The 72,089-nt window shown below is 41.3% G+C and overlaps 1 protein-coding gene across 1 annotated transcript; it reads left to right on the forward strand.

The window, feature by feature from the left end:
- Nucleotides 1–804: 804 nt before the first annotated feature.
- LOC139157654 (vomeronasal type-2 receptor 26-like) lies at nt 805–45,646 on the forward strand. Its single transcript, XM_070734692.1, has 11 exons — nt 805–812; nt 1,217–1,508; nt 2,002–2,298; nt 3,797–3,968; nt 6,344–6,562; nt 11,144–11,255; nt 12,718–13,006; nt 15,851–16,645; nt 25,011–25,223; nt 35,069–35,195; nt 44,736–45,646. Exons 1-11 carry the CDS (start codon nt 805–807, stop codon nt 45,644–45,646), a joined length of 3,435 nt encoding a protein of 1,144 aa, XP_070590793.1.
- The last annotated feature ends 26,443 nt before the right edge of the window (nt 45,647–72,089 follow it).

The following is a 72,089-nucleotide window of genomic DNA, read 5'->3' on the forward strand; positions in this document are numbered from 1 at the left end:
GTTTTTTACATTTACAACAGGTTTCTTGTAATGTCGGATATATTTTCACTAATCTTGATGGTGGCATATACCATCTGTAGAAAAGTTTGTAATAATTTTCCTTATATACAGTGTGTTGAACTGTCCTTGTGTAGTGCCCATTTTATGCTTTTCTCAATAAAACAACAAGCTCTTAAAATAGGCTGGAATTCTCAATCCCTTCATCAAGAAAATTGTAAACAAGAGAAATGAGAAGGGAAGCTGTGCTCGTCTTTGACTTTAATAAAATGGATCTTCGTTTCAGAAATGTGTAAGTTTGAGCTGGAGGGGAAACATGCAAAAAATGTTTGCTTTAAATTCTGGGACCCCTTTCAGAAATCCTTTTTCAAGTGTATTGAACTGTTCAGATGGGGTGGATATTTTGTGCTTTATTTGATAAATTAGCAAGATCTTAAAATAGGCTGGAATTCTCAATCTCTTCATCAGGAAGATGCTAAACAACAAAAATGAAGAGGCAAGCTGTGTTGGCCTAGTGAGGAAGTCAAATTATAAATATTAATCTGACTAGTAACTTGTGGTAGAAAATTCAAATAAAAGCTCAACACTTTTTCAGATGTTACCAACATTTCTCTCTGCTTTGGAATCATCATTGCTTATGAATAATGCCCTTAAATAAATCTATGAGGTGACCCACCCACTGTAGTCCTATGCTCAGCAAAGTTTACCACACTTGAAGAAGCTGATCCAAGGCAGAGTTTAAATAATTCAGGTGAAAGGGGAGCAATTAAGGATTACAGTCATTGCAGCAAAATGAATATGGCAGAAATGCAGAGGTGGGTTGCTGCCGGTTTTGATTGGTTCAATAGAACTGTTAGTGGAGATTTGCCTCCACTCGCTGAAATAAGAACCGCTTCTCCCGGTGGAAAATTTTATGGAAATCTTTATTTTCAAGGCAACACTCGGATGTTATGGGGTGCACTAGCATCACAACTAGAACTGATAGGAAAGGTAAGTGGAACAAACACCCTTGCAGGGATGATAAAGGATATAAAACAGTCCGTTATATTTATGGAAAGGCTTCTTCCTTTCTCACAAACTCATCCAAGTTTAGCCAAGAGAGACTCTTTGGGGAAAAAACGATGAGATTTGGGAGTTTCTGCCCCCCAAATAGTGAAGCAAATTCTACAGTCATACACAAGTTTTCCTGTAATGTTCTCCAATGTTTTTCTCACTACAGATTTATCACTAGTAGCTACCAGCAGTTCCTTGCATTGGTGTTTGCTGTCTCCAAGGTCAATAAGGATTTTTTTCTGCTCCCCAACATCACCCTTGGCTTCAACATCTACAGCCATTGGGATAAGGAGATATTTATTTTCTGGAACAGCATCTCCATGCTCTCCTCACGAGGCCAAGTGGTTCCAGGATACAAATGTGACCAGAAGGACATTCTGTTGTCCATCATTGGTGATCTCAATGCCAAGTCCTCAAGACTGATGGCCTCCATCTTCAGCATTTTTAAGGTCCCACAGGTAAGGGGGCTCCATTTGGAGATATTATTGAGCTGCCAAAGATCAAGACAAAAAAGCCAAATATGAAACTAAAAGTATTTGAGGGGGGGCTATATATTGAGCTTGTGAATCGTACATTATTATTTATTAAAGGGTAGCCATCACTTTATTGCCATTTGTTCTCTATATCAGATATTTGGTTTCTTCTCTTGACTTTTCATATACCACAACCAATAAAAATGGCTAAGAATGGAATAACAACAACAACAACAACAACAACAACAGAGTTGGAAGGGACCTTGGAGGTCTTCTAGTCCAACTCCCTGCTTAGACAGGAAACCCTACACTACTTCAGACAGATAGTTATCTAACATCCGCTTAAAAACTTTCAGTGTTGGGAAGATTAAATTTGAGTCAGTCTGACTGTGAGTGCCATCAACCACACAATGGTGACCCCTTAAGTCAACATAAAATCTTTACTTTGTCTTTGAAAAAAGAATCTCTTTTTCTCCAGCTTGGTGTTGACTTTGAGTTCTCTCAGAGAGAGAGAAGAGTCTATCCTTCCTTCTTCCGGATTTATCCCGAGGAATCTCCTCAGTATGTGGGTTTAGTCCAGCTGCTCCTGTATTTCCAGTGGAACTGGGTTGGGCTTTTGGCCCCTAAAGATGACAGGGGAGAACGTTTCATCTCAACTGTGACGCCGATGCTCCAGGAGAAAGAGATCTGCCTGGCCTTCACTCTAATGCTGGAATTAGATAATATTGCAATCACTACAAAGAACCTTATTTTCAAGTTCCCTACCTTGCCTAAAGTAGAAGTGTTTATTCTGTTTGCAGACTACACTGTTGTTAACAGTGTAGTCGGCATGGGTATTTTTCTTGAAAATTTTAAAAAAGTATCATTTAGGAAAGTTTTTATCTTTACTTCCCATTGGAAACTTGGCATGGAAGAATCTGAGGAAGCATTGTACTATACAAAGATTTTGCATGGGGGCTTTCATTTTAGACACCACTCCATGGATGTCTCTGAATTCAGTCACTTTTTCCTGTCTTTGGATCCCTTGAACCCTCAAGGAGACGAATTTCTCCCTACATGGTGGGAATTTATCTTTTATTGCAGGTTCCCTAAATCAGGAATGATCCTTCCAAAGGGGGAAAAACAATGTATAGGAAAGGAGAATCTGAAGAATCTACCAAATTACACTATTGAAAAAAAAATGACAGGAGAAAGTTACAATATCTACAATGTTGTTTATGCTCTGGCACATGCTTTACATGCAATGTCTGGATCTGGAGTTGAATCAACCATGATGAGGTTTGGCAAGAGGATCTCAAATGTCCAGTCATGGCAGGTAATTTCTGGGGCTTTTGACTCAGTCCACAGATGCTTAGATCAGAAGCTCCTCATATGAATTTCTTCAGTTATTTACTAAATGTCTGCATAATCCCATATCAATTCATCTGAGACTCTGCCTTTATTTGAGCTTACCATTTTTTGTGCTACTCAGTTTGCTGTGTGAAGACAGCTTCTGATTAATAATGGATGGAAATTAACCAAGGTGAGAAGCAACCTAGAACTTAGAAGAAGTTTCTTAATTAACAGTTTACCTTTAGACATCGTGGGTTCCCAGTTGGTAGAATCATTTAAGAAGAGACAGAATAGCCACTTGTCTAAAACTGTAGAGAATCTGTTGCGACTAGAAGACCTCCAATGTACCTCTCAATACCTTGGTTCTGTTCCTATGACAACCATAGCACAGAGCAAGACTCAAAGTGATTCCAAAGGGTTCCTGGTCTGAAATTCATCCAAATTTCCTGCATCAAAGGCTAAAATGTTGGACCTCTCTGAATTATGAAGTGACCACCCAGGCCAGATCCTTCCTTCTACATAGCCCAGTAGGTCAGACTTGGTCCCTTCATAATGAGCTGGAGAAAATCAGTGGAATTTTCCATGGTTCTGATACAAATTATTTATTCATTTAAAACATTCTTTTATCCATTAACAAGACAAGACTTTGGGCCAAAGTAATTATTTGAAAGTGCATGTAGCCAGGATTGTGGAACTAAAATTATTGTGTTTTGTTCAAATTGGAGTTGGAAATCATGCCCATAAAGGGGAAATGTTTGGCTTCAGAGTTAAATATTTGGTGTTACAAATGATTTTTCAGATTGCCATCAAGAGGTGGAACTAGCTTCTCACATATAAACCCATCTTCTCAAGATGCCCCTTATGCGATGATAGAAGCTATGATGTCTCATTTGTAGCTCTATCTCTAACACTCTAATTTCCTAAATTCTACTTTCTTTCAGATTCTTCCCTATTTGAGCACTGTGAAGTTCAACAACAGTGCTGGAGATGAAGTTTCCTTCTCAGAAGATGGACTGGGATCTGCTCGTTATGATCTTCTCAACTGGGTTCGGTACCCCAATCGATCTTTTGTCCCCGTGAAGGTTGGGCAACTAAATCCTGAGGCTCCCCCAGGTCTGGATTTCAACATTAACTCTGATAGAATCATCTGGGCCACAAAGGTGAGCTGCAAGGAAATGTTGTAAGTTCACTTAGAAAAATTATTCTCTTGCTCAGATGCAGAACATCATCCTAACTTGAAAAATAATCAGTTGAACCAGAAATCATGACAATCATTTAATGAAAAATCTCCATTTCCTGTAACACATTTGAGGTCTGATTTGTATCATTCCACAAAGGATTAGGCTTGGGAAGGGCTTCTGCTTGGAATGCAGGGTGCAATTACAGCAAGCAACAGTGATTTCCATGGACCATTTAATGGAAAATCTCCATTTCCTGTAACACATTTGAGGTCTGATTTATGCCATTCCACAAAGGGTTAGGCTTGGGAAGGACTTCTACTTGAAATGCAGGTTGTAAGTTCACTTTAAAAAATCATTATCTTTCTGAGATGCAGAACATCTTCCTAAGTTGAAAAATAATCAATTGAGTCAGAAATCATGGCAGTCATTTTATGAAAAATCTCCCTTTCCTGTAACACATTTATGATCTGATTTATGCCATTCCACAAAGGGTTAGGCTTGGGAAGGGCTTCTGCTTGGAATGCAGGATGCAATTACAGCAAGCAACAGTGATTTCCATGGACCATTGATGCTCAGTTGTATCCTCCTGGTTCTTTCTTTTAGAAATGCTGTGGTTCAGTCACAAGCCTTCCTCTGCAGGATGAAACCCCAGTTCTAATCTCCTCTATCTATTGATGTCTCAGCAATGCCAGTGGCCTCGATCCCTCAGGAGCTGTTCCATATTTCTGATAGATGGTAGCAATGTATCTCTTTAAAAGAGAATCTGGATATTAAACTAGCAATGGGGAAAAGAATGAATGCAGCAGGCTCATTCCTTAAGTAATTTCAAATTATTCTCTTTTAGACCATCCCATTTGCAAGGTGTAGCATGAAGAGGTGCCATGCGGGAGAGAGGAGAAGAGTTCCAGAGGGCAAGCAGGTTTGCTGCTACCATTGTGATACCTGTCCAGAAGGGACCATTTCTAATCAGACAGGTAGAGCAGACATCAAATTAAAATATTCCAGAATTATGGAAGACATTTATTAAATCAATATATTTTTGTTATTGTGTCATTTTTTTATAAGATTGATATGCACTCATACTTTTTCAATAGAACCTTTCTATTGATCTAAACTGCTCTTGCCACAGAGGGCACTTTTCTCAATCCTCAGCAAGGATAGTTTGAGGGCACAATTTAGGAGTCTCCAACATCCATTTCTGCTTCTATTTTCACATCCAATTTGGAAACCAATTTTCAATATTTTCCTGAGGAAATGAGGCAGGTGGTCCAACTTTTTATCATTTAGTGTGTGCTTCTTCTGACATCTCCATCAAACACCAAGGAAATAGACTTGCCAGAGAAAAAGGTGATCCACCTCTTTATGTCTCTTTGATAGAGCAGGAGGGAGGAATGAACAGATTTCATGAAGGTTAAGGCTATCAGGTTAGGGGTTAATGTGCATGCAAACAAAAGAGCAAAATTCCTAGATAACAAATTTGTCTGTCTTCTGTCGTGAGTGGCCATGACCGGGTCAGTTACTGACAGATTTTGAGGAGGATGAACTGGGAGCGTCTTGCTACCCTAGGGCAGTATTCTTACAAGCTGAATCAGAGAGTAAGCGTGAGGGAGAGCTGGAACTGGAGGAACCTCCAGAGACTGTAGAAACATCAGTGATGGTAATTGAGGATCAGGAACCCCTATTAGATGCCTGTGTCAGAAGATTTAGAAGCAGACAGGAAAAGTTCAGAAAGTGATTCTGTGAAAGAAGTCTAGTCAGTTATAGCTCTGGGAAACAATGATCACATACAGACAGTATAAAATAACATTTCTGGGGAAAAGAGGTGTAGTGTGACAACAAGTCATAATGGTTGTGTTGCTAGATCCAGGTTTCCAGAAATGCTTTGCTGGCAAACTTTTGCTTTCCCTTTAACATCATCCCACAGAGAAATAGACAAATCCTTAGACAAAGATTTCTTGATTTCAGATGCAGTTCACTGTGAACCCTGTCCAGAAGACCAATATCCCAATAAGGACAAGGACAAATGCATTGCCAAGAAGATCCACTTCCTCGCTTATCAAGACACCTTGGGATACATTTTAGTTTTTCTTGCTTTTTTCCTTTCTGGGATCACTTCTGCAGTCCTGGTGATTTTCTATAAACATCATGATACACCAATTGTCAAGGCAAACAACCGAAATCTCACTTACATCCTCCTAGTCTCCCTCTTACTCTGCTTCCTTTGTTCCTTCCTCTTCATTGGTCAACCAGGGAAGATCACCTGTCTCTTCCAACAATCTACCTTTGCCATTCTCTTTTCTCTTGCAGTTTCCTCTGTGTTGGCAAAAACTGTAATGGTGGTTCTGGCCTTCATGGCCACCAAGCCAGGGAACAAGACAAGACAACTCTTAGGAAAACCACTGACCATCTCCATTGTCTTGGTCTGTCCCCTGATCCAAGCAGTCCTTTGTGCCATCTGGCTGGGAAGCTCTCCCCCATTTCTTAACTTGGACTTCCACTCCTTATTTGGGGAGACTATCTTGGAATGTAAGCAAGGCTCAGCTGTAATGTTTTATGGTGTCCTCTCCTACCTAGGACTTCTGGCCTTTGTCAGCTTCACTGTGGCATTTCTAGCTAGGAAATTGCCTGATAGTTTTAATGAAGCCAAGTTCATTACTTTTAGCATGCTGTTTTTTTGCAGTGTTTGGATCTCCTTCATCCCTACCTATCTGAGCACCAAAGGGAAGTCCATGGTGGCTGTGGAGATCTTCTCCATTTTGGCCTCTGGAGCTGCTCTCTTGGCTTGTATCTTCTTCCCCAAATGCTACATTATTCTGTTGAAGCCCGATCTGAATTGTAGAGAAAATATAATAAGAAACAAAAATTACTAACTAATGCAAGGAGGGGCCTCATTTATCCTTATGTTTGTGGCATTTTTTAGAATGTGATAAGATTTCTAATAAATGACGACACAGCATGTGAGGGAGCAAACTGGCAGTGAAGTTAGTTAGAACCCACCCCTGGCCCAATGCCCTGCATGGAAGGAAAACTTGTTATTAGAGATGTGTTTATTATTTCAGATATAGTGGTACCTCTACTTAAGAATTTAATTTGTTTTGTGAGCAGGCTCTTAAGTAGAAAAGTTTGTAAGTAGAAGCAATTTTTCCCATAGGAATCAATGTAAAAGCAAATAATGTGTGCAAACCCATTAGGAAAGAAATAAAAGCTTGGCATTTGGGTGGGAGGAAGAAGAGGAGGAGGACAGTCGCTACCCAGAGCAAAGAGAGTGTTTCTTTTCTCCGGGCGCTGGCAGAGGTTTATTCCTTCTCCAAGAGCCCAGAGAAAGGGAAATGCTTTGTTCGCTTTGGACTGCCAAAGCCTCCTTAAGCACCACTGAAAGGCTCCTTTGGCAGCCCAGAAAAGCCCAAAATGGCCGGAATTAGAGGTGGAATGGCAGGAAACTGGCTGGGCCTTTGTGCCGCTCTCAAATTTCCTGGGAAATTTTTCCAGGCTTGTTTTCTTAAGTAGAAAATAGTTCTTAAGAAAAGGTGTTCTTAAGTAGAGGTACCACTGTATTTCTAAGGTTTATGGCAAAAGAAAAAAATTAAGAATTAGATACAAATTACTGCAAGATATTCAGGAAAAATGGGGTTGGGTTTACCAGATCTGAAATTGTATTTTGAGGTATGTTGTCTGGTATAGTTAAGAGTGGGTGACCCTCCAGAATAAGAGGATACTTGAATTACAGGGCCACAAATTAAGATACCATAGTTTATCGTGGTATGTTGATTTTAATAATCACTTTGCTAGATATGCCATACTGAGTTTTTGGAATAAATATAAAGCAAGGTTCTCCATGATTTCGCCTCCTTATGTGTCCCCCGAAGAAGATTTTTAATAATAATAATAATAATAATAATAATAATAATAATAACAACAACAACAACAACAACACACCAGACATCTGAAGCATAACACACCAAACATCCTGATTGTGGGGAAAAAGAAAGTATGGATCATCGACATCGCAATCCCAGGAGACATCAGAATTGAGGAGAAACAGCTAGAGAAATTAGTGAAATACAAAAATCTAAAAATTGAGTTGCAACGACTCTGGCATAAGCCAGTGAAAGTGGTCCCAATGGGTCTTTTTGGGATTCTTTTTCTAATTTTCCTAATTTAAATATCCACTCTTTTTGATTTTGTCTTTTTTCCTTGTTTTTTCTTGATTTATAGGCTATTGTTAAGCCTCTTTGATAGGCTTTTGCTGTATCCCATAAATTCTGGAGGGAGGTATCTGGGTTGTTATTTTCTTTTAAAAATAATTTCATTTCTCTTTCAATCCAATCTATATATTCTTGTTCTTTTAATAGTTGTAGATCTACTCTCCAACTCCTATTTTTCTTCTCCTCCTCATTCCATATAATTTTTATTGGGTTATGATCAGCCCAGTCGTTTTTATCAATTTGAATTTGGTTTATTAAGTTTCCTATCTTATTATTAACCCACGCCATATCAATCCTGGACCAACTTTGGTGTGCATTGGAGTAGAATGTATATTCTTTTTTATTTTGGTTCCTTGTTCTCCAACAATCCCTCAAGTTTAATTCTTCACACATCTGATCAAACGTTTTTGGCAGTACTTTTCTTTTTTTATATCGATTTTTATTAGCACTTTTGTAATCCTTAATGGGATCAATAATACTGTTAAAGTCACCTATCATGCAAATGTCTTCTACTTCTAATTCAATCAGTTTCTGGTGCAAGTTATAGAAGAATTTTTTTAAATTTTTATTTGGTGTATAAATTACTACTAATGATACAAATACATTAACAATTTTAACTGTCATGATTAAAGTTCTTCCCTTTTTATCTGCATATATTTTCCTTGGATCTAATTCTTTTTTAACGTAAACTGCAATCCCTCTTTTTTTGTTATGTGATAAGGACGTAAATACTTTCCCAATTTTCTCATTTTCTAATTGCTTTTCATTTTTTTGTGGAATGTGTACTTCCTGTAGACAAACAATGTCTAAGTTTTGTTTTTGTAGTTTATTGAATATACTATTTCTTTTCATAAATGAGTTTAAGCCATTTACATTAATTGAGATTAATTTAATTTCTGTTCCCATCCCCCTTTAATTCCTTATTTGTCTTCTGTTTGTCCTGTTTTCTTTCTGTGCTCTTGTCAATATTCTTTCTTCCTCCTGTACTATATCTTTAGAGGTTCCTTCTTTCCCGCTATCTGAATCTATCTGGGGGTCTTCTATCTCTTTTTGACTTCCTGTTTCCACCCTCTCTTCCGCTATTAATTCATCGTAAAATTCCTGTGCCATAAGTTCATTATTTACTTTTATTTTTTCCCCCTTCCATGTGATAAGCATCCCCTCCGGAATTAACCATCTGAAGGTAACGGTCGGTAGTGTGCATCTTACTTTGTGGGGCTCGAGCTGGAACAAAACAGTACTCCTAAACCAGTTTCTGGTTTATGTCTCACCATGGATTGTGCTATGGGAACATGACAATTCTAGACAGGCCAGGATGTTAGTAAAACTTTGCATGATCTTACTCAATGATTTCTGGAGACATGTTATCACATTGAAGGACAGCAGAAGTCAATTCACTGGGTGTTGAACTATCTTCATCCAGCATCACTTTCCAGACAAGACCTGACAGTAAAGTTCAACCACTACACAACAATGTAGATCCATCCCCAATGGTGGATATACTATTTTTCTCCAAGATGCTCTTCTCCAGCTACTCCTCAGGGAATGGGGTTCTGAAGAAATTTAGGGTCCCCAGAGGAGAACTCAGTTCCCACTGTAATTTTCAAAATTCTGGTCTCTGGGACTTTTTCTGCTAATTCTCCAATGATTGTCTTTGAGTTAAACATCAGAACAACATGGAAGTGATCTTGCACTAGAAAAAGACAAATATCTCAGTCACATACAATGTAGCACTGGTTTTGGTACAGGTATGGATGGTGTCCTTTCCAGGTGAAGCTTGGTTTATCTCTCACTGAATCCAGAAAGTCACCAGAATTTCCACGTTATAAAAGTGCTTTCAATTCATCTAACTGTTAAATTCACTGTTACTGTTCTTTCTTAGAAACGGGAAGAGGATTGATTCTGACCCATAAATTATGGATCTTTTGCTTGTGCTTCTGCTGCTGCTGGTGTCACAGCAAATCTCTGGGAAACTTGGAATGAAGTGCCTGGTGAATTTTGAGAACCAGGATGAAAAAAAACCATGGAGCTATTACAGTCCAGGAGACCATATCATTAGTATGATCAACACTGGAACTAAAATATTGCATACAACAATGTTGTCTTTCAACACGGTTCCTCGTTGTCATATTGAGTTGTAAGTCATTCACTGTGATGGAATTTCATTCTCTCTAGTTGCAGTTCTCATTCTTTTCTTCTTATTTCACTTATGCCTATATTGTACGACCTTGAATTGTTCTGATTTCCATTGCTTCTCTGTTTTGTCCTATTGAGTCCTACGGGATTGGGCAGCATAGAAGTTAAATAAATTAAATGAAATAAAAAGAAATTAGTGCACATGCATGCCCCCTAGGCTAACCATTTGCCGTAAGTATGATGTAAAATCCACAGAAATCAGTTTGTGACTGAAACTGTGAAAAATTGTAGCTGAAACAACTGAATCAGGTAGAGCATTCCAGACTTTGACAATTATATTACAGAAATCATATTTTTTAGAGTCAGGTTAAGAATGATTTCATTTCAAGTACAGTTATTGAATGGATTGTACTTGCCTCTGCCTAGTTCATGTCCATATTTTTACAACTACTCATTCATATTCAATGCTTAAGCCTTATAGAAAGAGAGAATAACCATATTTTAGATCTTCTTTCTCTTTTATAGATTTAGAAACAATACCAAAGGATTACCTTGTAGTGCTTTTTATTCTTTCTTTCTGTCGATCTGCCTCTTTGAAGACTTCTCTGTGGTTCTTAGACTCCCTTCGTGTGACAGCTGCTATGGCCGCGCCCGGACAGCCGTCTGGATGCGGTTCTCCATCGTCATAGCCGCGGGGTTCTCCCTACCCCCTGGGGCAGCAGCGATCCACCCCAGGGGCTCCAGGATACCCCCTGTTCTGCGTCAGGCTCTCCAAGCCCCAACGGAGCGCAAATCGCGCCCTACGGCATGGAAAAGAATGCCGCAAAGATGGAGCAATATCTTTGCGCGTCCGACACAGCTGAGCTCACCCAGAAGTCGTATTTTTTAGACTCAAGTTAAGAATGATTTCATTTCATGTACAGTTATTGAATGGATTGTACTTGCCTCTGCCTAGTTTATGTCCATATTTTTACAACTACTCATTCATATTCAATGCTTAATCCTTATAGAAAGAGAGAATGACCATATTTTAGAAATGATTGCCTGGGTGACAAATGAAACAGCCTCTTTCTATTATGATAGTTCTATTTTAATAATTGGATTATTTTGAATCCTGGTTACTTGTCAATTGAATACTTGTTGTGCTAGAAATAATTTGATTTGTGATTTTTAAAATGAGGGTAAAATGAGGACCTAGATTGTTGGGGGCAATATGCTGATTCTGTAAACTGCTTAGATAGGGCTGTAAAAGCACTACGAAGCCGTATAAATCCCAGCAATCGGTCAGGTCCCACAGAGTCAGCATTTGCCAGATTCCGTCAAATAGACAACGTTGTTTGGTGAAGATTCATACTGCCCCCATGCTCCTCACCTACCATAAGTGTCTAAAAACTCATTAATGCCACCAGGCCTGGGGCCATTAGATCTTTGCCCCCCTGGCCAATGAATGTTTTGAGAGAATATGAAGTGAATGGAATGTTTGCTTTTTATGCTTTTGGGGGGAGGGAGATACTTAATTAATTAATTGGATTCAAGATTTTGTATACTGTGCATTATATGCTGTGAGCCACCCCGACAGAGAGGGGCAGCACAGAAATCCAATTAATAATAATAATAATAATAATAATAATAATAATCAAGCAAAACTTCTGTGGGACTTCCGACTTCAGACTGATCAAATTCTGAAGCATAACACACCAGACATTGTGATTGTGGAGAAAAAGAAAGTATGGATCATCGACATCGCAATCCCAGGAGACAGCAGAATTGAGGAGAAGCAGCTAGAGAAATTAGTGAAATACAAAGACCTAAAAATCGAGCTGCAACAATTCTGGCATAAGCCTGTGAAAGTGGTCCCAGTGGTACTTGGCACGCTGGGCACAGTACCAAAGGATCTCAGCGGACATTTGAAAACCATTGGAATGGACAAAATCTCCATCTGTCAATTGCAAAAGGCCGATTTACTGGGATCGGCAAACATAATTCGCTGCTACATCACGCAATCCTAGGTGCTTGGGAAGCGCCCGACTGTTGATGAAATACGAAATCCAGCATAGTGATCTCATTTGCTGTGTTGTACTGACATAATAATAATAATAATAATAATAATAATAACAACAACAACAACAACAACAACAAACAACAATAAGTCTAAATGCTATTGTTAATGTTAATGCTATTAAAAGAAATGCTGATGAGTAACTATCATTTATCTCTGATATTTGATTGGCATTGGCTTAACACTCAGAAGGCTTGTGGAGACAAAGAGTTTTAAACTGAAAAAAAATATTTTGCTCTTGGTCTTGATGATGGTGATAACATGAACATTTTTTATCTTAGTTCACCTTTTGATAAGTATAGACTACTACGCTATGTTTTTAATACGCAACTGGTCAACAAGACTTCAAGGCTTATTAAAAATTTCACACTTGGCTACAACATCCATGACAACTATTTGAACACACTGTTGACTTCAGATGCCTTGATGGATATGCTCTCTACTGGAGAAGGCAATGTCCCTAACTACGGCTGTGGAAGGAAGGACCACATTTTGGCTCTTATTGATTCAGCTATGTATGACATCTCCACCCAGATGTCAACATTAGGAGACACCTACAAAGTCCCTCAGGTTTGTATGCCTACTTATAGGTAAAGTGAATGAGTGGTGTGTCATATGTGATAGATCCATTTGGAACTGACAAACTGCTTTTCATCATGGTCCTTATACATATCATGGTTAGAAACATAGAAACATAGAAGATTGATGTCAGAAAAAGACTTCATGGTCCATCTAGTCTGCCTTTATACTTTTTCCTGTATTTTATCTTTGGATGGATATATGTTTATCCCAGGCATGTTTAAATTCAGTTACTGTGGATTTACCAACCACATCTGCTGGATGTTTGTTCCAAGAATCTGCTACTCTTTCAGTAAAATAATATTTTCTCATGTTGCTTCTGATTTCCCCCCCAATTAACCTCAGATTCTGCCCCTTTGTTCTTGTGTTCACTTTCCTATTAAAAACACTTCTCTACTGAACCTTATTTAACCCTTTAACATATTTAAATGTTTCGATCATGTCCCCCCCTTTTCCTTCTGCCCTTGATTGAGTTCATTAAGTCTTTCCTGATAAGTTTTATGCTTAAGAAGACCTTCCACCATTTTTGTAGCCTATCTTTGGATCTGTTCAATTTTATCAGTATCTTTTTGTAGGTGAGGTCTCCAGAACCCGAACACAATATTCCAAATGTGGTCTCACCAGGTATAGATATCAGACTGATGGGTCTGTAGTTGCCTGGGTCTGTTTTTTTTCTTCTTTTTTGTAGGTGGGGACTATGTCAGCTTGTTTCCAATCTTATGGTAGTTCTCCTATGTTCCATGATATTTGGAAGATAAGGAGTAGTGGTTCTGTGATTATGTCTGCCAGTTCTTTCAGGACTCTGGGATGCAGTCCACCTGGTCCTGGTGATTTGTACTCATTGAGTTTTCTCAGGTGGTCGCTTACTATGATTTTAGTTATGTTGAGTTCTGTTCCATAACAGTTTTTTGCAACTGGATGATTAGTTTCCACCCATTTCTTCTTGTTCTACCCACAGGTGCTTTGGAAAATAGTTTGACTCCCTCTTCTTTGTGGCAACCCCTGAGATATTGGAATACTGCTATCATGTCCTTCTTTTGTCCTAGTCCTTCTTTTCTTTTCGTTTAAAATATTTTTATTAGTTTTCCACTTTTAAAAAGAAAACACAAAAGTAAATACAGAAAAAATAAAATAAAATTAAAATAATATATATAAACAATTAAAGTCACTACATTTCTATCAGATTAATTATATATTAGACTATAATTTTTCTCGTATATAAAATAGTACATGCTTTTTGCCATTAACAAAATAATTTCATATATACTTCAATCATTTATTATTCAGGCTACATTTCCCCCCTCCCCCATTGTAAAATCTAGGCTTTATTTGTTACATGCTTCAAAATATTTAAGAAAATAAAAATAATAAACAAACTAACATATTAAAATGACTATAAAGCAAAACTAAACTATCTATACCTTTCTTTATTTTAACGTATATTTTATCAAGATCCTTCTGTATCTTGAGCCTATTTTCTGGAAAATTGCCTATTCCTGCCACTTTGGTGTCATCTGCAAAGTTCCCCACCTATCCCATTGTCCAAGTCTTTGATGAAGATATTGAAGAATACTGGGCCTAAAACAGAGCTTTGGGGTACTCATTTATTATTTGAATATAAATTATATAAGAAAAAGATCAGTATCTTGGACTGTTGTGATTCAGTCTGAGGCTCCTCAGGGAACGGGTGGAACTCTGCCGGCTCCATGCTCAGAGGGGGAGGACGAGGAACAGGAGGAGGAGGTGGACCAGGCAGACGGGGAAGAGGAATGTCAGGATGAGGAGGAGGGAGAACAGCCTGAGACCCCCAGGGGGGAGCTCTCCCCAGTGAGTAGCCTGGAATCATTAGATGAGAACGCACAAGCCATCATAGATATGAGGCAGAGAAGGGCAGCACAACGAAGGGGACAATTAGCCAGGTATTTCCATCCCTAATAGGCAACAGCTGGGTTTGGGTGTGGTTCTCCTCAGAAAGGTTGAAAAGGCAGGCCCGCCCTTCCTGTATTGTGGAGAGTTATCGTTTGGGAGTCCTGTGACCTTGCTTCGATCCTTGGTGTCTCTGATTCTGGCTTGTGGCCTCGAAGGCTGAAAACTTGGGGGAGGCGTGGATTTTATTATCTACAGTGGTGTGTGTGCCAGCAAGAAGCCTGTTGTATTGTCTGGCCGTCGTGACTCTTCTGTGAAGCTTCATAGCATTCCAGTTTGTAAGAACAGTTTTTGTTATCTGTGTTTGTTTTCAAAGATATAAAATGACTTTACTTTTTATCAGCGTGTCTGGATACTCTTTTTAGTTGGTGTTGGCATCTGGGGGAACCCAGACAGAACATTGGACCATTTAAATAATTTCGATCAGGTGGTTGATGGTTCTTTTATGACTAGTGGACTTCAACTCTCAGAATTCCTGAGCTACCACGATTGGCTCAGGAATTCTGGGAGTTGTAGTCCACAAGTCATTAAAAAAGGCATCATTCCCCCACCCACCCTAATTTAGAACCTTATAATAAAATAAGTATTTCCTCATTGTTCAATTTTTTTAAAAAATGCATTCAATATGGATCTTTATTTGAACAGAATATTCTACTGAATATATAGATGTGTGGGTCAGAGATGTAGGGGTGATAGAGAAATATGATTTGTTTTCTTTATTCTTATTCTTTTTAACTCATTTTCTTTTATACCATCATTATATACAGTCTTGCTAATATTATGTAGGGTTAATGTCTAATCAACAGTAATTTGTTCTAATAAGTTAATGAAGTTATATTTCTTTAAAGCTAATATTTTGGAATTGATCTGACCCTTAATATAATGCAGTATTCTTCATTGTTTTTTCAGATCAATTTTGAATTATTTTCAGAGTTGCTGCATGATAAAAGTCAATTGCCCTTTTCTCACAGTTTTTTCCCCAATAAAGGGGTTTTCTACCCAGGAATTGTTCAAGTGCTTCTCCATTTCAGATGGACCTTGGTTGGTCTCTTTGCTCCAGACACAGAAAATGGAGATAATTTCATGAAAACTCTTACTCCTTTGCTTGTCATAAATGGAATTTGTGTTGTTATATCACAACAATTCTCAACAACTCAACTTGCAGAACCCCACATTGATGCCTTCTCTAAGTGGAGACAAGTCAATGTCTACATTCATTATATAGAACTTAGTGCTGCTCTGGACAGAATTCTTCCTTTTCATTTTATACTTGGACATTTGCCAGGACCCATTGAAAGGAAAGTCTGGATCACAACACTCCTTACACCGTATCCACTAGAATACCACAAAGTTCTCAGATATGTGAATAGTGTCTGGACTATTGATTTTGAGAGAAAAAAGGAGCCAATAAAGGATGCCTATATATCTTCTTTCTTTTTGAAACCACCCTTTGGGTACCAGTCATTTTTCTGCTCTTTTTCAAAGCATGTCTTTTCTGTCAAAGGCCGGAAAAGATGCACTGAGAAATCACCACTGGAGACCCAATTGAAAAAAAATATGATGAAGGCTTTAAATTTCCACCGTTGTTACAGTGCTATTAAGGCTCTAGCCCATGCCTTGAATGCTGCATATTCCTCCATATCCAGGAGGAGAAGGAAGGAGGGCAAAGGGAGAATGGGGGCTCCAAAGCTGCAGCCATGGCAGGTATGAAGTCTTGTCAATGATCCATTAATGTTATAAGAAATAAAAAGGAGATAGAGGGGAACCGTATCTAGCTACTTGTGCTAACAGGATTAAGATTAAGATTTAAGATTTATTAGATTTGCATGCCGCCCCTCTCTGAAGACTCAGGGCAGCTCACAACAACAGCAATACAATACATAGAATACAAATCCAATAAAGTTAAAAAACGAGATTTAAAATCCATAGATATTAAAAGCAATCATACTGCACAATCACGCCATATTACAGTCAGGAAAAAAGGTGGGGGGGAGAGATAGTTATTCCCCCCCATGCCTGGTGACATAGATAGGTCTTCAGCATCTTGCAGAAGGCGGGAAGGGTAGGGGCAATTCGAATCTCTGGGGGGAGCTGGTTCCAGAGAGTCGTGGCTGCCACAGAGAAGGCTCTTCCCCTGGGTCCTGCCAAATGGCATTGTTTAGTCGACGGGACCCAGAGAAGACCAACTCTGTGGGACCTGATTGGCTGCTAGGATTTGTGCGGCGGAAGGCGGTCCCGGAGGTATTCTGGTCCGATGCCATGTAGGGCTTTATAGGACATTACCAACACTTTGAATTGTGACTGGAAACTGATCGGCAACCAGTGCAGACTGCGGAATGTTGGCGAAACATGGGCAGATATTGGAAGCCCCTCTATAGCTCTTGGGGTCGCATTCTGCACGATTTGAAGTTTCTGAACACTTTTCAAAGGAAGCCCCATGTAGACAGCATTGCAGTAGTCGAACCTCGAGGTAATGAGGGCGTGAGTGAAAGTGAGCAGTGACTCCCAGTCCAAATAGGGCCGCAACTGGTGCACCAGGCAGAACTGGGCAAACGCCCTCCTCGCTACAGCTGAAAGATGGTGCTTCTAATGTTAGCTGTGGATTAAGGAGGAGGAATACAATAAATTTGGCCAATCTAATCACTTAAACAAGAATATTTGCAAGAACAGGAAATATGACAAACAAACAAACAAATTCCTTTAGCTGATAGATAAGTTAGTGTAGATTGGACTTAATCCCTGGATAGTTCAATGGATTTGCAACTGGCTGAAGCATAAATATCAGAGGATTGTTGTTAATGGCGAGTATTCTGAGCAGACTGGCTACAAGTGGTGTGCCACAAGGGTCTGCTTTGGCTCCTATTCTTTTTACTATGTTTGAGTGTGAGTGACATAGGGGAAGGTTTGGTAGGGAAGGTTTGCCTATTTGCTGATGACTAGTGTTGGGCAAACCCAACGAAGTTCGGGTTCGGCGAGTTCAGCCGAACTTTGCAGCAAAGTTTGGGTAATTTCGCTGAACCCAATTTGCCTGGTGCAAAGTATTTGAGCTTTTCCCAAGGTGATACTTCTGGGAAGGAACGTGCATTTAGGCTCCCAGGAAACATCTGTGCCAAAAAATAATTTTTTCATGGGCAAACTGCACAGTTCTGCCATTGAGAGGATTCGAAATCAGGACACACACAAATATTTCCATAAAGATACACCTGGATATCTCAGCTTTTCAAAGGGTGACACTTCTGGGAAGGAACATGCATTTAGGCTCCCAAGAACCATCTGTGCCAAAATAATTTTATTGATGGGCACATCCAGTTATACCATTGACAAGATTCGAACACAAACTATACACAAACTTTTTCCATAAAAATATACCTGATTATATACATACATAGATGAATTTTACAGCTGTCGGAGGGGGGGTGTATTTGTATTTATTTATATTTGTATTTATTAGATTTGTATGCCGCCCTTCTCCGAAGACTCGGGGCGGCTAACAACAATAAAAAAGACAATGTGAACAAATCTAATATTAAAAATAATCTTAAAAACCCCAATTGAAAGAACCAATCATACATACAAGCATACCATGTATAAATTCTATAAGCCTAGGGGGAAGGGAAAATTTCAATTCCCCCATGCCTGACGACAGAGGTGGGTTTTAAGGAGCTTGCGAAAGGCAAGGAGGGTGGGGTCAACTCTGATATCTGGGGGGAGTTGGTTCCAGAGGGTCAGGGCCACCACAGAGAAGGGTCTTCTCCTGGGTCCCACCAAACTACATTGTTTAGTCGATGGGACATGGAGAAGGCCAACTCTGTGAGACCTAACTGGTCACTGGGATTCGTGCGGCAGAAGGCGGTCCTGGAGATATTCTGGTCCAATGCCATGAAGGGCTTTATAGGTTATAACCAACACTTTGAATTGTGACCGGAAATTGATCGGCAACCAATGCAGACTGCGGAGTGTTGGTGTAACATGGGCATACCTTGGGAAGCCCATGATTGCTCTCGCAGCTGCATTCTGCACGACCTGAGGTTTCCGAACACTTTTCAAAGGTAGCCCCATGAAGAGAGCATTACAGTAATTGAACCTCGAGGTGATGAGGGCATGAGTGACTGTGAGCAGTGAGTCCCGGTCCAGATAGGGCCGCAACTGGTGCACCAGGCGAATTTGGGCAAATGCCCCCCTCGCTACAGCTGAAAGGTGTTTCTCTAATGTGAGATGTGGATCGAGGAGGACGCCCAAGTTGCAGACCCTCTCTGAGGGAGTCTATAATCCCCCCCCCCGGGGTTATGGATGGACAGATGGAATTGTCCTTGGGAGGCAGAACCCACAGCCACTCAGTCTTATCCGGGTTGAGTTTGAGTCTGTTGACACCCATCCAGACCTCAACTGCCTCCAGGCACTGGCACATCACTTCCACTGCTTCGTTGACTGGTGGTGTTGGTGGTAGCAAATGTCCTAACCACTCACTCAGGTGGTGGCACAGCCAAGTCCCATGGCATTCACACCTGGTTCATTTTAAGGAATGTAAGTATGTCCACATTGTCTGTGGATAGGTGGATCCTTTTGTCAGTGATGACCCCTCCTGCGGAGCTGGACACATGCTCAGACAGGACACTTGCTGCAGGCCAGACCAGCACTTCCAGGGCATAGAGGGCAAGCTCTGGCCATGTTTCCAATTTACCTACACAAAAATTGAAGTTGGTGGAGGCATCACTAAGTACCATGAGACACATTGACAGGTAGTCATCCACCATGCATGTCACATTGTGCCTTCTGATATTATGGGCCATCATATCCGATGGTGGGAGATGTGTGGGACGATGGAATAGGTTTTCCCACATTGTGGCCGTGTTCACCCTCCCGTGTGAGGTGCTGCCAGTGCCCCTGCTGCATTGGCAACTGCGTCCTCCTCCTACTCTGCGTGCCACCACTGAGCCCTCCAATTGCTGTGGGAACTCTGCCATTAGTGCGTCCACGAGCGCACGCTTGTACTTTCTCATTTTGTGCTCCTGCTCGAGTGTTGGGATAAAGGAGGTGATGTTGTCCTTATAATGGGGATCCATGTAGTGGCTCATGTGAGCCAGGCTGCCCTGAGTCAAGGAAAGATTGTCAGTAACAGGTCTCTCCTCTTCCTCCTGCTCCTCCCTCCATCCATGCTCCATTGATGCCCGTGAGCTGCACTGGGGGCCACTCTGCTGCAAGTCCTCCTCCTCCTCCTCCCCCAAAACTCTATTCTGGCTGGACAGCGGAGTACCTGGCTGCTGTCAGCCCAGCCACCCACCCTGCGAGCCATGGATGCGCCTCCCTGCTGCCTGGGAAAATGGGCCTTCCTCCTCCTCCTCCTCTTCCTCTTCCTCCTCTGCTTCCTCCTGTGCCACATCCTCCTGAAGAGTTGTTTCCAGTAGGCAAAGGATGGGTTTGGTAGCACTGATGATGACATTATCAGCGATGACCATATCAGTGGCATACTGGAAGCCCTGCAGCATGGCACAAATGTCCCTCATGGAGGCCCAGTCATTGGTGTTAAAGTGCTATTGGTCTGCACTTCTACTCACCCGGGCATATGATTATCACAAAAAAAAAAGCAAAAAACAAATACATACAATATACATATGTACAGAATCAAAACATAAAAACGTTAACCTTAATATTTTTTATCAAAGTTGATATCCTCCAGCATTCTTGCTCTTCATTTCACTTTTTTTCTTCAATGTAGAAGACTGTACTTTCTTTTCCTCTTAAATTCCATCTAGTCCCCCCGCCCAGTTCTTGTTGATACAATATTAATTTGATATTTTCTACTGAATTTTAGGCACTTATGTCTATCAGAAAATCATAAATAGTTTTCTAGAATCATTGTCTTTTTAAAAAGAATACAATTTTAAAGTCAGTTTTATTCATTTTATTATCATACCATCCAGACTTCATTTAACTAGATTCCTAATCATCACAGCAGGAGCTAGTTCGTTGATACTTTGATGATAAGTTATATGATCAGCAGCTGCACTATCTGTTAAAAATATATAATCAGAAAAGCAGGGAAACCCATAACTACATAAAGAGAGCAACTCATAGGATCCACTAACTTCTCAGCTTGTGAAAAGAGTAAGTGGGGCATTTGTACCTCCAGACATGCATGGTGGCCTTGCACCGCATGTTGAGCAGCATATAAATTTGTTGATGATATAGATAGACAGAGAAAATATCTCTCTTAATGTAGCCATAAAGTACAATTAGTTAATCCAGATATATTTATAATGTATCTTGATGAATTTTTCTTTTCTTTTATGTATACTGACAGCATAGAAACATAGAAACATAGAAGACTGATGGCAGAAAAAGACCCCATGGTCCATCTAGTCTGCCCTTTTACTATTTCCTGTATTTTATCTTACAATGGATATATGTTTATCCCAGGCATGTTTAAATTCGGTTACTGTGGATTTACCAACCATGTCTGCTGGAAGTTTGTTCCAAGGATCTACTACTCTTTCAGTAAAATAATACTTTCTCATGTTGCCTTTGATCTTTCCCCCAACTAACTTCAGATTGTGTCCCCTTGTTCTTGTGTTCACTTTCCTGTTAAAAACACTTCCCTCCTGAACCCTATTTAACCCTTTAACATATTTAAATGTTTCGATCATGTCCCCCCTTTTCCTTCTGTCTTCCAGACTATACAGATTGAGTTCATTAAGTCTTTCCTGATACGTTTTATACTTCAGACCTTCCACCATTCTTGTAGCCCGTCTTTGGACCCGTTCAATTTTGTCAATATCTTTTTGTAGGTGAGGTCTCCAGAACTGAACACAGTACTCCAAATGTGGTCTCACCAGCGCTCTATATAAGGGGATCACAATCTCCCTCTTCCTGCTTGTTATACCTCTAGCTATGCAGCCAAGCATCCTACTTGCCTTTCCTACCGCCCGACCACACTGCTCACCCATTTTGAGACTGTCAGAAATCACTACCCCTAAATCCTTCTCTTCTGAAGTTTTTGCTAACACAGAACTGCCAATGCAATACTCAGATTTAGGATTCCTTTTCCCCAAGTGCATTATTTTACATTTGGAAACATTAAACTGCAGTTTCCATTGCTTTGACCATTTATCTAGTAACGCTAAATCATTTACCATATTACAGACCCCTCCAGGAATATCAACCCTATTGCACACTTTAGAGTCATCGGCAAATAGGCAAACCTTCCCTACCAAACCTTCCCCTATGTCACTCACAAACATATTAAAAAGAATAGGACCCAGAACAGACCCTTGTGGCACACCACTTGTAACCTGTCTCTGCTCAGAATACTCGCCATTAACAATAACTCTCTGATGTCTATGCTTCAGCCAGCTTGAAATCCACTGAACTATCCAGGGATTAAGTCCAATCTTCACTAATTTATCTATCAGCTCTTTATGTGGAACCGTATCAAAGGCTTTGCTGAAGTCCAGATAGGCAATATCCACGGCACCACCTTGATCCAACACCTTTGTGACATAGTCAAAGAACTCAATGAGATTAGTCTGACACGATTTGCCTTCAGTAAAGCCATGCTGATTTGGGTCCAATAAGTTATTGTTTTTTAGATGCTGATTTATCCTCTTTTTGAGTAGAGTCTCCATCATTTTAACTACAACTGATGTCAAGCTAACTGGCCTGTAGTTTCCAGCTTCTTCTCTACTGCCCTTCTTGTGGATAGGCACAACACTGGCCATTCTCCAATCCTCAGGAACATCTCCTGTTAACAGGGATTGGTTAAACAAATCAGTCAGGGGGGTAGCAATGACAGATCTGAGTTCTTTAAGAACTCTGGGATGGATGCCATCTGGACCCATTGCCTTATTTATCTTTAATCTTTCAAGTTCTTCTAAGACATTGGCTTCTAAGATCACTGGAGCTGAATCCGTACAGCTGGAAGCAATGCTATATCCCTCTATAGTATTATTTTGTAAGGTGTCCTTTGAGAAAACTGAACAGAAGTAGCTATTGAAATGGTCAGCGATCTCCTTATTCCCATCAATGCATGTATTATTCCCGGTACTAAGCTTTGTGATGCTGCAGTTTTTCTTCTTCCTATCACTAATATATCTGAAGAAGGTTTTATCCCCCTTCTTTACAGATTTTGCTATTTCTTCCTCTTTTGAGGCTTTAGCAGCATATATTATCTGTTTCGCCTCCTTCTGTCTCATTTTATACACCTCTCTATCAGCTATACTTCCAGACTCTTTATACCTCCTATAGGCAGCCTTTTTTTCATTGACTATAGCCCTTACATCATTGCTAAACCATAGCGGTTTCTTCTTCCTTTTACCTTTAGTTACTTGCTTTACATAAAGTCTTGTGGCTTTTAAGATGGCCTTTTTTAATACAGTCCACTGGGTGCTCGCTCCTGCCATTTTATCCCTCCCCTTTAATTCATTATTTAAATATTCCCCCATTGCATTAAAATTTGTTTTTCTGAAATCCAATACTTTGGTTGCAGTATAGGATTGCTCACAATCAGTTTTTACATCAAACCACAAACATAGATGGTCGCTGCAACCTAAATTTTCTCCCACCTTGACCTCTAAAACCCGATTCCCATTTGTAAAAACTAAATCTAGAATATTCTCCCCTCTAGTTGGTGTCTTAACTAGCTGTGCCATAGCTGCTCCTGTAAAGGCCTCTACTATATTCTTACTTTTGCATGTAAGAGCACTGGGGATATTCCAGGCAACATCAGGCATGTTGAAATCACCCATAACCACAATATCTCCCTTTACTGCCATTAGGGTAATCTCATCCACCATCTTGTTGTCATGTTCCTCAGATTGCCCTGGAGGCCTATAGATCACCCCAATTCTAATGACAGAACCGTCTTTATTTTGCATGCAAATCCAGAGGGTCTCCAGATCTTTACATGTATTTTGAATTAGTATTGTTTTTAGACTTTCTTTAACATAAATGGCTACTCCACCTCCCCTTCTCTCTATTCTATCCTTCCTATACAGTGTATATCCTGGTATGGATATTTCCCATTCATTGGAATCCTTAAACCATGTCTCATTTATGGCAACCAGATCCAAATTATCTCTAGATATTATGGCCATTAACTCACAGAGCTTGTTGCTCAAGCTTCGAGCATTCGTGCACATTACCCGAAGAACATTATTTTCATTATTAGTTTGCCCCTTATCATCAACAACTACATCTATTTTATTTTCAGCTCCCTTTTCATAAGCTTCCAGAAACTGATGTATCCTCATTGGTCGGGGACAGAAATCCTCCACATCTGGTACATCTCTGTCCCCTTTACCTAGTTTAAATGCCTGTCCAAAAAAGCTCTGAATTCCTCACCGAGCACCTGCGTACCTCTGTATGATGGATGCAAACCATCCCTCTTAAACAACTCCCTATTAGACCATCTACTGACATCATGACTTACATAACCAAAACCTTCAGCTTTACACCACTGCCTTAACCACACATTAAACTCTCTGATACAACTTGTTTTACCCTCCTGGCCACAAACCGGTAACACCTCTGAGAAAGTCACTGAATCAGTTATTTTACCCAGCTCCACACTTAGACTTTGAAAATCTCTTTTTACTACAGCATGTGCACCAAGATGGATTCATGTGTGTCCAATCAAATTTGGCTAATAAATATATTATATTATATTCCATTCTATTCTATTCTAGCCTATTTATTCTTATGTGGTCTATCTGGAAAAAGATTAGCCTGGTAATTTTCTTGACAAATCCATGCTTAATGACAACTACCTGTGCTTGTCAAGGAATTTATGAGTATTCTTTTTCTTTTTACCATTTATTTATGATCCACTTTAGAAGGTTTCTTATAATTGACATTTTTTGTCAATCATATTATTTTCAAAATATATATTGCCGAGATATGACTGGCAAATTTTGCTGAATTTTTGTTTTTCATTTTTGAAAATAGTGGTTAAACCTGTTCCACCAACTAAGGATATTTGCAGGTTAGATCTCTGCAAAAGAAAGAGATAAATGAGAGCAAAGGGCTAATTTACCAAGTGAATTGCTTTTGAAATACCTGGATGTTCCCCTTCTAGTTCCATCCTTCTTTGGAGAAGAATGAGTTTTCCAATCTTTCTGAATACAAATTGTACTTGGACCAAAATGGAAACTTAATGGCTGACCTGAGTATCTTTACCTGGGTGTATCCCCCCGAGAAGTACCATATGAAAAACAAACTGCTGACTATTGAAAAGCAGAATCTTATTATCAACCAAGATCATCTGTCATGGCTAAAGCTGCATAACACGGTAGGAGAAATATTAGTGTCTTTTCTCTATTTCCAAATGATTCTGACCCATTTCATCAGGCTAAGCCTATGAACCAGGGCTCAGTGTTGAGATGGAGAAGCTGCATAAAAATGGTAAGAGAGAGCCAATCCCTCAATTGCTAAGGATTGTGATCCATTTCTTCTTTGTCTTCAAATAACAAATAAGAAGGCAAATTTGTTCAAGAGTGCCTCAATAAGGTTTGGACTGAATTTGATGAAGTTGAATCAAGGCTAGAAGGAGGTCCTTTTGTTCACTTGGAAACAAGCTTTGGAACTAGGATTTATTCTATCTATCTGTCTGTCTGTTCATATAAATTTCTGTCTGTCTCTCTGTCTGTCTGTCTGTCTGTCTGTCTGTCTGTCTGTCTGTCTGTCAAAATGTGTACTAGATAATAGGCATGGTGTAAACATAAACAAAAGCAAATAGGTATAGGTAAGTTTGGACAATAGAACTATATGACAGGGATGGTAGGTACGATGATGCGCTTATGCATGCCCCTTACAGACCTCTTAGAAATGGGATGAGGTCGAATGTAGACAGTCTAGACAGTCCGAGTCTTCGGAGAGGGGCGGCATACAAATCCAAATAATAAATAAATAAATATAAATAAATAAATAAATAAATAAATAAATAAATAAATAAAGATTTTTGGGGAAGAAACCACAGTGTCAGGTAAAGCATTTCACGCATTGATCACTCTGTTGCTGAAGTTATATTTTCGGCAGTCAAGTTTCGAGCAGTTTACATTGAGTTTGAATCTATTTTGTGCATGTGTGTTTTTGCGGTTGAAGCTGAAGTATCGTTGACCGATAGGACATTGTGTTTATATTACTGAGTATGACAAAGTCAAAGGACATTGTGGTGGATGATTTCATGAACTACATTTAGTGGGTTTTTTTTATTATAATACAAACAAAACAAGACATATAGACACACATATATATACAAGAGTACAAATTAATATACGTGTTATCAAATAGTAATCTTCTTTGCTATACTGTCCTCTGATTATTCTCAAAAGATACATTTCCAGTTTCATTTCCAATTGATAATTTAATATTTCTTTCAACCAATTTTGAATCCTAGACCAAAATCTTTCTGCTTCTGGACATAACCACCAAATGTGATAGTACGTACCTATGGCAGATTTGCATTTCCAGCACGTATTACTTATGTTTGGATGGATTTTGGCTAGACGTGCTGGAGCATATTGCCACTGATAAAACATCATAAAACATCATGAACTACATTTAGATCAGATCAAAAGCGACATAGCTCTAGATTTTCTAAGCCCAAAATTTCAAGTCTGGTGGAATAAGGTACTGTATTCTGTTGCAAGCAGAGGAGTGGAGGACTCTTCTTGTGAAATATTTCTGCACCCTCTCAATTGGATTAATGTTTAATATGAAATGTGCATTCAGACAGGTGGGTTGTTTTCAAGGATTGGTCTGGCAAATGTTCTGTATGCTCTGGTTAGCAGTTTAATATTGCCAGAGAAGAAGCTATGCAAGATTAGTTTAACAACTCTTAGTGCCTTTTTGGCAATGTTGTTACAATGGGCTCTGGCACTTAGGTCATTAGATCTAAGTACTCCAAAGTCCTTAACAGAGTGAGGGTCATCTACAAGGTTATTTTAAGTTTTGATTCTTTTTACTAATATGTAAGTCAGAGTATTTATTGGATGAGATTTTAAGTTGCCAGTTTTCAGACCATTGTGATACATGGTCTAGGTTTTTTTTGAAGGTAGAAGTATTGTTGGTGATATTGAATAGTTTAGCATTATCAACAAAGGTCAATAACAGTGGTGAATTGTTGCCGATTTTGACCAGTTCATTCAAACTGGTGGCAGAAATTTGCCCTGGTTCGCCAAACTGGCAATGATGGCTTGCTGGCCATGCTCTTCAACTGGTCCTCTGGTTACTGCTCCTAGAAAGGAGCTGGCAAAGAACCATCTACATATGCACAAAGGCTTCTGTGCATGCACAGAGTTAATTTCCCCAGCATGAAACACACTTCCAGCATGATGCGAACCGGTAGGGAAGGTAAGTCAGATTTATCACTGGCCAAGAAGTTTCTAAGATACCCAGAGCTGGCCAGAGTTATCTGAACACTTTTCAAAGGTAGCCCCATGTAGAGAGCATTGCAGTAGTCGGACCTCAAGGTGATAAGGGCATGAGCGACCGTGAGCAATGACTCCCTGTCCAAATAGGACCACAACTGGTGCACCAGGAGATCCTGGGCAAACGCCCCCCTTGGCACAGCCAAAAGATGGTGTTCTAAGGTCAGCTGTGGATCAAGGAGGATGCCCAAGTTGGGGACCCTCTCTGAGGGGTCAACAATTCCCCCAGGGTGATGGACAGACAGATGGATGTGTCCTTGGGAGGCAGTACCCACAGCCACTCCATCTTGTCTGGATTAATTATTATTATTATTATTATTATTATTATTATTATTATTATTATTATTTATTAGATTTGTATGCCGCCCCTCTCCTCAGGGTTGGAATGGCCCACAACAATAATAAAACAATGTACAATGTGACAAATCTAATGTCTAAAAGAAAACACATTAAAAACCCAACCTTTAAAAACCATGCAACACAAGCATATCATACATAAAACTACATAAGTCAGCACTTGAGATTTTCAAGAGGAGATTGGACAGACATTTATCTGAAATGGAGTAGGGACTCCTGCTTGAGTGGGGGGTTGGATGAGATGACCTACAAGGTCCCTTCCAACTCTTAGAATAAATAAATAAAAATAGATCTAATTATAGGGAAATTGTCTTGGATATCTGGCTAGGCCTAAGAAGTTCCACATATAGAAAATTAGATAGTAGCTGGAAGAGATCTTAGAGATGAAACTCAATCTGAAACCCAAATTATTTTTCTTGGGAATAACCATTGACAAATACAAGAAAAATAAAGTATATTTAATATTACATATTTTAACCATGGCAAGGATAGCATATGCCCAGAAATGGAAAAATAAAGATGCGCCTACAGAAGAAGAAATCTTATTTAAAATTTTAACATGCACAGAGATGGACAGACTAGTGTTAGAGTTAAAAGACAATTTAGCTTTTCTACCCATTCAACGCTAAATGCCACTGGGAACTAAACTAATTTCAATAAACATAAATGGTCTCAACAACAATCAGAAACGAAAAAAGGTTTTCTCCAAACTCCTGAAACAGAAAGCACAGATAATATGTCTACAAGAAGTACATATCAAACTTGCACACAAAAAATATTTAGAATACACCAAATTGGGAGAGCTATACACTTCTCTAGATGAAAAAGAAAAGAAAAGAGGGGTAGCCACATATGTGAAAAAAGAATTAAACCCAAGAGAGATAAAAATTGACCCAAAAGGAAGAGCCTTCGGAGAGGGGCGGCATACAAATCTAAATAATAAATAAATTAATTAATTAATAACTAATAAATAAATATTATAGTAGAAGTAGAAATCAAAGAGAGAAAATGTTATTAGTAAATATATATGCACCAAATCATGAATTGAAACAATTTTATAAAAAAATACATGAAATATTATTACAATTTAACCAAGCAAATATATGTATAATAGGAGACTATAACGGAATAGTGAACCAAAAACTGGACTACAAAATAGAAACCAAGAGTAAAATAAAAAGAGCCACACTACCAACCACATTTGAGAAAATGACGGATGAACTAGATCTGGTAGATATGTGGAGATTAATACATCCAAATGAAAAACAATTTACATTCTACTCTGCCCCACACAACTCTTTCTCTAGGATAGATATGGTATGGCTAAGTAAGAATATGCACAAAAAAATAAAATCTGTTGACATAGAACCAAATACGTGGGCTGACCATAACCCAATAACAATCACTTGGCAGGGGGAAAAGAAAGAATTTAGAAGATGGTCATTAAATACAAACCTACTTCGAGATGAAAAATATACAGAAATGCTAAACAAAAAAATAAAATTATTTCTAGAGGAAAATAAGAAACAACCCACCTCAACTCAAATACTATGGGACACATTGAAAGCATATACTAGGGGAGTTACTATATCATATACAGCTAAAAAACAAAAAGAAGAGAAGGCAGAATAAAATCACTACATAAATAAAATAGCCAACCTGGAAAAAACTCTTCAACAAAACCCAACTAACAAACAGACACAAATATCACTAAGGGAAGCTAAATCCAAAATAAATATATTAGAACAGCAAGAATTTATTAGAAACTTAAAACAAACGAAACAAAAATACTTTGAAAAAGCTAACAAACCAGGTAGATGGCTTGCACAGAAAATCAAAAAAATGAGAAGCGAAAAATTAATTTATCAATTAGAGGATAAAGATGGGACAATACAACACATGGAACAACAGAAAAAGGAAATAATACAAAATTATTACAACAACCTATATAAAGAAGAACCAATCGAAATGGTAAAAATTACTAAATACATACAAGAAAATAATACCATACAAATTGAAGAACTCGATAAACAAATTTTAAATGAAAAAATTACTTTACAAGAAATTCAATTAGCATTAAAAAAACAAAAAAACAATAAAACCCCAGGGCCGGATGGACTCCCGGGGGAATTCTATAAAGGAAATAAAGATCTATTTGAACCCATATTACTGGAGACATACAATGAAATATTAGAACAAGCCAAAATTCCAGAATCCTGGAGAGAATCATACATAACGATGATACCAAAGGAGGGGTTAGACAAACAGAAAATAAAAAACTACAGACCAATTTCTCTGCTCAACGCGGATTATAAGATCTTTATGGTAATCTTAGCAGACAGAATAAAAGAAATATTAAATAAAATCATCAACACAGACCAAAATGGTTTTCTACCCTCCAGACAAATTTTCAACTGCACCAGGACAGTTGAAAGACGTCTTAGAATATGGTGAAGCCCATCCAGGAAAACAAATAGCTCTTGTCTTCCTGGATGCCCAGAAGGCATTTGATAATGTTAATTGGCAATACTTAAATAAGTTAATTAGAGAATTAAAATTAGGTAACAAATTTGAAAACATTATCAAAAATATATATACCACCCAAAAGGCCAGAGCAATAATAAACGGAGACACTACAAAACCAATTTTGATAGAAAAAGGAGTCCGCCAAGGCTGATTATTTATACTGACACAGGAACTACTACTAAATAAAATAAGAAATACTAAAACTATACAAGGAATTAAAATTAAAAAAGAAGAATATAAATTACAAGCATATGCGGACGACATGGTGTTCTTTTTAGAAGAACCAACCAGCTCTGGCCCAGAGCTAATCAAAGAAATTGAAAATTTTGGGGAATTTGCAGGTCTAAAAATAAATAAACAGAAAACAATGTTAATGACAAAAAACATGAGTATACGACAAATTAAGAAATTAGAAGAAACTACTAAACTACAAACTACAAAAAAAATGAAGTACTTAGGATTAATATTAACAAACAAAACAATTACACTTAAAAAAGACAATTATGACAAATTATTGCAAGATACCAAAAAATTTTTAGAGAAATGGAAAGACCTACAAATATCAATGTTAGGCAGAATATCTGTAATAAAAATGGATATTCTTCCCAAATTTTTATATCTCTTTCAGACAGCTCCAATTAACTTGGAACCAAACTTTTTTAAAGAAATCAATAAAATCATCTCCAAATTCATCTGGCAAAACAAAAGGCCAAGAATAAAATATGTGTATCTCCAAGATAATAGAAGTAGAGGAGGCCTGGGGCTCCCAGATCTAAAGTTATACTACAAAGCGGCAATCCTAATTTGGATAAAAGAGTGGATTAACTTAAAAAATAAGAGAATACTTGTATTAGAAGGCCATGACTTACAAACAGGCTGGCATGCGCATTTATGGAAAGATAAATTGCAAAAACAAACTATATTTGACAGGCACTTGATCCGTAAATCACTACTAAAAACCTGGTACGAAATTAAAAATAAACACTACGACAAAATTCCAAGATGGCTTTCCACTATGGAAGCCATCATCTACCCAAATTTGATTGACATAGCCAAAACCATCCAGTACAGAGACATATTACACCCAAACGGGGAACTCAAATCTAGACAAGAACTGGAAAGATTAAATCATAAAATGGATTGGTGGACATACACCCAAATAGAATCCAGATTTTAAAAAGACAATCAAACACCCGGTATTCAAAAATCTATGAACCCATTAGATAAGATTCTGATAGGAAATGAAAACAAACAAATAAGCAGAATATACCAAATACTTTTAGAACAGGAAAGAATAAAAGATACGACCAAAACACCAATGATAGCGTGGGAAAAAAATCTGCAACACGCGATCCATATTGCTGACTGGGAAAGAACATGGACCACAATATCCAAAATAACCCTTTCGGCAGCATATAAGGAAAACTATTACAAATTATTCCACAGATGGTACCTCCCACCGGCGAGATTAGCAAAGATCCACCCAACATTATCAGACTCGTGTTGGAAGTGTAAAAAGGAAAGAGGTACGTTTTTCCATATGTGGTGGTCCTGCCCCATGATACAAAAAATTTGGACAATAACTCATACTTGGCTCACAGAGATTACGAAAGAGGAAATAGAACTCACACCGGAAGCTATGCTTTTAGGAGTTTGGAGAAAACATTATTCAAAAGAAACAATGCTCCTCACAACACATATAAACACCGCCACGAGAATTGCAATAGCACAGCTCTGGAAAAGTGATCAGATACCAACAGAAGATTTAATTATAGATAAGATATATGCATGTGTAGAGATGGACGAATTCACGAACTCAATTAAGGGAAATAAATTAATACAGTGATCCCTCGATTAGCACGGTCTCGATTAGTGCGAAACGCTACAACACGGTTTTTCAAAAAATATTAATTAAAAAATACTCCACGGTTTTTTTGCTATACCACGGTTTTTCCCACCCGATGACGTCATACGTCATCACCAAGAGTCACTTCTCTGTCTCTTTCTCTTTCTTTCCTGTCATTCTCTGCTTCAATCATTTTCTCATTTCTCTTTTTTTCTCCCCTTTTTTCTATCATTTCTCTCTCTCTTTCTTCCTCTCTCACACTCTCTTCCTCCCTCTCTCATCTCTTTCTTTCCTTCTCTCTCTTTCCTTCTCTCTCCCCCCCTCCACTTGCCCACGAGAAGAAAAAAAGGAACCTCTGCCGGGCAGCTCCCCTTGTGCCCCCGCTTTGTGCCTGCCTCTTGTCCCTCTCTTTTGGGGATTTTTTTTTCTTTTCTGTCTGAGTGCGTCTGTGTGAGCGCGAGAGAGGGAGTGCGTGTATGTGTGTGTGTGTCTGTTGCAGCTTGGGCTGGTCGGCCTCGGAGGCGGGAGAAGGCGAAGAGGTAGCAAGCGGGGAACCCGGCGGGGTGGATGGCGGCGGCGTGTGTGTGTGTGGTGGCCGCCTTCAGCTTGGGGTCGCCGCCGGCGTGCTCGAAGGACGCGCCGCCGCCCGCCTTGGAGCCCTCGAAAGCCTCGTCGTCTTCTGTGCTCTGCTCGCCGCTGCTCTCCAAGCGGGGCGCAGCGGCTGGGAGCGCGCGCCTTTTCTCCCCTGCGTGGATCCTGGCTAGCCGTCGCGCCTCTCTTGAAGATGGGGAGCCTGGCGACGCGCTGTTTTCCCCCACCGAGGACAATCGGGGTAAACTCTTTTGGTTGGGAACCAACCGGCCCGGTGCTCTTTTGGCTCTCTTGGGGTTTCCCCTTTGCCTGGGCAGCAGGAAGACCCAGGGAAGGTTCCTTTGGCCGCCCAACAGCTGATCTGCTCCGCAGCGCGGCAGCAGCGAGGAGCCGAAGATGGGGTTTCCCCTTTGCCTGGGCAACGGGGAAACTCCATCTTCGGCTCCTCGCTGCTTCCGAGCTGCGGAGCAGATCAGCTGTTGGGCGGCCAAAGGAACCTTCCCTGTGTCTTCCCCGCTGCCCACACGCAAACTCCACCATCTGCGCATGTGCGGCCATGGGAAAAAAAGGGTGCGCATGCGCAGATGGTGTTTTTACTTCCGCACCACTATAACACGGAAAATCGATTAGTGCGGGAGGTCTTGGAATGTAACCCCCGCGCTAATCGAGGGATCACTGTAGAATCAAAAAGAACATGGCAAAAATGGCATGAATGGTTCAAAAGAGAACATAAAAGCAACATAATATGAAACAACAGTACAATTGAAACGACCTACAGTTACCGTGTATAATTAATGAACGTAATAGATTTTAGAATTTAAAAATATGAAATGCAATGTATATAATGAAATGAAACCGGTCAAAACTTACTGTCAGAATGTTAACTGAGAATATGTATAATCTGTAATTCAAAATAATATGTGATGGGAATGATATAAGAAAAATTAATAAAGAGATTTTCAAAAAAATAAAAAAATAAAAAAATAAAAGACAATTTAGATACCGATTACTTTGAGAACCAAGATTAAAGGCTAGAAAGTATGAAAGAGAGATTCTAAATCAATTGAAATTTAAACAGATATTGGAAAATTAATAGAGGGGGAAAAATGGAATAACCAATGTGAATACTGAATGGAGCATCCTGTACATTTTCTTTTCTTTTTGTTATCCATCTGTATTGTGTTACATTGTGATGCATATCTTACGTTTTTAAAATGTTTTATAAATAAAAAACTTTTTAATAAAAAAAGAAGTTCCCACACATAGCTCCTACATTCTGCAGCAAAATATTCCTGACTTAACACTTTCTGAGGGACATGTTCACATGACTTTACCTCATCATCCAAGGGCATGGGGTGAGGTATCATCAGTATGCAGATGATACCCAGCTCGACATCTCCACCCCTTGTCCAGTCAGCGAAGTGGTGGAAGTGTTGTGCCGGTGCCTGGAGGCTGTTGGGGTCTGGATGGGTGTCAACAGATTCAAGCTCAACCCTGATAAGACGGAGTGGCTGTGAGTTTTGCCTCCCAGGGACAATTCTATCTGTCCGTCCATCACCCTGGGGGGAGAGTTATTGACCCCCTCAGAGAGGGTCCGCAACTTGGGCGTCCTCCTCGATCCACAGTTCACATTAGAGAAACATCTTTCAGCTGTGGCGAGGGGGGCGTTTGCCCAGGTTAGCCTGGTGCACCAGTTGCGGCCCTATTTGGACCGGGAGTCACTGTTCACAGTCACTCATGCCCTCATCACCTCGAGGTTCGACTACTGTAATGCTCTCTACATAGGGCTACCTTTGAAAAGTGTTGGGAAACTTCAGATCGTGCAGAATGCAGCTGCGAGAGCAGTCATGGTCTTTCCCAAACATGCCCATGTTACACCAACACTCCGCAGTCTGCATTGGTTGCCGATCAGTTTCCGGTCACAATTCAAAGTGTTGGTTATGACCTATAAAGCCCTTCATGGCACCGGACCAGATTATCTCAGGGACCACCTTCTGCTGCAGAGATTAGAATTGCCCCCACCCTCCTTGCCTTTCGTAAGCTTCTTAAAACCCACCTCTGCCGTCAGGCATGGGGGAACTGAGATATTCTTTCCCCCTAGGCCTTACTATTTGTGCATGGTATGTTTGTATGTATGTTTAGTTTTATAGTAAGGTTTTTTTTAGTTGTTTAGTATTGGATTGTTACATGCTGTTTTTTGTCACTGTTGTTAGCCGCCTTGAGTCTGCGAAGAGGGGCGGCATACAAATCCAATAAATAAATAAAATAAATAAATAAATCTCATTATAGTTCTAGAGTGGTCACTTTTATTTGAAGAGTATATCAGGATGTCAGGATGGTTAGTGCTAACATATATTCTTTGGGATCCCTTATTTTTCTGCTTAGTCTCTGCCTCAGTCCAAATGTGTGGAAAAATGCCATCCTGGATTTTTCAAACAGAAGCGAGAAGGAGAGCCATTTTGCTGCTACGACTGTGTTCCTTGTTCGGAGGGGACCATCTCCATCCATGAAGGTGGGTGACACCCAAAAAAAAGGGAAGGCCTTGAGGAAGTGGATTCATCCAAGGCAATGTTCATAAAAGTGTAAGTTAAAGGACAGAATGAATCTCAATGGATTCTTTGTTTATTTTCAAATTTCTTTTCCAGCAAATCCTGACGTCACACTAATCCTTCTTTTTCCAGGCTCCTCTCTCTTCTCCTGCACTTTTTCCGCTTTCAGCACAGACACCATCAATTGTGCTTTTTGTCTGCTCTTGGCTTCCTCCCTGTTTACATTAGATTAGATTAAATTTATTGGATTTATATGCCGCCCCTCTCCACAGACTCGAGGCGGCTAACAACAATGGCAAAAACAGTACATAATAACAAATCTAATATTTAGCAATCTAAATTACAGTTTTAGGTTAAAAAGTTCATAAAATCAACCCCAATATATATAAAAAACAAGAACACAATCAATCATACACCAAAACAACATAGGCAAGGGGGAGATGTTTCAATTCCCCAATGCCTGACGGCAGAGGTGGGTTTTAAGAAGTTTCTGAAAGGCAAGGAGGGTGGGGGCAATCCTAATCTCTGGGGGCAGCTGGTTCCAGAGGATTGGAGCCACCACAGAGAAGGCTCTTCCCCTGGGTCCCGCCAGACAACATTGTTTAGTCGACGGGACCCGGAGAAGGCCAACTCTGTGGGACCTAACCGGTCGCTGGGATTCGTGTGGCAGAAGGCGGCCCCGGAGATACATAAACCTTTTGAGCAGCCTTTAGTAATTTAGAGATATTTGCGCTGGCCCAGTCTTCCAATTTCTGAATTTTCTTTTGAATGTCTGGCCATGAATTAGTCATAAACTGCATCTTAAGCACTGATTCATATTCAGTGGTTCCGGGAGACAAGCCAGAATATTTATTCAAACTATCTTTAATCCTATTAAGAAAATCATGTGGGGTCTCAACTCTATGCTTTCCTAACTCAAAACCTTTTTTTCAAATTAGTTCCCTGAGGCACAGCTGTTCTCACCCCCTCTATTTTATTTATTTATTTATTAGATTTGTATGCCGCCCCTCTCCGTAGACTATTTTGATTTTCTTCAAATCCTCCAATGGCCCTCTGCCAGCCTGCATGTTTACATCCCACTCAGGGTCTTCCAATGAACATTTTACATCTGCAGCCAATGGATTTACCACCCCAGTCTGAGTTTTTGGTCCAGTATTGCATAGCGGCAGCACGAATTTGAATCCTCTCTTCTGCAGTAAAAAATAACTCAAAATGTACTGGAGCTCTGCAAACGTATAAACATTTGGCCCCAAAAACAAAATCAAAGAGTCTGTTGTTCCAATAGGATGACTATTCAAATTAGGCATTACTAATGTATGGTTACATAAATCAAAGGAGGGCAAGGGAACATTGACAAAGATCGTAATTGCATCATCTGCTGTGTTCAGACCACTTAGTAATTCATGTAGTGGGAATGCTACGTCATTTGGCCTTTGTCCTAGTGACTTGATCAAGAGAGGGAAGTCTGATGCGAGGTTTCACATCTGCCTGCCTAGGAGATGCAGCAGCTCCAGTCTGAACATCCATACCGGCAGCCTGACCATAATCAGGGGGGGAAGAGGGACAAGAAGGCTACCTCAAAGGGTCCCAGCTATTTTTATCCTCTTCCTTTTCATATAAAATAGTAGCACTTTTCCTATCCCCACCAGGGGTCTCTCCCACAGAGCATGATACCACAGGATGACGTAAGGAATTTGATCTGTTAGAGCATTTATCCAGTAAGGGTCAGAATCACCATATTTATTCCATTTATAATTTGGCTTAATCAATATATATTTAGGCCACACTCTGGTACAATATGTTATCATAAGAACTTTATCCAGAGTCTTAGTGTATAGAGACAACCATGTCTCTTCCCATTGTGCCACTAATTCACCTAAAGGAGATACTGATGGAATAGCATGGACCTCTGCCCTACCCCCAAATTTCTGGCACATAGTTGCAAGTTTCAAACCCATATTATTATTATTATTATTATTATTATTATTATTATTATTATTATCATCATCATCATCATCATTATCATCATCATTATCATTATCATCATTATCATCATCATAATCATCATAATCATCATCATCATTATTGCTGTTGTTGTTGTTATTGTTATTGTTATTATACAACTCAGCAAATGAGATCACTATGTTGGATTTCGTATTTCATCACCAGTCGCTTCCCAAGCACCTAGGACTGTGTGATGTAGTGGCGAATTATGCTTGCCAATCCCAGTAAAGTGGCCTTTTGCAATTGACAGATGGAGATTTTGTCAATTCCGACGGTTTTCAAATGTCCGCTGAGATCCTTTGGTACTGCGCCCAGTGTGCCAAGTACCACTGGGACCACTTTGACTGGCTTATGCCAGAGTCGCTGCAGCTCGATTTTTCGATCTTCGGATTTCACTAATTTCTCTAGCTGCTTCTCCTCAATTCTGCTGTCCCCTGGGATTGCAATGTTGATGATCCATACTTTCTTTTTCTCCACAATCAGGATGTCTGGTGTGTTATGCTTCAGAATTCGGTCAGTCTGAAGTTGGAAGTCCCACAGTAGTTTTGCTTGCTCATTTTCGACCATTTTTTTTGGATTATGATCCCACCAGTTCTTTGCCACTGGTAAATGGCAGTTCCGACCAGGGCCGCCGATAGACGGGTATTACTGGGAGCCCCGTACCGGGCCCGGTAAAATTGACCAATTAGAGGGCCCATAGTCATCAGCTCCTTGCACATGCGCAGACTGTCACCTCAGAAAAAAGACCGGGCCCTTTTGCGCATGTGCAAGAAGCTGCAAATTTGGCGGCAGAAGGCCGGGGCCCCTAATAGTTCAAAAAGTTGTGAGAAGAGGAAGCTGAGCTTCCTTCTTAGCAACTGCAGCGCCCCGCTCGGCTGGAGCTTCCCTGGCGGCTGCAGCAGGTGAGCTTTGGGGCTGGTGGGAGGGTAGCGGCAGAGGGAGGGCAGCACGCAGCGGGAGGGTGATGGCGGCGGCAGCGACAGCCGCAGTGGGTAGTAAGCCCCTCTCCCCCCTCTCTCTTTCTCTCAGCCGCGCGCCCTTTTCCATGGGCGTGCAGTCCCCATCCCCCGGCAGCAGAAGGGAAGGGAGCTGCGCCCACCCCTGCCTCCCCACGGTGCCTCTGGCCCCCTCAGCCTTTCCGCACTGCCCACCGCCCGCCCGATCTGCCCCCTCTGCTCCCCCCCCACCTCCTGCCTTTCAGCGCAGCTCCTCCCGCACCCGGAACGCACGCCCTGCCCACCTCACCTTGCCGAGAGCACTTTCGTCCCGGGCTCTCAGCAAGGGGGTTGTAGGAGAGGCGGGGCCGGCGGCAAAGGTGATATTCAATGTCGGGGGCGCACGGGCGATTGCAAGCGCTCCCTATCTTATTTTGAATATTCCGAGTGGGCTAGGAAGAGAAGGGGGAGAAAGTAGATGGGGACCAAGAAACGAGGAGGAAGAAGAGGCGCGCAATCCTTCCGAAGGGTCGAGGAAAGACCGGAGCGCGCAGCCTAGCGGGGGCTTCTCTCCGCTCCGCCAGCGCCTCCAGACCTCTGAGTTCCTCGGGCTGCTTGCAGACAGGCTGGCCTCCTCGCGTGGAGCCAGCCAGGCTGACGTCAACGCGTAGGGCTGGTCTTGCCCGGCCGTGGGGCGGAGGGGAGGGATAAGACTTGGGGGGGAGCTTTTACAAGGAAGCGCGGGTGGGAAGGGGCGCGTGCAAGGCGGAGATGCCGCTCTCCAGTGGCTGGGGAAAAAAACAGGGCAGGGGGTGGCAGCCACGGCGTCCTATGTCGGGTGGTGGTGGTGGGGACATAGATAAGGAAAAATGGGGCAATGGACCCGGGTTGGGGGGGGGCAATTGAGTGGGGAGAAGGAGAAGGACGATGCGGCCTATAAGGGAAGGAGGATGGGATGATGATGGGAAGAGTGAGATGCTTTGCAATGATTTTTGCCTCTTTTTAAATTTTTATTTCCCCTCCAGGAGAGAGGGGGGGGAATCTGGCTGGGGATGATGGGAGTTTCCAGCTTAAGTAATGTGCAGAGTGCCAAGGGAGAGACCAGGCTGGGGAGGATGGGAGTTCTATCCCAGACTTTTAGAGAAAGAGGCGTCCTTGATGCTCTGGATGTTTAGTGGTTTTCTTGCGCAACAAACCCTGAGCTACAAATATCCTCTTCTGCATTGGAGAGTTTCCCCCATATGCCCCCCTCCCCAGGGATGATGGGAGTTTTAGTCCAGGGCATCTAAAGTAGGCAAAGGCAGTCGCTGAGGTTTGGTTTTTTCAGGGTGATGGAAATAATAATAATAATAATAATAATAATCTCAGGGCTGACAAAGGAGAGAAAGAAGAGAGGGAAAGAGAGGTGTGTTTGGTCCGAGTGTAAGGACTCTCCTCCAAGAAGGGGTAGGTGGGTCAGGAATTGGCCCAGGTCCATCTCCCCCCACTCCCACTCACTCACACACACACATATACAAACACACACACACACCCTGCAAAGCAGTCAACGTTAATCATTCAAACTTATTTTCTCTGCCAGCTGAACTGCTTACATTTGCTGGATTGCTCTGCTAAGAAAAAAAATGGGTAGATTGAAAAGGGATAAATGAAGACAAGGGTGGGGGAGGAGGTGGAGTGGGAAGAGGAGGAAGGGGGAGAGAAAAAAGGAGGAGGAGGAAGGAAGGAAGGGGAAGGAAGAAGAAGGGGAAGAAGAGGAGGAGGAAGGAAGGATGGAGAAGGAAGAATGGGAAAGAAGAAAGAAGGGAAGAAGAGGAGGAGGAAGGAAGGATGGAGAATGAGGAAGGGAAATGAAGAAAGAGAAGGGGAAGAAGAGGAGGAGGAGGATGAAGGAAGAAGGGGAAAGAAGAAGGAGAAAGGGAAGAAGAAGAAGAGGAGGAGGAATAAGATTGGAGAAGGAAGAATGGGAAAAAGAAGGAGAAAGGGAAGAAGAGGAGGAGAAGGAAGGATGGAAAAAGGAGAAGAGGAAGGGGAGGGAAGAAGGGGAAGGGGAAGAAGAGGAGGAGGAGGAAGGAAGAGGAAGGGGAGGGAAAATGGGAAGGAAGAAGAAGAAGGGAAGGGGAAGAAGAGGAGGAAGAAAGAGGAAGAAGGGGAAAGAAGAAGGAGAAGAGGAAGAAGAAGAGGAGGTAGGAAGGGAGAGGGAAGGGAAGGAAGAGGGGAGAAGAAAGCAGCAGGGAAAAAGAGAGGGGGTGTCTAATTTTAAAATTCCACTCCCTGCGTTGGGTAGGGAGAGATTTAGACCCAACTGGTTTCTCTCTTGGAACAAAAGGACCATATATAATAAGCCAGATGCTTTCTCCACCTTCCTGCAACCTGCCAGTCCCCTTGATTACTATTTCATGCAGCATTTATCCTTCTAACCTTCGCCGGCAAAGGTTTTTCTTATTTTGAATATTCCGAGTGGGCTAGCAGGGAGATATGGAGCACGTACAACCGCCCGTGCGCCCCCGACATTGAATATCACCTTTGCCGCCGGCCCCGCCTCTCCTACAACCCCCTTGCTGAGAGCCCGGGACGAAAGTGCTCTCAGCAAAGGTGAGGCGTGCAGGGCGTGCGCGCGTCACCGCTGAGAAGAACGGAGAGAGAACGAGAGTGAGTGAGAGCAACAGACAGCAAGATAGAGAGAAAGTGAGAAAGAGAGAGTGAGAGAAAGGGGGGAGAAAGAGATAGCAAGAGAGAGAACAAGAGAGAGAAAGAGCGTGAGAAAGAAAACAAGAGAGAAAGAGTGAGAGAGAGAGAAAGCAAAAGAGACAGAAAGAAAACAAGAGAGAGAAAGTGAGAAGAAGAGAGAGAAAGAGGGGGGAGAGAGAAAGAGAGAGGGGGAGAGAGAGAAAGAGAGGGAGAGGGAGAAAGAGAGAGGGAGAGGGGGAGAGATAGCAAGAGAGGGAGAGAGAGAAAGAGAGAGGGAAAGGGGGGAGAGATAGCAAGAGAGGGAGAGAGAGGGAGAGGGGGGAGAGAAAGGGAGAGGGGGAGAGATAGCAAGAGAGGGAGAGAGAGAAAGAGAGAGGGAAAGGGGGGAGAGAAAGAGAGAGGGAGAGGGGAGAGATAGCAAGAGAGGGAGAGAGGGAAAGGGGGAGAGAGGGGGGAGAGAAAGAGAGAGAGGGAGAGAGAGAGGAGATAAAGGAAGAGGAGAGAGAGAAAGGGAAAGAAGGAGGGATAGAAAGAGAGAGAGAGAGTGAGAGATGCTCAGTGAGCCTTTCTTTGAAGTTGCCTTTCTTTCTTTCTCTCTTTCTTTCTTTTTCTCTCTTGCTCTCTTGCTCTTTCATTCTTTTTTCTTTCTCTTGCTTTCTTTCTTTCTCTTGCTTTCTCTCCTTCCTTCCCTCCTTCCATTTCTTTCATTCCCCCTCTCTATTTTTATTTCTCTTTCATTTTCTTTCTTTCTCTCTTTCTTGCTTTCTTTCTTGCTCTTTTTCTTTCTCTCTTTTACCTTCCCTTCCTCTATTTCTTCTTTTCTTTCTCCTTCCTACCTTCTTCCCTCCCTCCCTCCCTTCAGTCCTTCCTCTCTTACTCTCCCCTTTCATAAGTTTCCTTGCTTCCTTCCTCTGTTCCTGTCCCTTCCCCCTTTCTTTCCTTCCTTCCTTTCCTCCCTCCATTTCTTGCTTTCCTTTTCATTCCTCCCTTCTTTCCCCCCTCACTCCCTTCTTTCACTCCTTCCTCTCTTACTCTCCCCTTTCACACCTTTCCTTGCTTTCTTTGCACCCTTCTTCTGTTCCTGTCCCTTCCCTCCTTCCTTCCTTCCTTCCCACCCTCCGTCCATTCATTCACCCATTCCTCTCTTGATCGTCCCTTTTACCATTCCTCCCTCCCTCCCTCCCTTCCTCCCTCCTTCCTTCATAGCTCGCCCTCGCCTTTCTTCCCTTCTTTCCAGATGGGAGTGCCCCCTCAAGACACCCGCCTGACTGCTGGTACCCTGCTTTTTCTCTCCTCTCGTCCTTTCCAGCTCCTCGCGTTTGCTGGCTGGGGAATTCTGGGAGTTGAAGTCCAGATATCTTCAAGTTGCCAAGGTTGGGAAACACTGGCCTATGGGACCGCCTTGCTTGGCGTGAAGCGGGAAATGATCCCTGGGGGATGGAGTGGCTTGGCAACTTAAAATAGTTTTAAAATGGCGGGGTGGCCCCAGACACTTAGGCTGTATGGTCCCCAAAAATTCCTGATGGTGGCCCTGGCGGTTATTATATGATTATTCTATAGTTCCAGTAAAACTAAGGTCAAGTTGTTGCTATCATAATCTTATGAATAAAGTTAATTCTGGGAACATCGGGTTTTATTTACAGCTATTTTCAGATGATTATCTAACATCTTCTTAAAAACTTAAAAAAAGTAGTTTTAAAATGGCGGGGGGGGGGGCCCAGACACTTAGGCTGTATGGGGCCCCAAAATTCCTGATGGCAGCCCTGGTTCCGACACAAGTTCCATTGGATCATCTGTGCCACAGCATCATGTCCTATGCTTGTAGTCAGTCTGTGCAATCTTTTTGCAGCAGCTGAGTATGTGATCGATTGTTTCATCTGTTTCTTTACAGAGTCTGCACTTTGGATTGTCTGTTGAGTTTTCAATTCTGGCTTTGACAACATTTGTTCTAATGGCCTGTTCTTGTGCCGCCAGTATTAGTCCTTCTGTCTCCTTTTTGAGTGTTCCACTTGTAAGCCATGGCCAGGTCTTTTCTTTATCCACTTTGCCTTCAATCTTCTCCAAGAACTGGCCATGCAATGCTTTGTTCCACCAACTGTCCATACAACATTGACTTCTTTTTGTTTTGTCTCTCCATTGGTTTAAATGGGTTAGGTACATTTAGTCTGGCTCCTCTGCTTTGACCACTCCGGCAAGGTTAGACCTACCAGTAGTTTACACTACCGCTGGCACAGCTCTCAGCTTCATTGAAGCACATAAGCCCCACTACCACGACAAGGCGTACCCATCAGTGGGGATTATTATTATTATTATTATTATTATTATTATTATTATTATTATTATTAATTAGATTTATATGCTGCCTCTCTCCGGAGACTCAGAATGGCTCACAACAACGATATTACACTGTATAACACACAGTTTCTGTATAACATGAATCTTATCCACACATGCGACAATAAAAGAACACTTGGATGCATCAAAGCAATGAATGGACACGGACACAGGAAACAGATACAAGAAAAATAAAATGTGCATTCTCCCTTTTGTGTGCCTCACATACGATTCGCATACATCATCCCCTTGCAAATATGCAACAGATGGCTATAGATTTACCACCATGATGTATGCCAGCAGCCCCAGCTGCCACATCTCATCCCGAGACCTTTCACCCAGATTACCTAGATTCACGGAGCCTTTCCAAGACAGGAAAAAGGGGGAAGAAAAAACCTAGCCACTGCCGAAGGGAAAAATCCCAGCAGCAGCCTACCCCCCACTCCCCCTGCCACCTCCAAGGAAACAAGTTATTGCTCCTGGCTGGCCTTGCCCAAAAAAATGTAACAAAAACTCCAGGATAATAAAGATATAAAGAAATAAACTTTATTGTCACAGGAAACAATACAAAAAGAGAAAACCAATTATGCATAAAAGGGATCTCGGATCAGGCTTGCTGATTCCGAGACATTTTGGTTGCACAAACAATCTGAATATATAGTGATTTTTAATATCAATACCTCCTCCTTTCACCTTCCCATATTTGGAGTTATTTTTCACAAAAGATATTACTTCATTCTGATATTTCACCATCGCTGTATATTCAGATTCTTTGTGTAAACAAAATGTCTGGGAATCGGCAAGCCTGATCCAAGATCCCTTTTATGCATAATCAGTCTTCTTTTTTTGTATTTTTTTCCTTTGACAATGAAGTTTATTTCTTTATTGTACCAACTCCTGGAGTTTTTCTTACAGTTCATAAAAGTGACAATTAAAGGATAGAATAAATCTCAACAGATTCTTTGTTTATTTTCAAACTGCATGATTTCTCATCGAAATGAAAAATTGGGATTGGGAAATATGGCATATTGGACTTTCAAAGAAAATTGTGCTTTTTAGTTTGCATGTGTCCTTCCACATTTACCTTTCTAGGAACATCTGAGTTCTTTAAAAGTTAGAGAATTGTCTTAGATTCGTTTCCTAGAAATGATTATTGCAATCCACTTTACATGGGCTTCCACTTGTGGATCATTGGAAGGTATCATATCATCCAACTAAACTCCAGAAGATAGGCTTTCTCTGGATCCATTGGGAAGGATTTTAAAAAGTGCCTTCTAAGATAAACTGGTTCATTTTTCACCTCTAATAACCTGGGTTACCTTGAATACACAGAATACACAGAAAATAATTTTGGTTCCCCAATTTCAAAAAAATTAGCTTTGTATGGTTTAGAAAATGATATTTTTCCTATCTTCTTTTTGAGCCAATATTAAGAAATAAATTTTGCAAAATGCTTCTGGTATCATCTGTTATCCCAAAAAGATGTTGCTTGAAATGTAAATGACAGAACGTTAAGGAAATGTTGGTTTTTTATTTTCTCAGATACAGAAAAATGCACCAAGTGTCCAGATGATCAATATCCAAATGTGGAACGAGTTCAATGTATCCTCAAAGTTATAACCTTCCTATCTTATGAAGAACATCTGGGCAGCATCCTTGTCTCTTTTGCCTTACTTTTCATCCTAACTGTAGTCCTTGTCTTAATTATATTCATTCAATACCGAGAAACTCCTATTGTCAAAGCCAACAACCGAGACCTCTCTTATATCCTCCTGATCTCCCTCCTCCTTTGCTTCTTGTCTCCTTTTCTTTTCATCGGTCAACCAAGGAAAGCCACCTGCCTTCTCCGACAATTAATTTTCAGTAACACCTTTTCAGTTACCATTTCTTCTCTTTTGGCCAAAACAGTCACAGTGGTGTTCTCTTTCCTTGCTACAAAACCAGGCAACCAGGTGAAGAGGTGGTTGGGGAAGAGCTTGGCCAACTCCATCATCCTTTCTTGTTCTGTGGTCCAAATTGCCATCAGTTCCATCTGGCTGGGAATTTCTCCTCCATTCCCTGACTTTGACTTCCACTCCCAGCCTGGAGTGATCATCCTGCAATGCAACGAAGGATCTGTTGTCATGTTCTACATCGCCCTAAGCTATCTGGGCTTTCTGACTGCCATTTGCTTCACAATGGCTTTCCTAGCCAAAAATCTGCCGGAGGCTTTCAATGAAGCCAAACTGATCACCTTCAGTATGCTGGTCTTCTGCAGTGTTTGGATCTCCTTTGTGCCCACCTATCAGAGCACCAAAGGAAAATACATGGTGGCTGTTCAGGTCTTCTCCATTTTGGCCTCCAGTGCGGGTCTTCTGGGCTGCATATTTATCCCCAAGTGCTATATTATCATTCGGAGGCCAGACTTGAATACAAAAAAGCAGCTTATGACCAGAAGAAATGTAGAAATGTGAAACAGAAAAATATTGACTATAAATATTTTTCTTCAACAGTCCAACCCTTGAATTGGCTAATCTTCTTGGCTTGCAAAACGATGCATGATGTTCTCCATATCTGTGTGGACCAATGATTTTGCTTGGAAAAATTAAAGCACAATCAGGCAATAAGGTGCTCCATTCTTGTCCATCAAATTGCAAGATGGCCACTGTTAATGTATGAACAGAGTAATCCTTGTTCACCAAAGTTATGCACATACAGAAACCTTTATATTGAGATTAGTTGTGAATAACTACTCAGCCACACACAAATATACTAACTTGAATTAAATTCTACTTTGAGAAATAACATCTGTCTGAAGTAGTGCAGGGTTTCCTGCCTAAGCAGGGGGTTGGACTAGAAGACCTCCAAGGTCCCTTCCAACTCTGTTGTTGTTGTTGTTGTTGTTGTTGTTGTTGTTGTTGTTGTTGTTACATAATAAATCAGAATAACAATCCAAATATTATCAAGTACATAGTCTTTCTTACCAGTTGATGATGATGATGATTATTATTATTATTATTATTATTATTATTATTATTATTATTATTATTATTATTATTTAGATTTGTATGCTGCCCCTCTCTGAAGACTCAGGGTGGCTTTGTCTTTGTCATAATCAGCAAACAAAGATATTAAGCCTAAACACATTTTAGCTATAATATATAACTACAATACCGAGCAGGCAGAGAATTGAAAAGCAAACCTAACAATGAGTAGCCAATAACAGTGACTAGCTTAGACAAAGAGAAACAGAGAGGGTGACTCAGAGAAATAAACTATGAACCTGAGCACCCTCTTGTGGCAGTCTGCAACACCTGCAGCCAATATATTGCCAATCCAACAGTTATGGACATTCTCCCCTTTTGGTAGGTAAATATATACTGTAATACCTTACATCTTCAAACTATAGTTTTCACAACACTCTTTGTGTTTAATTGCACCTTGAGCTTTAGTGAAATGGTCTGCAATGTTCTGCTCAGTCATGCAGTATTCTAAAGTAACCATTTTATTTTCAACACATTGTCTAACATTCAAATATCTGAAATCAATATGTTTAGATCTTGTTTTTCCAGAAAACTATTAGCCATACTAATTGCAAATTGATTGTCTTCATACACAGTAAATGGCTTATGTGCAATAATTCCTATATTCTTTAACAATACACCACTTCTGTACAACTGAACACCCAACTCCTTCATTGCAGGCAATTCTTTTCTCATAGCATCATGCCAATGCTTCTTTTCTTTATCTGGATACATCTTAATTTTGCCATAATGCAATGGCTCCACAACTGCGTTGCAAGTTACATTAGCTTGATATTTATCAGGTTCCCACCTAATTTTAGTACCTCTCCTGGGAACAACTGCATTGCTAACATTTGGCATTGGCTCTTCCTTCACTTCACTCTTTACATCTCCTACTGGAGCACTTTCATTAGTACCTGGAGTTTCCTCATCTGAAAATTCCTCATCATTAACTTGACGTTGGAGTTCGGGTAGGTTCGCCAAACCCCAACACCAACACCTCTGGCCCAGTGGGAGGCAAAGCACTGGAGGAGGGTGTGTCAGGCTCCATCAAACGGGCGATGGCCAGGAGCCACCAAAAATCCCTGCCCCTATTTCTCTCTCCTTTCAGTCACTCATGCCCTCATCACCTCGAGGCTCGACTACTGTAATGCTCTCTACATGGGGCTACATTTGAAAAGTGTTCGGAAACTTCAGATCGTGCAGAATGCAACTGCGAGAGCAATCATGGGCTTTCCTAAATATGCCCATGTTACTCCAACACTCCAAAGTCTGCATTGGTTGCCGATCAGTTTCCGGTCACAATTCAAAGTGTTGCTCATCACCTATAAACCCCTTCATGGCACCAGACCAGGGTATCTATGAGACTCCCTTCTGCAGCACGAATCCCAGCAACCGGTTAGGTCCCACAGAGTTGGTCTCCCCCGGGTCCCATCAACTAAACAATGTCGTTTGGCGGGACCCAGAGGAAGAGCCTTCTCTGTGGCGGCTCCGACCCTCTGGAATCAGATCCCTCCAGAGATTAGAACTGCCCCCACCCTCCTTGCCTTTCGTAAACTCCTTAAAACCCACCTCTGTCGTCAAGCGTGAAACATCTTAATTTTGCCATAATGCAATGGCTGCACAACTGCTTTACAAGTTACATTAGCTTGATATCTATCAGGTTCCCACCTAATTTTAGTACCTCTCCTGGGAACAGTTAGCCGTTCCAGGGGAACTAGGGATCATTGCTTAATAACGATCCCTTGTTCTGGCTCCGTGAACCCAATCTTGGGTACTGGTGATGAGTGTAACTCTGGCCCTGGGTTCAGGTTGCTGCTACTCAATGCCAGGTCGGTGGTAAATAAAGCTCTCCTCATTCGGGATTTGATCCTGGATGAGGAGGCCGACCTGGCATGTATTACTGAAACCTGGCTGGGCCCAGAGGGAGGTGTTCCTCTCTCTGAAATTTGCCCAGCTGGGTTTCAGATATGACATCAACCTCGACCCCAGGGAAGGGGGGGAGGAGTGGCTATTATAGCCAGGGAGAGCCTTTGCCTACGTAGACTCATTGCTCCGGAAATTGCGGGTTGCGAGTCTCTCTTGATGAAGTTGGACTTAGGGGTTCAGGTGGGCTTATTTCTCACGTACCTGCCTCCCAGCTGCGTGTCAAAAGCCCTGCCTGTGCTACTCGAGGAGGTAGCCGGGTTGGCGGTGGAGTTCCCCGGACTTATTGTCCTGGGGGACTTCAACCTGCCATCACTCGTCGAAACCTCTGCGTTGGCACAGGAGTTCATGGCCACCATGACAGCCATGGACCTGACTCAAGTAGTAAAGGGTCCGAGGGAGGGCACGCACCTGACATGGTATTCCTTTCCGAGCAACTGAGTAATGGTCTGAGACTAAGGGGCTTAGAAGCATTGCCTTTGTCATGGTCAGACCATTTTCTACTATGGCTTGACTTCCTGGCTCCAATCCTTCCCCGCAGGGAGGCGGAACCAATTAAGATGTTCCGCCCCAGACGCCTGATGGACCCAGAGGGCTTTCAGACGGCGCTTGGGGTTATACCAGAGGCACTTGTCCACAGTTCGGCAGAGTCTCTTGCGGAAGCCTGGAACAAGGCCGCAGCGGAGGCTCTCGACCGGCTTGCCCCTTTGCGACCTCTCCGTGGCGCTAGACCCCGTGGAGCTCCATGGTTCAACGAGGAGCTCTGGGAGTTGAAACGCCAGAAGAGACGTCTAGAGAAGCGATGGAGGAAAAGTAGGTCTGAATCTGATCGAACACTTGTAAGAGCTTTTATTAAGACTTACAAAGTGGCGCTCAAGGCGGCAAGATGCGCGTACCATGCCGCCTTGATTGCATCAGCGGAATCCCGCCCGGCCACTCTGTTTAGGGTGACCCGCTCCCTTCTTAACCAGGGGGGAGTTGGGGAGCCCTTGCAGAGTAGTGCCGAGGATTTTAACACGTTTTTCGCTGATAAAATCGCTCAGATCCGGGCCGACCTCGACTCCAATTGGGAAACAGAGTCGACTGACAACGAGTCAGTCAAGGTGACTGGGGCACGTACTTGTCCACCTGTCTGGGAAGAGTTTGATCTGGTGACACCTGATGAAGTGGACAAGGCCATTGGATCTGTGAGTTCCGCCACCTGATTACTGGATCCGTGTCCCTCCTGGTTGGTCTCGGCCAGCAGGGAGGTGACACGGAGCTGGGTCCAGGAGATTACCAATGCTTCCTTGGGGAGGGGAGTTTTTCCAACTCTCTATAAAGAAGCGCTTGTGCGCCCCCTCCTCAAGAAGCCCTCCCTGGACCCAGCCATACTTAATAACTATCGCCCAGTCTCCAACCTTCCCTTTATGGGGAAGGTTGTTGAGAAGGTGGTGGCGCTCCAACTCCAACGGTCCTTGGAAGAAGCCGATTATCTAGGTCCCCAGCAGTCGGGTTTCAGACCCGGTTACAGCACGGAAACTGCTTTGGTCGCTTTGATGGATGATCTCTGGCGGGCCCGGGACAGGGGTTTATCCTCTGTCCTGGTGCTCCTTGACCTCTCAGCGGCTTTCGATACCATCGACCATGGTATCCTTCTGCACCGGCTGGAGGGATTGGGAGTGGGGGGCACTGTTCTTCAGTGGTTCTCCTCCTACCTCTCTGGCCGGTCGCAGTCGGTGTTAGTGGGGGGTCAGAGGTCGACCCCGAGGTCTCTCCCTTGTGGGGTGCCTCAGGGGTCGGTCCTCTCCCCCCTGCTATTTAATATCTACATGAAACCGCTGGGTGAGATCATCCGAGGGCATGGGGTGAGGTATCATCAGAACGCTGATGATACCCAGCTTTACATCTCCACCCCATGTCCAGTCAACGAAGCAGTGGAAGTGATGTGCCGGTGTCTGGAGGCTGTTGGGGCCTGGATGGGTGTCAACAGACTCAAGCTCAACCCGGATAAGACGGAGTGGCTGTGGGTTCTGCCTCCCAAGGACAATTCTATCTGTCCGTCCATTACCCTGGGGGGGGGAATTATTGACCCCCTCGGAGAGGGTCTGCAACTTGGGCGTCCTCCTCGATCCACAGCTTACATTAGAAAACCATCTCTCAGCTGTGGCGAGGGGGGCATTTGCCCAGGTTCGCCTGGTGCACCAGTTGCAGCCCTATCTGGACCGAGACTCATTGCTCACAGTCACTCATGCCCTCATCACCTCGAGGTTCGACTACTGTAATGCTCTCTACATGGGGCTACTTTTGAAAAGTGTTCAGAAACTTCAGATCGTGCAGAATGCAGCTGCGAGAGCAGTCATGGGCTTACCTAGGTATGCCCATGTTTCGCCATCACTCCGCAGTCTGCATTGGTTGCCGATCAATTTCCGGTCACAATTCAAAGTGTTGGTTATGACCTTTAAAGCCCTTCATGGCATTGGACCAGAATACCTCCGAGACCGCCTCCTGCCGCACGAATCCCAGCGACCGATTAGGTCCCACAGAGTGGGCCTTCTCCGGGTCCCGTCAACTAAACAATGTCGGTTGGCGGGCCCCAGGGGAAGAGCCTTCTCTGTGGCGGCCCCGACCCTCTGGAACCAACTCCCCCCGGAGATTAGAACTGCCCCTACTCTCCTTGCCTTTCGCAAGCTTCTTAAGACCCACCTCGGTCGTCAGGCATGGGGGAACTGAGATATCTCCCCCGGGCATATACAATTTATGAATGGTATGTATGTATGTATGTGTGTTTAGAAATGGGGTTTTTAAAATGTTTTTAGTAGAAATTTAGATTTGTTGTAAATTGTGTTTTGCACTTTGTTGTGAGCCGCCCCAAGTCTGCGGAGAGGGGCGGCATACAAATCTAAATAAACATAAACAAACAAACATAAACAAACATCTCCTCCTGCCTATGTAGTTTTCTGTGTATGATATGCATAGTTCCCTCTAAGCTGAGTAGTGAGCTATGGCTCACTTAAAAATCATCATCAACTCAGAGTTATTCAAACCTGCCCAGAAGCCGAGAGGGAAAGAGTGAGAGGGAAGGAGAGAGAGAGGAAGAGAGGAAGAGAGATAGAAAAAGAATGGGAGTAAGGAAGAGAGAAAGAAAATCAAAATCTAGTTTGAAACTAGCTCTACTATTTAAGTGGCATTTTGATATTGATAGAGTTGCCCTATTATGAGCTCATTGTTATAGACACACAGTACAGTATTTTATTTTGAAATTCTCTGAGGTAAAACAGGGTGGGTTTTTTATTTATTTGTTTGTTTGTTTGTTTGTTTGTTTATTATTTCTGTGCCGCCCAGTCCCAAAGGGACTGCCGCTCAGACACTATACTTTTCCGCCCACCCCCCAAAAAATTAGAGGGAACACTGATGATATGACTATATGTATGTTTTTTATATATTGGGGTTTCTTGTTTTTTAGACTTTTTAAATGTATTATTGCTATTTTAGAGTTTAACTATTAGATTTGTCATTATATATTGTTTTTATCATTCCTGTGAGCCACCCCGAGTCTACGGAGAGGGGCGGCATACCAATCTAATAAATAATAATAATAATAATAATAATAATAATAATAATAATAATAATAATAATAATTTTGGTGGCTCCTGGCCATCACCCGCTTGATGGAGCCTGACAACTCTGCCCCAGTGCTTCGCCTCCCACTGGGCAAGAGGGATCAGGAGGCAGGTTCTGCCGGGCCGGCTTTTGAGAATTCTGGTGGGCAGCTTCAAGTGGGCGATGGCCGGGAGCCGACGAAAGGAGAGAAAACTAGGGGCAGGAATTTTTGGTGACTCCTGGCCATGGCCCACTTAATGGAGCCTGACACCTCCCCCCTCAGTGCTTAAGGATCCGCGCCAGCAGCTTCAAGCGGGTGGTGGACAGGAGGGTGAGCGAGGAGAGAGGTGTGCCCTTCACTTCCTCCTCCTCCTATTGATCCTGCTCCTCATGGAACAAATAATAGGCCAAAAAAAAGGCTGTTGGGGATGAGGGCATGCACGAGTGGGTGAGGAGAAGAAGGAGGAGGAGTGGAATGAACACCGCGCAGGTCAGGACCACAGAGCTTCCCCCCAGACCAAGTTCTGCAGTGCAACACCCTCCCTTCCAAACTGCATGGCCAAGTCTCTTTTTTTCCCCTCTGTTGCCTTTGGAGGCATGTTAATAGAAGGATTTTTCAGTCCCTCCCACCCGGCCTTTGGGGAAGTCAGGCTGAGGAAAAACCCCATCGGCAGTTGTGCTTGGCACAGGACCAGAGCTTGGAGTGCTCCTGGCCCACATGAGGAATTAGAAGGAAAGGAAGAGGAGAAGGGGAAGAGATTAAAGGAATCCCATAACCAACCCCTCTGCCCCCTCCCCAAAGCCCCTTCGTTCCTTCTTTCCCCAAGCTGTACCAGCGCTGGTCTGTTTTGAGTTGAGCCACAAATGATGGTGGCCATGTTGAAATGCCTCTAAGGGATAGCAAATGGACATCTCTCAAGGCCATAAGTCTGAGATTCTGTATAGCTCATTTGAATGGCGGAATAATTGTGGTGACTCCGAAGAAGTTAAGTATAAGACTTCAATGTCACAACATGATGACAATTTTAATGGCAATGTGAGTCGCCTCAAGAAGGGGGGGCATAGAAATCTAATTAATAAATAAATAAATAAATAAATACATACATACATACATACATACATACATACATACATACATACACTAAAACTGAGGTAACTCTTGTTGACAGCTCGCTTTAAATAAATGTGAGTCAACCCTCTCAACCAATCACAACTCCTGCTGTTCCTGCCCCTATTGACCTTCCAGTACATACATGGGGAACTCCACAGTCAACTGTGAAATGCCCTCCAGAGGCTCAGAAGTGGAGGTTGCTGTGCAGCAGGAAGGTTGTTACAGTAGTAACTATCTCAATTGGTCCTGTGAATGAATATTAGGTCCCACAGAGTGGGCCTTCTCCAGGTCCCGTCAACTAAACAATGTCGGTTGGCGGGCCCCAGGGGAAGAGCCATCTCTGTGGCAGCCCCGACTCTCTGGAACCAGCTCCCCCCAGATATTAGAACTGCCCCTACTCTCCTTGCCTTTCGTAAGCTCCTTAAAACCCACCTTTGTCATCAGGCATGGGGGAACTGAGACATCTCACCCGGGCATATACAATTTATGCATGGTATGTTTGTATGTATGTTTGCTTAGTAAATGGGGTTTTTTAAATATTTTAAATTATACTTATTAGATTTGTCATGAATTGTTTTGTTTTGTTGTGAGCCGCCCCGAGTCTGCGGAGAGGGGTGTCATACAAATCTAATAAATAAATAAATAAATAATAAAAATAAAATAAATCCAAGAAAAGAATTTCAGACATGGCAATTTAGGGAGCAGCACCCCAAAAGACCAAGAGAGACACCTGGATGACAATTGCTACCCTTAGGCTACAGCAACAGTCTTACAAGTCTTGCCCAAAAAAATGCAGTTAATATCCTGAGATTCTTCCTCAAATTACATTTCTGCAAATTACATTTCTGCACAGAACCTGCTTTGATCTCGCATTGATGGATGATCTCTGGCGGGCCCAGGACAGGTGCTTGTCCTCTGTCCTGGTGCTCCTTGACCTCTCATCGACCATGGTATCCTTCTGCACCGGCTGGAGGGGTTGGTAGTGGGCGGCACTGTTCTCCAGTGGTTCTCCTCATACCTCTCCGGTCGGTCGCAGTCGGTGTTAGTGGGGGGTCAGAGGTCGACCTCGAGGTCTCTCCCTTGTGGGGTGCCTCAGGGGTCGGTCCTCTCCCCCCTGCTATTTAATATCTACATGAAACCGCTGGGTGAGATCATCCAAGGGCATGGGGTGAGGTATCATCAATACGCCAATGATACCCAGTTATACATCTCCACCCCATATCCAGTCAACGAAGCAGTGGAAGTGATGTGCCGGTGCCTGGAGGCTGTTGGGGCCTAGATGGGTGTCAACAAACTCAAACTCAATCCAGACAAGACGGAGTGGCTGTGGGTCTTGCCTCCCAAGGACAATTCTATCTGTCCATCCATTACCCTGGGGGGGGAATTATTGACCCCCTCAGAGAGGGTCCACAACTTGGGCATCCTCCTCGACCCACAGCTCACATTAGAAAAATATCTTTCAGCTGTGGCGAGGGGGGCGTTTGCCCAGGTTCACCTGGTGCACCAGTTGCGGCCCTATTTGGACCGGGAGTCATTGCTCACAGTCACTCATACCCTCATCACCTCGAGGCTCGACTACTGTAACACTCTCTACATGGGGCTACCTTTGAAACATGTTCGGAAACTTCAGATCGTGCAGAATGCAGCTGCGAGAGCAATTATGGGCTTCTCTAAATATGCCCATATCACTCCAACACTCCGCAGACTGCATTGGTTGCCGATCAGTTTCCAGTCACAATTCAAAGTGTTGGTTATGACCTATAAAGCCCTTCATGGCACCGGACCAGAATATCTCCGGGACCGCCTTCTGCCGCACGAATCCCAGCGACCGGTTCGGTCCCACAGAGTTGGCCTTCTCCGGGTCCCATCGACTAAACAATGTCGCTTGGCGGGACCCAGGGGAAGAGCCTTCTCTGTGGCAGCTCCGACCCTCTGGAACCAGATCCCCCCTGAGATTAGGAAGGCCCCCACCCTCCTTGCCTTTCGCAAACTCCTTAAAACCCACCTCTGCCGTCAGGCATGGAGGAACTGAAACATCTCCCCCTTGCCCATGTTGTTTTGGTGTTAGATTGATTGTGTGCTTGTTTTTTAATATTCTGGGGTTGTTTTTTATTAATTTTTTAGCTTAAATTGTAATTGGATTGGTGGGTATTGGATTTGTTATTATGTATTGTTTTAACTTGTTGTGAGCCGCCCCGAGTTTGCGGAGAGGGGCGGCATATAAATCCAATAAATCTAATCTAATCTAATCACTATACCCAAATAGCACTCATATCATTGGACCGAAAGAGAGCATAAGCCAAAATCCACCTTGTGTGCAGGAGTCATAGATCAAATACACAACTTTTATCATGATTCCATCTGCTTTGTAAATTACAAGAAGACATACAAACATGTTTTTTTCCCAATTTTGCTGTATGAAAAGAAGATGTTGCTAAGGGCATAGAACAATAGCTGTTCCTTGCAATTGTCAGAATAACAGTCATTCTTCATGTATCCCCTGTGGATTTCTAGACACAAAGATTTTACAATAGGAAACTTCCTTCATGAAATTTCTCTGAGTTCTCCAGATGGAGGTAGTTCATGTCACTTTAGCCTGTCTTGCAAAGAGCTCACTCCTGAGTTTGAAGAGACTCACACGTCTCAGTTTCCTCTATGGTCACAGCTCAAACACAGGTAAGAGGAAGATATGATTGATATACATTCATCCTGGGGCCAGCCACGTGGCACTTCAAAACAATTTCTGCATAAACCTTCATTTCTGTTCTAGGAGTGAAGGTGGTACGGATGGCTAGGAAGGAATCATGCTACTGCTAATGCTTCTGCTGCTCATCTGGCTCCTGGCTCCAACTACAGCAAAGAAACTGCAAACTGCATGTGTGTTCAGGGATTATATTAGCTTAAAAGGCAACTACTATAGGCCTGGTGATCTCATTATTGGTGGGATTTTATCTTTGGGAATGATTATAGACACTCGCGTCCTAGACTTTCATAGAGTGAAGTTTTTCCCACAGACTATGTAAGTTTCAGCTGAAAGGGGCAGATCATTGCTCTCTTTGCTTTAAATTTTGGGACCTCTTTTAGAAATGCTTCTAGTGTGTTGAAATGTCCTGGTGTAGTGCCCGTTTTATGCTTTTCTCAATAAAACAACAAGCTCTTAAAATAGGCTGGAATTCTCAATCCCTTCATCAGGAAAATGGTAAACAAGAAAAATGAAGAGGGAAGCTGTGCTGGTCTTTGACTTTAATAAAATGGATCTTTGTTTCAGAAATGTGTAAGTTTGAGCTAGAGGGGAAACATGCAAAAAATGTTTGCTTTAAATTCTGAGACCCCTTTCAGAAATCCTTTTTCAAGTGTACTGAACTGCCCAGGTGGGATGGATATTTTGTGCTTTTCTCAACAAATTAGCAACTGCAGTAAAATGAATATGGCAGTAATGCACAGGTGGGTTGCTGATGGTTTTGACTGGTTCAATAGAACTGTTAGTGGAGATTTGTCTCCACTGGCTGAAATAAAAGCCGATTCTCTGGGTGGAAATTAGTCCTCCTGGTGGAACTTTTTATGGAAATCGTTATTTTCAAGGCAAGATACGGATGTTGTGGGGATGCACTATCATCGCAACTAGAACTGATAGGAAAGGTAAGTATTTATGGAAAGGCTTCTTCCTTTCTCACAAACTCATCCAAGTTTAGCCAAGGAAGATTCTTTGGGGGGAAAAAAACCCAAACCCTATGAGATTTGGGAGTTACCGCCATACACAAGCTTTCCTGTAATGTTCTCCAATGTTTTTCTCACTACAGATTCATCACTAGTAGCTACCAGCAGTTTCTTGCATTGGTGTTTGCTGTCTCCGAGGTCAATAAGGATTTTTTTCTGCTCCCCAACATCACCCTTGGCTTCAACATCTACAGCCATTGGGATAAGGAGATATTAATTTCCTGGAACACCATCTCCATGCTCTCCTCACGAGGTCAAGTGGTTCCAGGATACAAATGTGACCAGAAGGACATTCTGTTGTCCATCATTGGTGATCTTAATGCCAAGTCCTCAAGACTGATGGCCTCCATCTTCAGCATTTTTAAGGTCCCACAGGTAAGGGGGCTCCATTTGGAGATAGTATTGAGCTGACAAAGATCAAGACACAAAAGCCAAATATGAAACTACAAGTATTTGAGGGGGGGTTATATATTGAGCTAGTGAATCTTTTATTATTATTTATTAAAGGGTAGCCATCACTTTATTGCCATTTGTTCTCTATATCAGATATTTGGTTTCTTCTCTTGACTTTTCATATACCACAACCAATAAAAAAGGCTAAGAATGGAATAATAATAATAACAGCAACAACAACAGAGTTGGAAGGGACCTTGGAGGTCTTCTAGTCCAACTCCCTGCTTAGACAGGAAACCTACACTACTTCAGACAGATGGTTATCCAAGATCCGCTTAAAAACTTCCAGTGTTGGGAAGATTAAATTTGAGTCAGCCTGATTGTGAGTGCCATCAACCACACAACAGTGACCCCTTAAGTCAACATAAAATCTTTACTTTGTCTTTGAAAAAAGAATCTCTTTTTCTCCAGCTTGGTGTTGACTTTGAGTTCTCTCAGAGAGAGAGAAGAGTCTATCCTTCCTTCTTCCGGATTTATCCCGAGGAATCTGCTCAGTATGTGGGTTTAGTCCAGCTTCTCCTGTATTTCCAGTGGAACTGGGTTGGGCTTTTGGCCCCTAAAGATGACAGGGGAGAACGTTTCATCTCAACTGTGACGCCGATGCTCCAGGAGAAGGAGATCTGCCTGGCCTTCACTCTAATGCTGGAATTAGATAATATTGCAATAACTATAAACAAGCTTATTTTCAAGTTCCCTACCTTGCCTAAAGCAGAAGTGTTTATTCTGTTTGCAGACTACACTGTTGTTAACAGTGTAGTCGGGATGGGCATTTTTCTTGAAAATCGTAAAAAAGTATCATTTAGGAAAGTTTTTATCTTTACTTCCCATTGGAAACTTGGCATGGAAGAATCTGAGGAAGCATTGTACTATACAAAGATTTTGCATGGGGGCTTTCATTTTAGACACCACTCCATGGATGTCTCTGAATTCAGTCACTTTTTCCTGTCTTTGGATCCCTTGAACCCTCAAGGAGACGAATTTCTCCCTACATGGTGGGAATTTATCTTTTATTGCAGGTTCCCTAAATCAGGAATGATCCTTCCAAAGGGGGAAAAACAATGTATAGGAAAGGAGAATCTGAAGAATCTACCAAATTACACTATTGAAAAAAAAATGACAGGAGAAAGCTACAATATCTACAATGTTGTTTATGCTCTGGCACATGCTTTACATGCAATGTCTGGATCTAAAGTTGGATCAACCATGATGAGGCTTGGGAAGAGGATCTCAAATGTCCAGTCAAGGCAGGTAATTTCTGGGGCTTTTGACTCAGTCCACAGATGCTTAGATCAGAAGCTCCTCATATGAATTTCTTCAGTTATTTACTAAATGTCTGCATACTCCCATATCAATTCATCTGAGACCCTGCCTTTATTTGAGCTTACCATATTTTTTGCTACTCAGTTTTCTGTGTGAAGACAGCTTCTGGTTAAAGGAGAGAAGCAAACTAGAACTTAGAAGAAGTTTCTTAATTAACAGTTTACCTTTAGATGTTGTGGGTTCCCAGTTGCCGGAGTCATTTAAGAAGAGACAAGATAGCCACTTGTCTAAAACTGTAGAGAGTCTGTTGCTTAAGCAGGGGGTAGACTAGAAGACCTCCAATGTACCTCTCAATACCTTTGTTCTGTTCCTATGACAACCATAGCACAGAGCAAGACTCAAAGTGATCCCAATGGGTTCCTGGTCTGAAATTCATCCAAATTTCCTGCATCAAATGCTAAAATGTTGGAACTCTCTGAATTATGAATTGACCACCCAGGTCAGATCCTTCCTTCCACATGGCCCAGTAGATCAGACTTGGTCCCTGCATTCTGCTGCCCTTCATAATGAGCTGGAGAAAAACAGTGGAATTTCCCATGGTTCTTTTATTTAAACTATTTCTTCATTTAAAACATTCATTTATCCATTAACAAGACAAGACTTTGGGCCAAAGTAATTATTTGAAAGTGCATGTAGCCAGGATTGTGGAACTAAAATTATTGTGTTTTGCTCAAATTGGAGTGGGAAATCATGCCCATGAAGGGGAAATGTTTAGTTTCAGGGTTAAATATTTGGTGTTACAAATGATTTTTCAGATTGCCATGGAGAGGTGGAACTAGCTTCTCACATATAAACCCATCTTCTCAAGATGCCCCTTATGTGATGATAGAAGCTATGAGGTCTCATTTGTAGCTCTATCTCTAACACTCTAATTTCCTAAATTCTACTTTCTTTCAGATTCTTGCCTATTTGAGCAATGTGAAGTTCAACAACAGTGCTGGAGATGAAGTTTCCTTCTCAGAAGATGGACTGGGATCTGCTCGTTATGATCTTCTCAACTGGGTTCGGTACCCCAATCGATCTTTTGTCCCCGTGAAGGTTGGGCAACTAAATCCTGAGGCTCCCCCAGGTCTGGATTTCAACATTAACTCTGATAGAATCATCTGGGCCACAAAGGTGAGCTGCAAGGAAATGTTGTAAGTTCACTTAGAAAAATTATTCTCTTGCTCAGATGCAGAACATCATCCTAACTTGAAAAATAATCAGTTGAACCAGAAATCATGACAATCATTTAATGAAAAATCTCCATTTCCTGTAACACGTTTGAGGTCTGATTTGTATCAATTCCACAGAGGGTTAGGCTTGGGAAGGACTTCAACTTGAAATGCATTTTGTAAGTTCACTTAAAAAAATCAATATCTTTCTGAGATGCAGAACATCTTCCTAAATTGAAAAATAATCAATTGAGTCAGAAATCATGGCAGTCATTTTATGAAAAATCTCCCTTTCCTGTAACTCATTTATAGTCTGATTTATGCCATTCCACAAAGGGTTAGGCTTGGGAAGGGCTTCTGCTTGGAATGCAGGATGCAATTACAGCAAGCAACAGTGATTTCCATGGACCACTGATGTTCAGTTGTATCCCCATGCTTCTTTCTTTTAGAAATGATGTGGTTCAGTCACAAGCCTTCCTCTGCAGGATGAAACCCCAGTTCCAATCTCCTCTATCTATTGATGTCTTAGAAATGCAAGTGGCCTCAATCCCTCAGGAGCTGTTCCATATTTCTGATAGATGGTAGCAATGTATCTCTTTAAAAGAGAATCTGAATATTAAACTAGGAATGAGGAAAATAATGAATAGAAACATAGAAAACTGACGGCAGAAAAAGACCTCATGGTCAATCTAGTCTGCCCTTATACTATTTCCTGTATTTTTTCTTAGGATGGATATATGTTTATCCCAGGCATGTTTAAATTCAGTTACTGTGTATTTACCAACCACGTCTGCTGGAAGTTTGTTCCAAGGATCTACTACTCTTTCAGTGAAATAATATTTCCTCACATTGCTTTTGATCTTTCCCCCAACTAACTTCAGATTGTGTCCCCTTGTTCTTGTGTTTACTTTCCTATTAAAAACACTTCCCTCCTGAACCTTATTTAACCCTTTAACATATTTAAATGTTTCGATCATGTCCCCCCTTTTCCTTCTGTCCTCCAGACTAGAGAGATTGAGTTCATTAAGTCTTTCCTGATAGGTTTTATGCTTAAGACCTTCCACCATTCTTGTAGCCCATCTTTGGACCCGTTCAATTTTGTCACTATCTTTTTGTAGGTGAGGTCTCCAGAACTGAACACAGTATTCCAAATGTGGTCTCACCAGCGCTCTATATAAGGGGATCACAATCTCCCTCTTCCTGCTTGTTATACCTCTAGCTATGCAGCCAAGCATCCTACTTGCTTTTCCTACAGCCCGACCACACTACCCCTAAATCCTTCTCTTCTGAAGTTTTTGCTAACACAGAACTGCCAATGCAATACTCAGATTGAGGATTCCTTTTCCCCAAGTGCATTATTTTACATTTGGAAACATTAAACTGCAGTTTCCATTGCTTTGACCATTTATCTAGTAAAGCTAAATCATTTACCATATTACAGACCCCTCCAGGAATATCAACCCTATTGCACACTTTAGAGTCATCGGCAAATAGGCAAACCTTCCCTACCAAACCTTCCCCTATGTCACTCACAAATATATTAAAAAGAATAGGACCCAGAACAGACCCTTGTGGCACACCGCTTGTAACCTGTCTTTGCTCAGAATACTCGCCATTAACAATAACTCTCTGATGTCTATGCTTCAGCCAACTTGAAATCCACTGAACTATCCAGGGATTAAGTCCAATCTTAAATCCAATTTATCTATCAGCTCTTTATGTGGAACCGTATCAAAGGCTTTGCTGAAGTCCAGATAGGCAATATCCATGGCACCACCGTGATCCAACATCTTTGTGACATAGTCAAAGAAATCAATGAGATTAGTCTGACATGATTTGCCTTCAGTAAAGCCATGCTGATTTGAGTCCAATAAGTTATTGTTTTTTAGGTGCTGATTTATCCTCTTTTTGAGTAGGGTCTCCATCATTTTAACTATAACTGATGTCAAGCTAACTGGCCTGTAGTTACCAGCTTCTTCTCTACTGCCCTTCTTGTGGATAGGCACAACACTGGCCATTCTCCAATCCTCAGGAACATCTCCTGTTAACAGGGATTGGTTAAACAAATCAGTCAGGGGGGTAGCAATGACAGATCTGAGTTCTTTAAGAAATCTGGGATGGATGCCATCTGGACCCATTGCTTTATTTATCTTTAATCGTTCAAGTTCTTCTAAGACATCGGCTTCTAAGATCACTGGAGCTGAATCCGTACAGCTGGAAGCAATGCTATATCCCTCTATAGTATTATTTTGTAAGGTGTCTTTTGAGAAAACTGAACAGAAGTAGCCATTGAAATGGTCAGCGATCTCCTTATTCCCATCAATGCATGTATTATTCCCGGTACTAAGCTTCGTGATGCTGCAGTTTTTCTTCTTCCTATCACTAATATATCTGAAGAAGGTTTTATCCCCCTTCTTTACAGATTTGGCAATTTCTTCCTCTTTTGAGGCTTTAGCAGCATGTATTATCTGTTTTGCCTCCTTCTGTCTCATTTTATACACCTCTCTATCAGCTATACTTCCAGACTCTTTATACCTCCTATGGGCAGCCTTTTTTTCATTGACTATAGCCCTTACATCATTGCTAAACCATAGCGGTTTCTTCTTCCCTTTACCTTTAGTTATTTGCCTTACATACAGTCTTGTGGCTTTTAAGATGGCCTTTTTTAATACAGTCCACTAGGTGCTCGCTCCTGCCATTTTATCCCTCCCCTTTAATTCATTATTTAAATATTCCCCCATTGCATTAAATTTTGTTTTTCTGAAATCCAATACTTTGGTTGCAGTATAGGATTGCTCACAATCAGTTTTTACATCAAACCACAAACATAGATGGTCACTGCAACCTAAATGTTCTCCCACCATGACCTCTGAAACCCAATTCCCATTCATAAAAACTAAATCTAGAATATTCTCCCCTCTAGTTGGTGTCTTAACCAGCTGTGCCAAAGCTGCTCCTGTAAAGGCCCCTACTATATTCTTACTTTTGCATGTAAGGGCACTGGGGATATTCCAGTCAACATCAGGCATGTTGAAATCACCCATAACCACAATATTTCCCTTTACTGCCATTTGGGTAATTTCATCCACCATCTTGTTGTCATATTCCTCAGATTGCCCTGGAGGCCTATAGATCACCCCAATTCTAATGACAGAATCGTCTTTATTTTGCATGCAAATCCAGAGAGTCTCCAGATCTTTACATGTATTTTGAATTAGTGTTGTTTTTAGACTTTCTTTAACATAAATGGCTACTCCACCTCCCCTTCTCTCTATTCTATCCTTCCTATACAGTGTATATCCTGGTATGGATATTTCCCATTCATTAGAATCCTTAAACCATGTCTCAGTTATGGCAACCAGATCCAAATTATCTCTAGATATTATGGCTATTAACTCACAGAGCTTGTTGCAGCAGGGTCATTCTTTAAGTAATTTCAAATTCTTATCTTTTAGACCATCCCATTTGCCAGGTGTGGCATGAAGAGGTGCCATGCAGGAGAGAGGAGAAGAGTTCCAGAGGACAAGCAGGTTTGCTGCTACCACTGTGATATGTGTCCAGAAGGGACCATTTCTAATCAGACAGGTAGAGCAGACATCAAATTTGAATATTCCGGAATCATGAAAGACATTCATTAAATCAATATATTTTTGCTATTGTGCCATTTTTATAAGATTGCTATGCACTCATACTTTTCAATAGAACCTTTCTATTGATCTAAACTGCTCTAGCCACAGAGGCCACCTTTCTCGATCCTCAGCAAAGATAGTTTGAGGGCACAATTTATGAGTCTCCAACATCCATTTCTTCTTCTACTTTCACATCCAATTGGGAAACCAATTTCAATATTTTCCTGAGGAAGTGGGGCAGGTGGTGCAACCTTTTATTTTATCATTTAGAGTGTGCTTCTTCTGGCATCTCTATCAAATACTGAGGAAATAGACTTGCCAGAGAAAGGGGTGATCCACCTATTTATGTCTCTTTGATAGAGCAGGAGGGAGGAATGAACAGACTTGATGAACAAAGCAGAGAGGTTAAGGGATAATGTACATACAAACAAAAGAGCAGAATTCCTGGATAGCTAATTTGTCTATCTTCTGTGGGTTCCATTATAAAATGTGAGGAAAACAGGCAGCAATCTCAAATTGAAAGCCACATTAGTCGTAGAATCATAGAATCATAGAGTTGGAAGGAACCTCCAGGGTCATCGGGTCCAACCCCCTGCTCAATGCAGGATTCATTAAACCATCCCAGAAAGATGACTGTCCAATCTCTGCTTGAAGACCTCCAGTGAGGGTGAGCCCACCATCTCCTGTGGCAAACTGTTCCACTGGTTTATCACCCTTACTGTTAGAAAGTTTTATCTGATATCTAATCTAAATCTACTCCCTTGCAGTTTCATTCCATTGTTTCTAGTCCTTCCATGTGCTAATGAGAACAATGATGATCCCTCTGGTCTGTGACAGCCCTTCAGTTATTTGTAGACAGTTATCAAGTCTCCTCTCAGTCTTCTCCTTTGCAGACTAAACATCCCTAGATCCTTTAACCATTCCTCATAGGACATGGTTTCCAGACCACTCACCATCCTTGTAACTCTCATTTGAACTTGCTCTAGTTTATAAATGTCCTTTTAAAATTAATAATAATAATAATAATAATAATAATAATAATAATAATTTATTAGATTTGTATGCCGCCACTCTCCGCAGGCTCAGGGCAGCTCACAGCAATAATAAAACAGTGTACAATGAACAAATCTAATATTTAAAAGAAAATATCTAAAAAATCATTATTTAAAAAGTATATAACACAAGCATTATTGTAAATTGTTTCTTTCATGGAAGTGCACAGTGAATGGATAGCTGGAACTGAATAGACACTCTTCTCTGGCTAATCTATCCCCAGGATAATCATAAATGAAGGATTATTTGCTCTTTTTGATGCCCCATAAAAATCATGGGGGATTATTTTATTACTTTCTTTGGAGGTAGGTCAACAGTAGAAAGGCAACACTCATATCTTTTATGGGGCAGGGATAATGTGCATGGTAATTGCTCAAGAAATCCTTAGACAAAGATTCTTGATTTCAGATGCAGTTCACTGTGAACCCTGCCCAGAAGACGAATATCCCAATAAGGACAAGGACCAATGCATTGCCAAGAAGATCCACTTCCTCGCCTATCAAGACACCCTGGGGTACATTTTAGTTTTTCTTGCTTTTTTCCTTTCTGGGATCACTTCTGCAGTCCTGGTGATTTTCTATAAACATCAAGATACACCAATTGTCAAGGCAAACAACCGAGATCTCACTTATATCCTCCTAGTCTCACTCTTGCTCTGCTTCCTTTGCTCTTTCCTTTTCATTGGTCAACCAGGGAAGTTCACCTGTCTCGTCCAACAATCTACCTTTGCCATTATCTTTTCCCTTGCAGTTTCCTCTGTGTTGGCAAAAACTGTCATGGTGGTTCTTGCCTTCATCGCCACCAAGCCAGGGAACAAGACAAGAAAACTCTTAGGAAAACCACTGACCATCTCCATTGTCTTGGTCTGTCCCCTGATCCAAGCAGTCCTTTGTGCCATCTGGCTTGGAACCTCTCCCCCATTTCTTAACTTGAACTTCCACTCCTTGTTTGGAGAGACCATCTTGGAATGTAAGCAAGGCTCAGCTGTAATGTTTTATGGTGTCCTCTCCTACCTAGGACTTTTGGCCCTTGTCAGTTTCACTGTGGCATTTCTAGCTAGAAAGTTGCCTGATAGTTTTAATGAAGCCAAGTTCATTACTTTTAGCATGCTGGTCTTTTGCAGTGTTTGGATCTCCTTCCTCCCTACCTACCTGAGCACCAAAGGGAAGTCCATGGTGGCTGTGGAGATCTTCTCCATTTTGGCCTCTGGAGCTGCTCTCTTGTCTTGTATCTTTTTCCCAAAATGCTACATTATTCTGTTGAGGCCTGATCTGAATTGTAGAGAAAATATAATAAGAAACAAAAATTACTAATTAATGCAAGGAGTGGCCTCATTTATATTTGTGCTTGTGGCATGTTTTAGAATGTGATAACAGTTCTAATAAATGATGACGTGAAGAAGGAATTAGTCCATAAAAGAATTCCTTATGAAGTTTTGCAACTGTTTACAATATTCATGTGATCAGTTTTTTGTTTTTCCTGTTTTTAAAGTGTCCTTAGTGAGGTCCACTGCCCCACATGGAAGAAAAGCATATTATTAAAGATGGGTTTATTATTTCACATATTTCTAAGTTTATATGGCAAAGGAAAAAAACTAAGAATTAGATACAAATTACTGCAAGGTACTAAGGAAATGGCATGTGACAGAGCGAACTGGCAACAAGTTAGTTACAAGCCACCCCTGGTCCAATGCCCTATATGGAAGAAAAAAATTGTTATTAGAGATGTGTTTATTGTTTCAGATATTTCTAAGTTTATATGCCAAACGAAAAATCAAGAATTAGATACAAATTACTGCAAGATGTTCAGGAAAAGGGGGATTGGGGTTACCAGACCTGAAATTGTATTTTGAGGCATGAAGAGCCTTCTCTGTGGCAGCCCTGGCCCTCTGGAATCAGATCCCTCCGGAGATTCGCACTGCCCCCACCCTCCTTGCTTTCGCAAGACCCTTAAGACCTATTTATGTCACCAGGCATGGGGCTGCTAGATCATTCTCTGACCGTTAAATGTTATGTGTGGATGTGATTGAGCAGACTGACTGGTTTTTTGCATAATGGGATTTTAGTTTGTTTATTTATTTATTTATTTATTTATTTATTTATTTATTTATTTATTTATTTATTTATTTATTTATTTTTTTATTTATTTATTTATTTATTTATTTATTTATTTATTTATTGGATTTGTATGCTGCCCCTCTCCAGAGACTCGGGGTGGCTAACAGTGACAATAAAACAGTGTACAATAGTAATTTGGTATTGATGATTAAAAATCAATTAATATAAAAACCAAACATACATACATACATACATACCATGCATAGAATTGTAAAGGCCTAGGGGGAAAGAGGATCTCAATTCCCCCATGCCTGGCAGCAGAGGTGGGTTTTAAGTTGTTTACGAAATGCAAGGAGGGTGGGGGCAGTTCTAATCTCTGGGGGGAGTTGGTTCCAGAGGGCTGTTTTTAACTATTTTTTTTACTGTTTTTAACTATTAGATTTGTATACATATTGTTTGTATTGCATGTTGTGAGCTGCTCCGGGTCCTCAGGGAGGGGCGGCATACAAGTCTAATAAATCACAATCACAATCACAATCATAATCATATAATACAGAAAATTCTTAAAACAAAAATAAAGATGAAACTTTACTTTTGGGTTTAATGGAAGATGACTTTGAAAAAAAAACTTGAATTTGGATCTTAGGCAGAAATGCCTAAATTAACCATTTTGGTTAAAGGAAAGGATCTATTTATTTAGTTTGTCCAGCATGTACGAGATTACAGATATAAGCATGGATATGAACACAGGAAATGGGTACAAATAAATGGGGTCAGTAGGACAAATTGTATTTTGAGGCATGTTGTCTGGCCTAGTTAAAAGAGTATGTGACCCTCCATAATAAGAGGCTACTTGAATTACAGGGCCACGAATTAAGGTGTGGATAGCACAGTTATTTATGGTATGATAAAATTAAACTTAATGTTGGTTTAATAATCATTTTTCTAGACATGCCATGCTGAGAGTTAAAAAAATATAAAGCAAGGTTCTCTATGATGTTGCCTCCTTGGGTGTCTCCCAAATAAGATTTTTAAGGAAAAGAAATGGTGGCAAAGCCAGACTGCTGGACGTATGGTAAAATATTATCTTTTAACTCTGGTGAAGCTACAGAAAAAGTTGAAGGAAGAACTTGAATTATGTTTGCCACTGGTTTACATAACACAAACAGATATAATGATTTAAATCAAATAAAAAGTGTTGGTGGGATTGATTTTGCTAAAAAGAAACTGGAAATCTTACTGCATGGTAGTGACGAGCATATTATTCCTAAGATTTATAAAAAATTATTGAAATTGAATTGGGAAAGAGAACATGTAAAACATTGTATGATTAAGTGGGCAAGGAATTTTGGACATAATGTGACGCTTGAACAATGCAAAAATGTGTGGATGAAAGGTTTAAAATTTACATTATACTATGATTTAAAAGAAAATTTTTATAATATGATGTATTACCAGTATTTAATACCAGATAAGTTATCCAGAATGTATAAAGGTATTTCCAATGAATATTGGAAGTGTAAAAGCTAAGAAGAAACATTTTGCCATTTATGCTGGTCATCAATTCAATTCAAACCTTTATTGCCAGAGTACAACATGTGTCCAATGAAATTTGTGCACCCCACCAACACAATACATCTCACAGTGAAAGACAGAAAATCTCTAACACAGTGAATCTTGATAACAAACACCCAATCCTATTGCACCATGTGAATTTATTGCACATCATGCTGGTCACACAAGTCAATTGTATTATGCTGTTGTAGTGTTATTTTTCATTCTGGAGTCTGACAGCCCATCACATAAAAACTATTCTTCTGCCTCTTTATATGGCTGCCATGCTTCTATAGCTCCTTCCTGGTGGTAGGAGAATAAAGAAGGGCTGGCCAGGTGTGATAAAGCAAATGGATTTTTCAGTTCTGGAGACCTCGCCTACAAAAAGAAATTGACAAAATTGAATGGGTCCAAAGACCGGCTACAAGAATGGCGGAAGGTCTTAAGCATAAAACGTATCAGAAAAGACTGAATGAACTCAATCTGTATAGTCTGGAGGACAGAAGGAAAAGGGGGGACATGATCAAAACATTTAAATATGTCAAAGGATTAAATAAGGTTCAGGAGGGAAGTGTTTTCAATAGGAAAGTGAACACAAGAACAAGGGGACACAACCTGAAGTTAGTTGGGGCAAAGATCAAAAGCAACATGAGAAAATATTATTTTACTGAAAGAGTAGTAGATCCTTGGAACAAACGTCCAGCAGACGTGGTTGGTAAATCCACAGTAACTGAATTTAAACATGCCTGGGATAAACATATATCCATCCTAAGGAAAAAATACAGGAAATAGTATAAGGGAAGACTAGATGGATCATGAGGTCTTTTTCTGCCGTCAGTCTTCTATGTTTCTATGTTTCTATATTGCCTGGAGGCTGTTAGGGTCTGGGTGGGTGTCAACAGACTCAAACTCAACCCTGATAAGACAGAGTGGCTGTGGGCTTTGCTTCCCAAGGACAGTTCCATCTGTCCATCCATTACCCTGAGAGGAATAACTGACCCCCTCAGAGAGGGTCCGCAACTTGGGCTTCCTCCTGGATCCATAGCTCACATTAGAGAAACATCTTTCAGCTGTGGCGAGGGGGGCGTTTGCCCAGGTTTGCCTGGTGCACCAGTTGCGGCCCTACTTGGACCAGGAGTCATTGCTCACAGTCACTCATGCCCTCATCAGGCCCTCAGCAGTCAGGATTCAGGCCCGGCTACAGCACGGAAACTGCTTTGGTCACGTTGATGGATGATCTCTGGCGGGCCCAGGACAGGGGTTTATCTTCTGTCCTGGTGCTTCTTGACCTCTCAGCGGCTTTCGATACCATCGACCATGGTATCCTTCTGCACCGGCTGGAATGGTTGGGAGTGGGAGGCACTGTTCTTCAGTGGTTCTCTTCCTACCTCTCCGGTCGGTCGCAGTCGGTGTTAGTGGGGGGGGGTCAGAGGTCGACTTCGAGGTTACTCCCTTGTGGGGTGCCTCAGGGGTTGGTCCTCTCCACCCTGCTTTTCAATATCTACATGAAACCATTGGGTGAGATCATCCAAGGGCATGGGCTGAGGTATGATCAGTACTCAGATGATACCCAGCTGTACATCTCCACCCCATATCCAGTCAACGAAGCAGTGGAATAGATGTGCCGGTGCCTGGAGCCTGTTGGGGTCTGGATGGGTGTCAACAGACTTAAACTCAACTCGGATAAGACGGAGTGGCTGTGGGTTCTGCCTCCCAAGGACAATTCCATCTGTCCATCCATAACCCTGGGGGGGACTACTGACCCCCTCAGAGAGGGTCCGCAGCTTGGGTGTCCTCCTCGATCCACAGCTCACATTAGAGAGCCATCTTTCAGCTGTGGCGAAGGGGACATTTGCCCAGGTTCGCCTGGTGCACCAGATGTGGCCCTATTTGGACTGGGACTCACTGCTCACAGTCACTCATGCCCTCATCATCTTGAGATTCGACTACTGTAATGCTCTCTACATGGGGCTACCTTTGAAAAGTGTTCAGAAACTTCAGATCATGCAGAATGCAGCTGCGAGAGCAATCATGGGCTTCCCTAGGTATGCCCATGTTACACCAACACTCCGCAGTCTGCATTGGTTGCCGATCAATTTATATATGAGGCTCAGGTCCTTTTTGCCAATTTGGAGGGTAGACCATTTGTTGGTTGATATTTGAAGTTGCCAGGTTTTAGACCAATCTGAGACAAAGTCAGGGTCTTTTTGGAGAGTAGATGTGTTGTCCGTAGTGTTGAAAAGTTTTACATCATCACCAAAAAGAACACAATTGCTTGTGATGTGATCGCAGAGGTCATTGATGTAAAGAATGAAGAGAGTAGGACCTAGCACACTGCCCTGGGGAATGCCACTTTTGACAGGGACGGGGGTGGAAATGGCACTTCCAATTTTGACAACTTGTTGCCTGTTTGACAGGAATGCAGTAATCCAGCTGTGGAGGAATCCTGAGATGCCATAGGATCTTGGCCTAAGAGCTGGGGTGGCGCAGCAGGTACAGTGCTGTACTGCAGGTCACTGAAGCTGACTGTAGATCTGAAGGTCAGCGGTTCAAATCTCATCACCGGCTCAAGGTTAACTCAGCCTTCCATCCTTCCGAGGTGGGTCAAATGAGGACCCGGATTGTGGGGGCAATAGCCTAGCTCTGTTAAAAAGGGCTATTGCTAACATGTTGTAAGCCGCACTGAGTCTAAGGAGAAGGGAGGCATAAAAATTGAAAATATAAATATAAATATAAATATAAATATAAATATAAATATAAATATAAATATAAATATAAATATAAATATAAATATAAATATAAATATAAATATAAATATAAATATAAATATAAATATAAATATAAATATAAATATAAATATAAATATAAATATAAATATAAATATAAATATAAATATAAATATAAATATAAATATAAATATAAATATAAATATAAATATAAATATAAATATAAATATAAATATATAAATATATAAATATGTAAATATGTAAATATAAATATATAGGATTCTCCATTTTGGCCTCTGGAGCTGCTCTCTTGGCTTGTATATTTTTTCCCAAATGCTACATTATTCTTCTGAGGCCAGATCTGAATTGTAGAGAAGAGTTCATTCATGCGATTGGATCCACGCAAGGACATTGAAATACTCCATGACTGAATGATCTGAATACTGCAGATCATTTCACTAAAGCACAAGGTGTAATTAAACACAAAGAGTGTTGTGAAAACTAAGGTGTAAAGATGTAAGGTATGTGAGAGAGGGAAAGAGAGAGAGAGAGAGAATTGTCCTAAAAATGCAAGTTCCAGGTATAGTTAGAAGTTTTAAAATAAATCTTTATGGCTACTGCGCCTTTATATATATATACATAGTCTGCGGAGAGGGGTGGCATACAAATCTAATTAATAATAATGATGATGATGATGATGATGATAATGATAATGATAATGATAATGATAATGATAATGATAATGATAATGATAATGATAATGATAATGATAATGATAATGATAATGATAATGATAATGATAATGATAATGATAAATTAATATATTGTTGTTAGCCACCCCGAGTCTTCGGAGAGGGGCGGCATACAAATCTAAATAAACTTAACTAAACTAAACTAATTATAATTATTTATTTATAATTAATAATTAATTATAAATAAATATAATCAATTAATAAAGGTTAATTAATATAACTAATTGATTAATTAATTATATTATAATAATATAATAATAAATAATTTAATAATAAATTAATAATAAATAATTTAATAATAAATAATTTAATTAATTAATACAAATTAATATAATTAATTAATTGAGGTTAATTCTCAGCCTTACGAGGCAAAGGCTGCAAGTTCAAATTTTAGTGAGGGTATTGCTAGCTGATGAGGCCGCACCAAGGCCAAAATAGATCTATACTAGTCTCCCTTCATTTTCAAATTCAGCAAAAACATGTTACACACATATATATATAGCTTGTTGGCTATGGAAAAAAATAATTAACTGCCTTGGAAATGGCCCTGGGTTGTGCCGAGAGGCAAAAAGAAGCATTAAACTCCTCCCATATTTGGATATATCAGGGTGATTCGACAGAAAAAACAGATAATACTTCCCTGGCACAAAGCTGTAGCCTAGAGGTTAATTCTCTGCACATACATTAACATCAACTGCACAACTTCCCCATGATTCCATCTGCTGAGTGAATTACAAAAAGAGACACAAACATGTTTTTCATTCTGCTGTATGAAGACAAGATATTGCTTGGGAGATAGAACACCGGCTGTTCCTTGCAATTATCAGAAGAACAGTCGTTCTTAGTGTATCCCCTGTGGA

This window comes from Erythrolamprus reginae, chromosome 1, assembly GCF_031021105.1.
Source record: "Erythrolamprus reginae isolate rEryReg1 chromosome 1, rEryReg1.hap1, whole genome shotgun sequence".
In the NCBI taxonomy this organism is placed as follows: domain Eukaryota; kingdom Metazoa; phylum Chordata; class Lepidosauria; order Squamata; family Dipsadidae; genus Erythrolamprus; species Erythrolamprus reginae.

Coding starts and splice junctions, on each gene's coding strand:
- LOC139157654 (XM_070734692.1), top strand. Junction 3,969..6,343: donor AAATCCTGAGGCTCCCCCAG/GTCTGGATTTCA, acceptor TTTCTCTTGCAG/TTTCCTCTGTGTTGGCAAAA. Junction 16,646..25,010: donor CAAAGCTGCAGCCATGGCAG/GTATGAAGTCTT, acceptor TTCCCCTTCTAG/TTCCATCCTTCTTTGGAGAA.